Source organism: Gigantopelta aegis, chromosome 2 (genome assembly GCF_016097555.1).
Source record: "Gigantopelta aegis isolate Gae_Host chromosome 2, Gae_host_genome, whole genome shotgun sequence".
Lineage (NCBI taxonomy): Eukaryota > Metazoa > Mollusca > Gastropoda > Neomphalida > Peltospiridae > Gigantopelta > Gigantopelta aegis.
Window position 1 is genome coordinate 16,914,722 of NC_054700.1, and position 72,089 is coordinate 16,986,810.

Below are 72,089 nucleotides of genomic sequence, written 5' to 3' on the forward strand. Positions count from 1 at the left end.
GCACGCTGTCTGGGTACACACCTCAGTTATCTGGGTTGTCTGTCCAGGACAGTGGGTTAGTTGTTAGTTGGTTAGTGGTTAGTGAGAGAGAAGAGGGTGTAGTGGCCTTATACCTACCCATTGAGCCCTTAAGAACTCGCTCTGGGTTGGAGCCGGTACCAGGCTACGAACCCTGTACGTACCAGTCTGTAGTCCGATGGCTTAACCACTGCGCCACCGAGGCCGGTTGCAACACATACAAACACCCGCCACTCCTGCATCGTATTCAAGCGTCCAGGTACAATTCAGCAGGTCTACACCGGAAATGACTGCGAGGTTTTGTGAGCTCTACATTTGGTTGAGACCTTCTCATTTTCTCTACCTCAGGAGAGCGCTCTGCTACAGGGCTACACCATGCTCTCGTGCGTGGTACAGTTTTATCTAACAAAAATTAAATATTAAATTTACTAAGACTGACGTTTTTGTTTATATTTCAGTACAAGAAGCTTAGACAACCAAACCGAAATTTTCCTAATGGCGAAGTCAATCAAAACGGGTTAAAGGTAGGGAAAAGTTGTAATAATCTGAATTTAAAATGGGCTAAACGTAGAGTTCAGTGCCGTACCCTGATCAAAATCCTAAGGTTGGGGGGGGGGGGGGGGGGGGGGGGGGAAGGACACTACTTTTTATAAACAAATGAAACACTATACAAATTAAACCATGAGATGTGTAGGCCTTATGCTATTTGCTATTTTCTGGAATAAAAAAGAAAAGTGACGGGGGAGGGGGGGACTGCCACCTTGCCCACCCCCACCCCCCAGAGGGTATGGCCCTGGAGTTGTACTAGGCTTAGACCATTACGACGAAGTGGGTCAAGTAAACGGTTGCGTTGTAATTCCCCCCCCCCCCCCCCCCCCCCAACTCCCGATTTACGACAGGTGCGCTCAGATTAACAACTAATTGTTAGTAGAAGTCGTATACGACGAAAACCGGCCTCGGTGGCGTCGTGGTTAGGCCATCGGTCTACAGGCTGGTAAGTACTGGGTTCGGATCCCAGTCGAGGCACACATAGGCTACTCTTTTACGACAGGCAGCAAGGGATCTTTTATTTGCGCTTCCCACAGGCAGGATAGCACAAACCATGGCCTTTGTTGAACCAGTTATGGATCACTGGTTGGTGCAAGTGGTTTACACCTACCCATTGAGCCTTGCGGAGCACTCACTCAGGGTTTGGAGTCGGTATCTGGATTAAAAATCCCATGCCTCGACTGGGATTCGAACCCAGTACCTACCAGCCTGTAGACCGATGGCCTAACCACGACGCCACCGAGGCGGTGATAAAGCGCTCGCTTGATGCGCGATCCCCGTTGGTGTGCCCATTGTGCGTTCCAGCCAGTGCACCACGACTGGTATATCAAAGGTTGCGATATGTGGTATCATATCTGTGGGATGATGCATATAAAATTATCCCTTGCTATTGGTGGAAAAAATGCAACGCCCCCCCCCCCCCTAACTATATGTCAAAATTACCAAATGTTTGACATCCAACAGCCGGTGATTAATAAAGCAATGTGCTCTAGTGGTGTAAACCTTAACTGTAGCCAATTGGTGACTAACATGGGACTATTTCGACACTTGATATAATAACTGGAGAAAAGAAAACCCTGCTGTCACCGCATAAACATCCTCTATAGAAAAGCAGACACACTTTCCCAAAGGTAAGACAGTACATACCACATCCATTGATGTACCTGTTGGGAGAGGGGGCTGGCAGGAGGAGGGGGTGGGGTGGGTGGGGGCGTATCCATCATCGTAATTCAGGTGAGCGGTCTATTATTAGTACAGGAATAAGAACAGCATAGAAAACATATTAATATACGCGTTTCAAAACTTTCCGTTGCATGTTTTTTTTTTTTTAGAAACGACTGCGTCGCAGAATAAAACTATGTATCGTCGGTAACAACCCGGATGCTCTCCAGGAGACGATAACTCTGTTTGACAAACATGGCATGATCGGGGATCCAGATTATAGGAAAGCTTTACAAAAACTGGAATATCTGCGACTCAAACGAGGCAAGTATTACTACTGATGGGGAAAAAAAAAAAGGGAACATAACATCTATAATAACAGCTAATCTGTGACTGCAGCAAATTCCCTTATTCAAAGTGCTGAACGAAGGCGGTGGGGAGGGGGGGGGGATCACAGCGGTTACTGTCCCCCCCCTCCCCCGCCCGTTTGAAGTGCCCTTTTTAATTAATTAACAAAAAAAATCATCATCCATATTCAAAGTGCTGAACGAAGGCGGTGGGGGTTGGGTGGGGTGGGGGGATCACAGCGGTTACTGTGTCCCCCCTTCCCCGCCCGTTTGAAGTGCCCCTTTTAATTAATTTTTGTAAAAATAATTCACCATCCATAATGTACAAAACTAAATTTCCATGAAAACTAATAAGTGACTGCAACAAATTCCCTTATTCAAAGTGCTGAACGAAGACGGTGTGTGTGTATAGGTGGGGGGGGGGGGGGGGGGGGGATCACAGCGGGTACTGTATCCCCCCTTCCCCGCCCGTTTGAAGTGCCCCTTTTAATTAATTTAAAAAAAAATAATTCATCATCCATAATATACAAAACTAAATTTCCATGAAAACGCGTCTTTGGAGGGCGTGATTTAGCTCAGTCGGTTGAGTGCTCGCTTGAGGTGCTTGCGTCGCAGGATCGAACCATCTCGGTGGATCCATTCAACTGATTGGATTTTTTCTCTCGTTCCAACCAGTGCACTACAGCTGCATTAGGAAACATTTAGCGGTTTTTCTCTGATTACTACGAGTCAGAATTATCAAATGTTTGACATCCAATAGCCGATGATTAATTAATCAATGTGCTCCAGTGGTGTCGTTAAACAAAACAAACAAAGCGTCTTTGAACATCTTCATTTTAAAATTTCCCAGCGTGCATGGTTCCGAACCCCTACAGATCTCGCTGCCTTTAGAAGCTCATCTCAGTTGCCTTTAACAAACTGAAACTTGCCTTTTTTTAAATGTTGTGACACTCCTTAACAAAGACCTTTGACATCAAACAGCCAATAATTAATAAATCAATGACCTCTAGTGGTGTCGTTAAATAAAACAATTTTTTTTAATATTTTTTTTTTCACCTTCTAAATTGTTAGGATTCTTGCCAAATCGGAAATCGTGGTAAAGCGGTTGCTGGCATCGATCCCGGTCGGTGGGCTAATTGGGCTATCTCTTGATCTAGCTAGTGCACCACGACTGGTATCCCCTGCGCGTGCTGTAACCTCACCGTGGTGCAGGGGTGTAACATTCTCTTTGAGAATGGCCAATACAGCACAAATTGATTTTTTTAGTAAAAGTCAGTATCTATATGTGATATTTGTATTTTTCCACAGTTCTTTACACTGTTTTTACTTAAATCTTGAATTTTTATATTGATGTTGATCATCACTTTATTTGTTTGCGTTACCATATTTGACACCCAATAGCCGATGTATTTTTCTTGCTGGGGTGTCGTTAAACATTCATTCATTCATTCATTCATTCATTCACGACTGGTATATCAAAGACTGTGGTATCCTTGCTACTAATGTAGCAGGTTTCCTCTCTAGGACTGTTTGTCAAAATGACAAATTGTTTGACATCCAATAGCCGGTGATTAATAAATCGATGTGCTCTAGTGATGTCGTTAACAAAAACACACTTTTACTTTTTTAAACCATCTACATTGTTAGGACTCTTGCCAAATTGAAAATCTCCATCTGGTAACAATTTAAAAATGTTGATGTTGATTACACATTTATAGCCACAGTTATCGTATTTGACTTTTTCTTGTTCTAGATTTGAGAGACGGTCTTCGCAGACGACAAGTGAGCGTATTAACCCGAGCTATCAAAAAGGCCAAACGTTCTAAACATGCTGCTCAGCTGGCCAAACAGATCCAGGTGTGTGAGAAACTGAGAGACCACCTGAAAGAAATATCCAAGTATTCGCACGACATTCTGGATATTGAGCAGACGACAGTGTCGGAAATCAGAAGTTACGACCATCCTCCAGAATGTGTCTTTCAAGTGATGGCAGCGGTGTACAGGTTGTTAGGGTACCAAGAAGAAAAGGTCCATGTAAGTACGCGCGTTTGTGTGTGTGTGTTTTGTGTGTGTGTGTGAGAGAGAGAGAGAGAGAGAGAGAGAGAGAGAGAGAGAGAGAGAGAGAGAGAGAGAGAGAGAGAGAGAGAGAGAGAGAGACTGTGTGAGAGAGACTGTGTGTGTGAGAGAGACTGTGTGTGTGTGAGAGAGAGAGAGAGAGAGAGAGAGAGAGAGAGAGAGACACACAGAGAGACAGAGAGAGAGAGAGAGAGATGGTGTTATACTAGAAGTATATAGGCCTAGTACGCGAGAATTTGGCATGCTTTTATACAACAGAGAATCAGATACATGCACCTACCTACAGGAGGACATTATGTAGTTGTTAGTGAGAGAAAAGAGGGTGTAGTGATCTTACCATTGAGTCGTTAAAACTCGCCCTGTCAATTGTAAATTCTTATTAGAGTTCCCCTACTTTTTTTGAAGAGTATATACTTATTCTACCTCACACAGCCTTTACTAATACGATAATACATGTTTTTAGACTTGGCAGGATGTACAGGGTCTTATGGGTAGAACGGGAAAGGATTCGCTTATGAAAAAGATCGAAGACTATGACGTCATCGCGCACGCGGATGATACGACGACTGAGCATGTCCGGAAGGTGCTACAGAAACACCCCCTGGCTGAAGTACGACTGTCCAGCAATGGAGTGGCTGCTTTTCATACATGGGTATGTTATGTTTAATTACTACATAACACGTATCCACATAGGCGTGCGGGCTCCCAATTTTGCAGGCTGGTTTTTGCCCGAATTAAATGAAAATGCCAGATAACAACATTTATTCATATTAGCATTACTGTCAAACAGCTATATAGGGTTGCAAACGAATCACTACGCATTTTAACTTAGATTACAACTGATTTTAAGGGTAGAATGATGGAAATACATGGTAAAAAGGTCTCAGGTTATAGCATATTTTGCCCTAATATCTGAATCAGTTTTTGCTCCAGGACTAGAGGTGCAGTTGCCCGCCCTGCCCCCTATCTCGTACGCGTATGCGTATCGGTTTATTTAGTTACTGCATTAGTGCAGCATCTAATTTGTAATATCTGTATTAACGTCATTATTGAAGAGGGGAAGACTAAGCCTTGTGGTAAAGCGCTCGCCTGATGCTCGGTCGGTATAGGATCGATCCCCGTCTGTGGACCCATTGGACTATTTCTCGTTCCAGCCAGTACACCACGATTGATATATGCCGTGATATATGCTATTCTATCTGTTGGATGGTCCATAATAAAGATCGCTTGCTACTAATGGAAAAAAGCAGCCCCCCCCCCCCCACTCTCTCTCTCTCTCTCTCTCTCTCTCTCTCTCTCTCTCTCTCTCTCTCTCTCTCTCTCTCTCTCTCTCTCTCTCTCTCTCTCTCTATGTGTGACATCTAATAGCCTATGGTTATTAAAACAATGTCCTGGAGTGGTGTCGTTAAATAAAACACACTTTTACTTTAACTTTCATCAACCTTCATCATTGTAACTTAGCTGTTTGAAATAAGTTGGACGCTCGATTGAACAATTAATTGATGAATTACTAAATTGTCACCAACCATCCATCCATCTGTCTATCCATCCATCCATTCATTCATCCATCCATTCATCCATCTACGATCATCCATCCATCTATCCATGTAACCACACGTACATCCATCTATGTATTATATTGCTCTTTTTTAGGCAACAGAAGTTATTGAAGAAGTTGATATGGGACAACCATCCAAGAGGAAAGAGCAGAAAAAGGGTTAACATGGATATACTGGAATTTCATATCTGTGTCTGTGCCATCAATGTAAATGATACAACTTGTTTTTAAAGTTTCGTTGGCCTCTTCTAGTATACGTACATATGTGACCTTTTCTAGTATACGTACATATGTGACCTCTTCTAGTATACGTACATATATGACCTCTTCTACTATACGTACACATGTGGCCTCTTCTACTATACGTACATATGTGACCTCTTCTAGTATACGTACATGTGTGACCTCTTCTACTATACGTACATGTGTGACCTCTTCTACTATACGTACACATGTGGCCTCTTCTAGTATACGTACATATGTGGCCTCTTCTAGTATAAGTACATATGTGGCCTCTTCTAGTATACGTACATATGTGGCCTCTTCTAGTATACGTACATATGTGGCCTCTTCTAGTATACGTACATATGTGGCCTCTTCTAGTATACGTACTTATGTGGCCTCTTCTAGTATACGTACTTATGTGACCTCTTCTAGTATACGTACATATGTGACCTCTTCTACTATACGTACATATGTGGCCTCTTCTACTATACGTACATGTGTGGCCTCTTCTAGTATACGTACATGTGTGACCTCTTCTACTATACGTACACATGTGGCCTCTTCTAGTATACGTACATGTATGGCCTCTTCTACTATACGTACATGTGTGGCCTCTTCTACTATACGTACATATGTGGCCTTCTCTAGTATACATACATATGTGGCCTCTTCTAGTATACGTACATATGTGACCTTCTCTAGTATACGTACATATGTGGCCTCTTCTATACATACATATGTGGCCTCTTCTAGTATACGTACATATGTGGCCTCTTCTATACGTACATATGTGGCCTCTTCTATACGTACATATGTGGCCTCTTCCAGTATACGTACATGTGTGGCCTCTTCTACTATACGTACATGTGTGGCCTCTTCTACTATACGTAGATGTGTGGCCTCTTCTAGTATACGTACATATGCGACCTCTTCTAGTATACGTACATGTGTGGCCTCTTCTAGTATACGTACATATGTGGCCTCTTCTAGTATACATACATATGTGGCCTCTTCTAGTATACGTACATATGTGACCTTCTCTAGTATACGTACATATGTGGCCTCTTCTATACGTACATATGTGGCCTCTTCTAGTATACGTACATATGTGGCCTCTTTTAGTATACATACATATGTGGCGTCTTCTAGTATACGTACATATGTGGCCTCTTCTACATTTTTATCATTAGATGTATACAGGCTATTTAATCTCTTTAGTCTGATCATTTTAACATCTTGTTTGTGAAGATTAACCCAGAAATATTTATTTTTATTATTCATTTTAGATTATTGAAGATTTCAAAATGGCCGCCATACTTGATGACGTCATTATGACGCCTTGCAAAAATTCAAGACTGGCACCAACAATTTTCTTCATCTGTGAAGTATAATGAACTGATTCATAATGGTGTTTGCTTTCATCAAAAAAATGCCCACGGGAGACCACAAGGAAGTAGGCTAGACTAAATCACTCCGAGCGACTCGTAGGCCGATATATAAATGTTGAGGAAGGGCAAATTCATGTTGGGATGAGTTGCTTTTGGTGGACTGTCTGGAATTTATTTGCCTACAGGATAATTATAACACCGTAGCTGATTATATATGTGCAGTCGATGCACATTTTCTCGTGCTTTTTTTTATTTTTTGGTTTGTTTGTTTGTTTGTTTGTTTATTTTTATTTTTTATTTTTTTTTTTTTTTTTTTTTTGGGGGTTTTTTTGTGGGTTTTTTTTTTTTTTTTTTTTTTTTTTTTTTTTTACATTTTGAAAGAAAGAATTGGAACTAGAAAGTAAATGACGTACATGCCTGAAACATTGACCCGTGACCTCTCCGAAGTGAAATCCGAAGTGGTCTATTATGTCGGTCATCCTAAAAAGATTCTCCAATATAAATGTCGTCTTTTACTAGTAAATTAATGTCTTTTGTTGTAATATTTTATTAGCAGGTAGGCTAGTTAATAAGGGAAGGGGCGGGACGTAGCTCAGTGGTACAGTGCTCGCTTGATGTGCGGTCGGTCCGAGATCGATCCCTGTCAGTGGGCCCATTGGGCTATTTACTCGTCCCAGCCAGCGCTCCACGACTGGTATATCAAAGGCTGTGGTATGTGCTATCCTGACTCTGGGATGGTGCATATCAAAGATCCCTTGCTGCTAATCGAAAAGAGTAGGGCCTAGCCCATGAAGTGGCGACAGCGGGTTTCCTCTCTCAATATCTGTGTGGTCCTTAACCATATGCCCGACACCATATAACCGTAAATAAAATGTGTTGAGTGCGTCGTTAAATAATGCATTTCCTTCCTTAATAAAGGAAACGTTAATAAATATCCTATTATGCAAACTTTAAGATTGTACCTTGTACGCGCACATTTCACACACACACACATACACACACACACACACACACACGTGCACAAACACACACACACACACACGCGCACAGAGAGAGAGAGAGAGAGAGAGAGAGAGAGAGAGAGAGAGACATAAACACAACCTCCTTCCATGTAATGACACGTTACGTCATATACAGGTATGACGTCATACTGACCTTAACAAAACACTTTTCAATTTGACATGGACCTTTTATTTACTCTCTATTCAGTGATGATATTTATTGAATTATGTGTTTGACTGAAGTTTGACAAAGACTGGACAGTTGCTGTATCGATTACGGTAAGTGGTCAACACTTGACGTTTATTGGCATATTCAATTCAATTCAATTCATTTCAATTTAGCCTATTGCATAATACCAAACTGGTGTCAGCAAACAGATAATAGAAACAACAACACAAAAAACAACAAACAAACAAACAAACATACAACATCAATAACAACAGCAACAATAAGGAAATACCTTTTTTTTTAACGACGAATTCAACGCAATTTAGTCACGGTTATATGGCGTCGGACATATGGTTAAGGACCACACAGATATTGACAGAGGAAACCCGCTGTCGCCACGTGGGCTACTCTTTTCGGTTAGCAGCAAAGGATCTTTTATATGCACCACCCCATAGACAAGATAGCATATACCACGGCCTTTGTTGTACCAGTCGTGGTACACTGGCTGGAGCGAGAAATAGCCCACTGACGGGGATCGATCCCAAACCGACCGCGCATCAAGCGAGCGTTTTACCACTGGGCTACGTCTCGCCCCTCACCAACAATAAATAATAATAACAATATTAATGTACAGGCCAGACGGAGACAAAAATTTTATTATATTTATAAGGATAAAATTACTATATAATAATAAAGTATAAAAATAAAATGGTGAAAGTACTTGGAAATTGATTAAATTAGCCTACTGCCCCACATCGGGAGAGGGTGGGGGAAGGAAACTGTCTATCTTGAAGTCGTGTTATGATACGTATCTCGATACAGGGAACACAAAATAACACCACGATACATAGTCCTAATACTATGCCCGATGTACAACAATAACCAAACCAATCTGCTTTCTTCCATTGACCATTCAGTAGACTATAGTCCGTCCATCCTCTTACAGAAATGTTTTTGGGTTTTTTTTAAAATAATTCTAGTTTGGTTTGACGTAAGACGAAAAGTCAGTGTTCTCGATATAACTAAAAAATAGTCTATTTTGTGCGCAATTTAGAAAAAGAAATCGGCTCTGAAATGAATAACGTGTAGTAGCATGGGTTGTCTTGTGATTCGAGATACCTAATAATTGTATTAGCAGTGCCGTAGCTAGGATTCTTTGTTTGGGGTGGCAACTGAGTAGTTAATAGTCTAAAACTCCTTTTCTTTAAGTTTCTATAATGCTTTCCGACATTTTTTCGGGGGGGGGGGGGGGGGGGGGGGGGCAACTGTTTCAGAATGTGTTTTTTTCGCCCCTCCCCAGTTAAAAGGCAATCTAACTACAGATTAATTGGGTTTTTTTTTTTTTTACTCCCGACAGTTTACTTTATGTGAAACGTATACTTATGAATGGAAGTTCACACCAGCGCTATAAACTAAAGTTATATGACGTCACACGAATGGTTCATCAGGTTTATATGAAATATGGAAAGTGACTAATATATTTGGCCCTGTAGGCCTACTTGCTGATCGGGTATTAGCAGGAATATTACACAGGAGAGGAAGGAGAGCTCATACCGTTAGTATCATACGCTAGCATCTCAAGCACTTCAGCGTTTAATCTTTTTGCAATTGATGATTTTCAGAGAACGGAAATACAGAAACCTTCACAAAACACTAAAATAAAAATTCGTATAGAACGGAAATGCAGAAACCTTCACAAAAGATTAAAATAAAAATTCGTATTACAAAGATTTATGTTCTCATTGCTGTTTTCCAAGCCTGAGAATTTCACAAGTTACCTCACATAATTTAATATTAACCAGAATGCTGGTTTCAGTGCATCTCATGTTGTATTTACGAGGGCATTGCGTGATGATCGCTGGGATCAGTATCTGTACTCGTATTGGTACATGTTGCCATGGTTTTATTTAGATGCATGTGTATGATCACATGAACTTCAGTCCCTGGTATACTGTATGTCATGCAGATGCTCTTCAGTTGCTACAAGAAATCCTTCACGGATTTTTATGTGGTACTTTATAGTCAAGCGGCCTAAAACACAAAATTAAATCAAGTAGAATCAGGTACAATCCTTGAGCAGCATAAAACATTGCCAAGACTTCTTTCTTCTTCTTTAACTTTATTAACGTGCCTATATCCAAAACAAGGTTCATGCACGTTGCAAAGACTAGTCAGGCGCGGATTTAGTGGGGGGCCCAAGGGGCCCGGGGCCCCCCTATTTTTGGGGTCAAGTTATTATTTGTTTTTACACATTGGCCCAGTTGTTCAAAGCAATGTATATTACTGAAACAACTGTTTCGATATTTCTTCCCATTTACCGGCAGCCGCAGTCAACGGAAAACCAGCCTAATATGGGAAGGAGAGATGACCACTTTAATTTTTTTTAAAAGAAGAGACCAGAGTTTATGGAATTTTGAAGATAACAAAAACAGTATGACAATACCAAAAACATACGTTAATATAGCTATTTTGTTACTCAGATGCGAGGAAATCGCGTTTCAGCCCCCACCCCCCCACCCCCCCTATTTAAAAATCCTGGATCCGCGCCTGCTAGTTACAGCATACATAGCCGGTCAGGAAAAGTGAATAGTTGCGCTATCGATAAAGAATGACTTTCTACCCATATCGGTACTCATTTTTGAAATAACCTCAAGATCCAAATGTAGCTGTGAAATTACTCGACAAGTCAGTCTTCATTGTTGACGGACAGGCATTGGTTCAAAGTCCGAAACTTAAAGAGCACAGCCACACAAAAATTTTGAGAAATATGCTGACATGTTGTATTTGATCGCTACAAGTCTCTGTTAACCCAACTAAGTAAAAGAGATAAATACACAAATTAGATTTATACAAACCCATAAGAAGGATGCAAATATTTCATACGAAACAGAAAGTAATATTAAATTAAAGGGACATTCCTGAGTTTGCTGCATTGTAAGATGTTTCCGAGTAATAAAATATCTCTACGATTTAACTTACATATTACATATATATTCTTGCTTAGAATATCAGTGTATGTATATTTAATGTGTTTCTGGTCGTCTTAATATTTGTAAGAAGTCCAAACTGGATTTTGTCTTCAAATAATTTTAACCATAAATAAAATGTGTTGAGTGCGTCGTTAAATAAAACATTTCCTTCCTTCAAATAATTTCGTACTTGCGATAAAAAGTATATTTTAGGAAATAAAATGAAATGTAACCTAGTACAAATATTAGAACGATCAGAAACACGTTTAATATACGGCCACTAATATTTTATGCAGAAAAATATATTTGATATGTAATTACAATCGTTAAAAAGTTTCTTAGTCGATAACATCTTAAAAATTGCAGCAAACTCAGCAATGTCCCTTAACTAATTTCCACTTTGAAACTTGTTTTAGGATTTCGTTGGATGCAAAATGGGTCAGGGGTAGGGGTGGTTTCGCTGGGAAAGATACAGTGTAGAGAAGTAACACAGACGAACGTTGAACAGCTAAAGACCAAGCACGAGAACAGTAATTCATGCAATTCACTGATCAAAATTGACTAAATATTGCTGTATATGTTAGTACGTCACAGATGTCCTGTTGGTTTTTGCGTTGTCAAAACCATTCTTATAACTATAATATTGGAGACACCTCTTAGCACCAGAATGTTGTGTTTTCTTGCTTTTCGCGCTCTGAGATGCAATGATACTCTTTCATATTTTATGGTATGTAAAGGGAAAATAAACGAATCTTTAAAAACTGGTGGCTACTGAGAACAAACAGGAATGCTGTAGACCGTTACAAGGCACAATATTTCACGAGAACCGTTTTTCTGCTCGCGTGTCAGTTACGCAACTTTAAAAAAATCACGAGAACCGCCCATCGGTTATGTGGTTGTGACGGTACATGCTCTTAATTTCTTTTCGCTTGTGGCGATATTAATTGTGTTAGAGGGCCGTGTGCAGTCCAATAAGCACTTAAGCCCAGGTGGACACTTCGTTACGTAATACCTCCGCGCGACCGTACCTTCTAATACACGTCCAGCCAGTTGCGGAGGCCATGTGGCGAGTAGTTACGTAATACCTCTGCGAGTGCGGTTTCGACGACCGTGATTTTGGCGACCAAGGCGTCAGTAAGTCTGGCGACCAAAGAGAAAAATGCGTCTCTGGGAGTTGGGGATATATCACTTGATAGGGGGAGGACCGCCTTGTACCCCCAGGCGATACTGGGATTTTTTAATAAATAGCTAGGGTTTAGAGATATCTGAAAGAAGCAAAAAGGACGGCTCCCAGGGAACGTTAGTCCGTTTGGACTTTGGTAAATATTTTATTTCTGCTCTGTGTATAACCTTGATGTGATTGATGTGACTTTAAATATTTTAATACTGTATTATACCAATATTCTTTAGGCAGTGTCTTCGGTGATCTGACGAAGTAAATCGTAGACTTTTTGTTCTAACATTATACGAGTATTTGGTAATATAAAGCTTAGCCAGTCATCCTAGAAGACCTAGGTAAACTGTAGGTTATTGTCTTTATTGTGATAGGTACCAGTATTAATTCTGTGTTACAAGGTTACTGAATGGGTAGTTAGGGTTAATTAAAGATTAACCAGTTAGGAATAGAGCTGTAATTCCTTTATTAATTAAGTTCCCCTGGAAGCGTTTCTCAATTATCACACGTGTGGGTGTTGTGTCACGGTGAAGTGATTAGCATATTGTGTAAACTAGACACCTAGAGATTAACTAATTAAGTTATCAGTTCTGGGTTGTTATTATTAATTAACTCTGCGGCAGTACATTTGTCAGCGTAGGTTAATACAGATTCCAAAGTGTATTGTGTTTTTGTTGTGTTTTCTATTGAACTAAGCGTGCTATATTACATATACTTTATATAAGATCGTATCTCTGATCATACCTAGACGAGCCATACTCGGGTAAATACCGCCCGTTACAGAGAGATCTAATGGATATACAGTTAGGAGAGATATTTGGACAATCGTGTTTTATTCAGTTACGGGTATTATAGAATCCCCGTGACAGGAGTAGAAATTTGAGGGCTCGTCCGGTATCTGAAACGGGACATGCATATTTAAAAAAAGTATTGTTTGTAAATGGGGGCTTTATAAATTATTTTTACAAATTACCAGAAGTAGCAACGTTGTTCACTAGAAAATTAATTAATAATAAGTGCGTCATATCTAAACATGGATAAGAATTTGCTGGATAGGCCTACGCTCAGTGTAGTCGAGATTAAGCGAGCACGTACGTTAGTTGAAATCGCGGGTGAGCGAGAAATTGATTTAACATCAGCTAAAACCTTAGGTGATATAAAGACAATTATTATCCAGGACGTTTTTGGTGATAGTCCTGTTATGGAAGACAGTGAGATTGTTCCAGAGATAGAGATAAATGAGTTAAGTGTGGAACAACAATTAGCTTTTAAAAATTTGAGTACGAAAGAGAAGAACGTGCATTAGATAGAGAGAGAGATATAGAAGATAGAGAGAGGGATAGAGAGAGAGAGAGAGAGAGAGAGAGAGAGAGAGAGAGAGAGAGAGAGAGAGAAAGAAGAGAGGGACAGAGAAGAGAGAGATAGAGATAGAGAAGATAGAGAGAGGGATATAGAGAAAGAGAAAATAGAGAGAGAGAGAGAAGAGATAGGGATAGAGAATTCCAGTTAGAAAAATTAAAAGTGGAACATGAGTTAAAGTTGAATACTGAAGAAGTTAGACGGGAAGCCGGAAATGGTTTTAACATGTCGGAGGCTTATAGATCAGTGCCTGTATTTGATGACCAGGAGGTAGATATGTTCTTCCAACTTTTTGAACGGGCCGCTAAGCAGCTAAATTGGCCGCAGTCTAAGTGGACATTGTTAGCCGTGTCTAAGTTTAAGGGGAAGGCTAGTGTAGCTTATAATTCAATGAGTGATGAGCGAGCAAGTCAGTACGACCTAGTTAAGGCGGCAGTGTTGAGGGCGTATGAATTACGACCTGAGGATTATCGTTTACGGTATAGCGAGTTGAGAAAAACGCAGGGTCAGTCTTATAGTGAGTTTGTGGCTAAGAAGGCAGGGATGTTTGATAAATGGGTGGTGTCTCATCAGGTAGAGTCATATACCGAGTTACGGGAGTTGTTGATCTTACAGGACATTAAAAATGGATTACCAGTTAGCTTACGTATTCATTTAGAGGATCGTGATGTCTAAAAGATAGAGGAGGCAGGCATAGTAGCAGATGACTACGTGTTAATACACAAGGCTCAGGCAGTACAGGGTAGCTCTATACAACAGGGTGATAAGAAGAAATTTCAGCCAGGTTTTTCCCGGGAAAGTAACTATCGGGGAGAGTCATCTAGTTGGTCAGCTAGTCAGGCAAGGAATACCCCTGGTGGGCAAAGTAAGGATAGGCCTGCGTTATCAGCCAATGCACGAACTTTTCGTCCACATTGCAGTTACTGTAAATAGGATAACCATCTTGTCGGGGACTGTTTTAAAAGGAAACGCGATAATGCGCACGTGGTCGGTTTAGTGAGGTCAGCTCCGTTAGCGAGAGAGTTAATGGTTAGACCCATGGCAGAGAAAGTAAACCCGTATGTGTCCACTGGTATGGTTTGTGATGTGAAACAAGAATTGAGTCCTAAGGCAATATCAATCTATAGAGATACCGGGTGTAGTCAGAGTCTGATCATGCAAGAGTTTTTAGCTGGTATTGAGAATTCAGATACAGGACGTAGTTTTGCTTTAACCTCGGTTACTGGAGAAAATATGGTTGTCAGGTTACATAAGGTTTTCTTGTGTTCGAAGTCTGTGACGGGACCAGTCATTATTGGTGTTGTGAAGGACTTGCCTGTTGAAAACATAGGAGTTTTGTTGGGTAATGATTTGACTAGTCAGTGTTGTCAGCCGAAATGTGACCAATTGTTAATTAAAGACAGCATTTTACCAGTAGAAGAGAGTGAGGTTGATGAGATTAGATATCCTGCGTGTGTAAAGACTAGGGCTATGGCCAGAAAGGTAACACAAGACGCAGAGGATATTTGTGATTTGTCTGATACGTGTGTGAGCCATGAAATTGGAGTGGATGAGGTTATTAGTAAAATGGTAGATAAGTCAACTGAGGAATTAAATGTGGTGGAACCTGTTGACCTCCCGCAGAGGGTAAATGAACCAGTTGTGTTTGATAGAGGGGACTTACCTTGTATTAGACGAGAGTTAATTCTAGAGCAGGGGGCTGATCCAAATTTGTTGGCAGCTCGCACTACCTTGTTAACTGAGGACAAGGGAGTATTAATGAATAAGAGAGTTAGAGATAGAAAGGATAGGAAACAACTGAGCCATGCTCAGAGCAAAATAAAATCAGAGTTTGATAGGAAGACTAGGAGTCGGGAATTTAAACCAGGGGATAAGGTGCTGCTGTACCTTCCCATTAAACGGGGTTCATTGCAGAACAGGTATTTCGGGCCCTATGTTGTGCACAAACGGGTTAATGAGACAGGGTATGTGATAAACACTCCTGATAGGGTTAGGAAAAGTAGGTATTGTCACATCAATTTGCTAAAAGGTTATTTTGACAGACTGCCGATAGTTCCAGTCACTCAATTTCCTGCAGAGGTCAAGTTGAGCAACAGCCAGATTCTAGCAGACTTGAACCCCCAGCGAGCAAAGTTGACTACGTTGAAACAAGACAATGTTTCCATTTGTCAGAACCTTCCAAAGGTTACCAATACCTTAAGCCAAGATGTGCGCTTGGAACCCAACGCTACACCGATTCGACAGCATGCCTATCGGAGAAAACCTGGAAAACGTGCGACACTGAAAAAGAAAGAAACGAAGTTCCAGTGGTCAGGTGAATGCGAGAAGTCATTCAACCGTCTCAAGCAGATGCGCTACTCGTCTCCCGTGATGGCAGCACCACCAGACTACCGAATGCCGTTCAAGCTAGCTGTGGATGCCAGTGACGTGGGAGCTGGAGCCGTGCTGTTCCAGGAAGACAAAAATGGACTGGACCATCCTGTAAGTTTCTTCTCCAAAAAGTTTGACAAACACCAGGTGAACTATTCCACTATAGAGAAGGAAGCTTTGGCCATGGTACAAGTTCGGAAGCATTTTCAGATCTACGTGAAATCGGCAGTGCACCAAGTGGTGGTCTTTACTGATCATAATCCGCTTACTATCATTCACAGAATGAAAGCTACCAACCAGAGTTTTGAGGTGGAGTCTTCTTCTGCAAGAATACCCAATTACCATTGAACATATCAAGGGCACATCCAATGTAATCGCTGATGCCCTGTCCAGAAGTTGAACGTTATGATAATGTGTTGACATTCTTGATTTCTGTTTTGTTTTTATATATTTTATTTGTATACCAGGGACTCGGAGACTCAGTGTGATTACTGGTAGTCACCTTATTATTACATGTGTTATAAATGCCCGGATGCGTCGGTTAACGCACATTTTGTTTAAATGTAGTATATTTCCCTATTCCTAGAGTAGAGGAAATATCCTTTTTGAGGTGGGGGTGTGTGACGGTACATACTCTTAATTTCTTTTCGCTTGTGGCGATATTAATTGTGTTAGAGGGCCGTCTGCAGTCCAATAAGCACTTAAGCCCAGGTGGACACTTCGTTACGTAATACCTCCGCGCGACCGTACCTTCTAATACACATCCAGCCAGATGCGGAGGCCATGTGGCGAGTAGTTACGTAATACCTCTGCGAGTGCGGTTTCGACAACCGTGATTTTGGCGACGAAGGCGTCAGTAAGTTTGACGATCAAAGAGAAAAATGCGTCTCTGGGAGTTGGGGATATATCACTTGATAGGGGGAGGACCGCCTTGTACCCCCAGGCGATACTGGGATTTTTTAATAAATAGCTAGGGTTTAGAGATATTTGAAAGAAGCAAAAAGGACGGCTCCCAGGGAACGTTAGTCCGTTTGGACTTTGGTAAATATTTTATTTCTGCTCTGTGTATAGCCTTGATGTGATTGATGTGACTTTAAGTATTTTAATACTGTATTATACCAATATTCTTTAGACAGTGTCTTCGGTCATCTGACGAAGTAAATCGTAGACTTTTTGTTCTAACATTATACGAGTATTTGGTAATATAAAGCTTAGCCAGTCATCCTAGAAGACCTAGGTAAACTGTAGGTTATTGTCTTTATTGTGATAGGTACCAGTATTAATTCTGTGTTACAAGGTTACTGAATGAGTAGTTAGGGTTAATTAAAAATTAACTAGTTAGGAATAGAGCTGTAATTCCTTTATTAATTAAGTTCCCCTGGAAGCGTTTCTCAATTATCACACGTGTGGGTGTTGTGTCACGGTGAAGTGATTAGCATATTGTGTAAACTAGACATCTAGAGATTAACTAATTAAGTGATCAGTTATGGGTTGTTATTATTGTTGTTATTAATTAACTACTGCGGCAGTACATTTGTCAGCGTAGGTTAATACAGATTCCAAAGTGTATTGTGTTTTTGTTGTGTTTTCTAGTGAACTAAACGTGCTATATTACATATACTTTATATAAGATCGTATCTCTGATCATACCTAGACGAGCCATACTCGGGTAAATATCGCCCGTTACAGAGAGATCTAATAGATATACAGTTAGGAGAGATATTTGGATAATCGTGTTTTATTCAGTTACGGGTATTATAGAATCTCCGTGACAGTGGTGAACAATTACATTCTAAAATTAAAAGTACCATATATCAGTAATGAAAGTGAACATCAGTTTATATTTTTAAATACATTTGAACCACCAGTGTAGCACAGAACCTTAGTTCAAGTGTTTTAGGATCAGGTAGGCCTAACTCATGGGTTACGAGAACTATATTCACGTAACCGAACAATCGGATACTACACGTGAACTGACTTCCGGTCACCTAAGATTTTGAAATATTGTCCCTTTCAATTAATTTGTAAAGTGAACCTTTACCGTACCGTTATACAGGTACACATAATCATGTTATAATTTTATTATTATTGTATATTGTAAGACGATGATTCAAGGCACCCCAACCTTGACATTGCCAGTGATCTGGGGGTAATAAAGGTTTAGAAGAAGGAAAAAAAAAAAATTGTAAAGTGTATGACCTGACAGCAGACTACGCAGACAAAGTACAAAATGTTTTACATGGGAAACTGAAAGGTCCAAAATGTGGTGTTCGCGTATGGTCCAAAATGTGGTGTTCGCGTATGGTCCAAAATGTGGTGTTCGCGTATGGTCCAAAATGTGATGATCGATTATAAAAATCCATAATTGATTGTTGCAAAATATTAACTGTAATTGTTCTTCCAGTTTAGTTGAGGGAATTGATGAAAACATGTTGGCGTTGGTCTTAATGACATTGTGCACATACAGAAAAGAAAGAAAGAAAGATATGTTTTATTTAACGACGCACTCAACACATTTTATTTACGGTTATATGGCGTCAGACATATGGTTAAGGACCACACAGATTTTGAGAGGAAACCCGCTGTCGCCACATAGGCTACTCTTTTACGATAGGCAGCAAGGGATCTTTTATTTGCGCTTCCCACAGGCAGGATAGCACAAACCATGGCCTTTGTTGAACCAGTTATGGATCACTGGTCGGTACAAGTGGTTTACACCTACCCATTGAGCCTTGCGGAGCACTCACTCAGGGTTTGGAGTCGATATCTGGATTAAAAACCCCATGCCTCGATTGGGATCCGAACCCAGTACGTACCAGCCTGTAGACTGATGGCTAACCACGACGCCACCGAGGCCGGTAGAAAAAAAGAAGAAAAAAAAAGAAGAAAAGAAAAAAAGAAAAGAAATTAAATAGTTATTAAAGGAAGGGACAATTGAACCATTTGGCCTGGTATGCATATTCAACGATATATAATGCATATTATTGCTTAATATCAACAAGTATAATCGTATTGTTAATTAATAAAACGGTTTTGTACCATCCCAGTGAATACGCCCTCTGGCGAGCCGGTGGTTACGTAATACTTAACAACGTGTCACGTCAGGAATTAGTCTTAGAACTGAAGAAACAAAACATACCTGATTTTTGCGGATGCATCGCAATGTTCTGTAATAATATCCATCCCATTAAGCCAGCAATGAGTATATATTATTTTTCAATACAAAATAAACCATCATTGTGAAAGTGTCGATATACCTGTATTATGTTTTGTCCCTAATTAACTCGCGTAGTGAAATAATAATCGAAGTGTTTTCTTAGTTAATTGGTATTTTCTCTCCGTGGCCTGAACCTGTGGTTCTTGATCTGCCCCGGATTGGGCCCCTGGCTTCCCAGAGACCGAACCCTGGGGCGGACATGCTCGAAACCTCTGTGGTATATGAGCATACTAAAGTATAACGCACGCATGTGGTTCTTGATTGGCAGGTGTATAGTTTGGACGGTATCCAAGTCAAGGTTTCTAGACACACAAAACAAATACGTGCACATTTTATAAAGATCACAGGGTATTGTGGGGTAGCCGCGCGGCCACCCCTAAAATGATAATGGACATTATCAGCCGTCCTGCTTCATTACTGTAAATAATTAAGTGAAACCCTTGATTAAGTAGACTCCCATCTAAAATCACAAAACTGAGAATATTATCATTTGGATATCGTAGGTGGTCGTTGTTACTCCAACGTACCCTACCAATAAGGCCTAATACTATGCATTTTTTCTTTGGATTTCTTAAGAGAGAAAAATACTATAACCCCATTTCGTTCTATTAATGCAAATTGAAATATATTTAGTTAAATAGTTTATTATATTATAAAGTAATTTATGTTTTACAAGTCAGGTTGATAAAAACGAAGCGCCTTGTCGTAAATGACGGCTTTTGTTTACACTTTGCATACTGGAGTTAGTCGGATCTGACGTCACTTCGCCCCAAGCTAGAATTCCTGACGCACCGGAAATAAAACGAAAATGGCTGCTCCCAGTTAGCAGGAATAATGACGGATTTTTTTATAACTCTAAAGTTACGCGTTTATCATTTCTTAAAGTGTCAGTATGTGTTGGTCTTCCGGGTATGCATCTTTCCAACACACCAGGTTCATATTTAAGTTGACCCTCCCTTTAAAGGGAAATATTAGCCATTAATAGGGTCTAGATCCCAGTGCTAGATCAGGGTGTTTATTATTCAGATCCTGAAATGTTCTAACCGACTGTCAGGGCCGTACCCTGATCAAAATCTTGTGGGGGGGGGGGGGGGGTGGGGGGGAAGGGGGGCAACTACTTTTTATAAAGAAATGAAACACTACAAATTAAACTCTGAGATGTATATGCTATTTTCTGGAGTAAAAAAAAAGTGAGATTCTCAGGATGGCAGCTGTCCCCTGCCCCCCCCCCCCCCCCCCTCCCCTGGACGGTACGGCCCTGATTGTGTAACCAAACGTTAATCGATTGGTGCTAGCCGATTATAACCGATGATTGATGATGAAATTCCAACCGATTCCTAACATTACCTTTCAGTTATTTTACGCTTGGTACAGCCTTATAGAAAACTATATACATAGCTAATAACGCATGTTACATTATAATTACTGAACGACGATGGGCAGCATCCTCACCCTGTCGCAGACACAACCACAAATAACGTAACTAATTAAGCAAACACCCAGTTGAAAGTAGTCTACCACGATAAACCTTGGTTTATTTTCCTTTAAAATAGCTTAAAATATTAATACGTCTGATACAAATTCCCGAAAGCTGATTTTAATAGATGTTCTACGAAACGCGGCGCTTCAATGATACCAAAATAAACACACCCAGACCAAGATACTTGTAATTTTCACCGATACAATTGGACCCTTATAATATGGCATAAAGCAAGCATGACTGCAAATCGATTCATTAATAATAGTCATTTTTAGAATGTCAACAATTAAATGCACTGAGCAACTTGTGCACATGTATATGTATGCAGATATCAATTTAATTATTTATTTACTTGTTTGTTCTTTTCTTTCGTTCTTTATTTCTTCATTTATAGATTTAAAAAAATAATAATAATAATAATTTGTGGATGGTATTAAATGGTATACGTTCTACAAACAATAATAATAAAAAAAGTAATAGTGATCAGACAGTTTGCAATGACTAATTATGGCTTATTTCAATAATATAACAAAATATCTGTTATGCATTGATACAATAATTATACCTATGGTTATGAGTACCTTTTCGTCAATAATCCAAATTTAAGAATAATAAATCTGGTTTTGGAAACCGATTCCCTCCCTGCAGTATACATACGTTTATAAATGTTTGAAATAATTTAATAAATAATCCAAAATTATCCATTATGTCATTCAATGAATGAAATCGGCATGGTTGTAAAATAAAGTGCATAACTTCATAGTGGTAACATCATTTCATTATTTGTGTAGATTTGTGGAAATGTAATCACGATTGTAATCATGATTGCTAGACAATGTAATGTATTCGCAATCATAATCGATTACTTTCAATTATCTTGTAATCTTAATCGTAATCGTAATCGCTCCGTCTCTGATATATATATATATACATATTTATTTTATTTTATTTATATACTCTTCAAAAGAAGAAACGCAAAACCACATTGTCGTAACATTTGGAGAATTGATTTAATTATTGAATGGTGAGTCCGATAATTACCAAATGTTGCAGGATTGTTCACAATTCACTCTAGTCCATTGTGAGTAAGTGATAGGACACACCACCAAGGTCAAGGTCATCTGGAGTCAATACCGGGTGTGGCCTCCGCGTGTGTTGACAACTGCCTGGCACCGCCTGCCCATTGAAGCAACCAGAGTACGGATGACGTCCCGGGGGATGGTGGCCCACTCGGCCTGCAAGGCTGCTGCCAGCTCGGGCAGGGTCTGGGGCTGTGGTTGTCGCTGTCGGAGGCGTCGGTCCAACTCGTCCCATAGATGCTCAATTGGGTTCAAATCCGGTGATATCGATGGCCAAGGAAGGACATTAATGTTGTTGTTCTGTAGGAAAGCCGTTGTGAGACGTGCTGTGTGAGGCCTGGCGTTGTCATGTTGGAACACTGCGTTGGCGTTGGCCATAACTGGAACGATGTGTGGCCGGAGGATCTGGTCAATGTAGCCCTGTGCATTCAGGTTGCCCTGCACGTGGACCAGGTCAGTTCTGCCAGTTTGTGTGAGATGGCTGCCCACACCATGACACTACCCCCGCCGAATCTGTCCACTTCCTGCACGCAGTTTGCCGCATAACGTTCACCACGACGCCTATACACGCGACATCTTCCATCATGACGTCGGAGCAGAAATCGGGACTCGTCTCTGAACCACACCTGTCTCCATCGCAGTTGAGGCCATTGTCGATGAATCTGGCACCACTGCAGTCGGAGTCGACGGTGTTGTGGTGTTAAGATGACACCTCGAACTGGACGTCTGGCACGAATTCCTACCTCACGTAGGCGGTTCCGTACGGTCTGGTCGGATATCCTGCGCAAACCTGGTATTGCTGCGGCTGTGGAGGTGGCAGTAGTCAATCGTTCCCGAAGGTGGCGTACCCGGATGTAGCGGTCCTGCCTGGGGGTAGTGACCCGTGGTCGACCGGATCTAGGGAGGTCACGTGTTGATCCATGTTGCTGGTAACGGTCCCACAGTCTGGATATGGTGCTTGGGGACACATGGAATGCCCTGGCAACGGCCGTTCTGGATTCGCCTGCGTCTAGTCGGCCGATGGCATTGTTTCTCTGCGGTTCACTGAGACGTGGCATGTCCTGGATTGTCAACTGTCGGCCAGATACAGAGGCCAGGCAAGCGAACACCCTGCACTTTTATACTGTCGGTGTTCATGTTGCACGTGCAGACAACGCACGTGCAGTGGTGACATGGTTTGCACGTGGCTGCGTTTTTGCGAATATTCACATTTTGGAACTTTATTGTACAGTAGCTGCGTTTTATCGAATGTAACCGTGGGAATGTGTTTGGGACATGCAATGACCTTATATTCACAAAGCATGAACCATAAACATGAACGGTAGGAAACATAAAATCGGAGTTATAACCCATTTGTACCCTTTTGCGTTTCTTTTTTTGAAGAGTATATGTATACATACATACATACATACATACATACATATATAATAATAATAATAATAATAATAATAATAATAATAATAATAATAATATATGTATATATATATATGCATATAACAAATATGAAAGCAATCCGTAGGCTAAAAAGATTACACGTGAAAGCCACCCAGTAAATGCAGATTCACGTATCAACGATAATTAGAGAAAAGATTTAACCCAACTTTAAATAAACATTATCCAAGTTTTAAATCCCGATTTAAATAACATTGGGGTCAATATCATAGGACTGGGTGTGTGCACTATCACTTGTTGAACAATGGTACCAAATGCTAAAGTAAAGCCACAAGTTGGAAATGGCAGTTCTCATGAAGGCAGATCAAGAGGGTAAGCTATACGACTTAAAAGTGGCAGTCCTTGCGACGGCGTATCAAGAAGGCACATTGATAAGACTTGGAGGTGACAGTCCTCGTGACGGCGAGTCAAGAAGATAAAGCCATGAGACCTGGAAGTGGCAGTCCTCGTAAAGGAAGATCAAGAACATAAAGCCATATATTTGGAAATGGCAGTCCTCATGATGGCGTGTCAAGAAGGTAAATTCATGAGACGAAGTGGCAGACCAAGAGGATACAGCTATAAGACATGGGAAATTGAAACGACTTAGAAGTGGCAGACCTCACAAAGGCAGATAAAGAATGTAAAGCCATAGACTTAGAAATGACAGACCGCATGAAAGCGCATGAAGAAGCAGACCTTGCTTTTTAAGGTGCGCGGGTGCGATCGCGCTCGTACAGTGCACGTAATTTCAATGTGACGAGTGAAAAACAGCGCACATTACATTCAACAAAGGGCGCACGTAAAATAGATGGGTATATTTATTTCCACTGTTTACAAAAATCAACAGTTTTCATAGCTCATTTAGCTGATAAGAAGGTCCTTTTATTAAAAAAATAAAAGTTAAAAACATGGCAGTGGCTTCCATGCAGTCGTTAAACTGGTATTTCTCTTTGTTGAACAAATCGGGAAATAATGGTTTAAAACACAATTTTGTAGACGTATCACTCAAAATCCAATCGGAGCTACACTGCCTATTATTATTATTATTTATTTATTTATTTATTTATTTATTTATTTATTTTTTTGGGGGGGAGGGTGATTTTTCACTCGCCTTAGCATATTGAGGTGTGCGATTTTCCACTCGCCTATAATTTTCAAAAACCAAGGACTGAAGACGGTAAAGCCATGTGTGTGGTTGTTCTTTAATTTTGTTTCTTACACACCCGTTGGTGAGAACACCATGCGTTATTTTCGGTTACACATGGCTGTTTACACATGAACGTGTGCTAACAATTTCTGGACATACGAATGGCTGTTCCTACACGATGGAAATCGATTAGACTGTGACGTATAGTTAACCTGACAATCATGTGTCTGTGACGCGTAAGTCAGCTACAAGTGCAACGGCTGTAAATAACTTTTAGTCGAAAAAGATGTAAAAATTTGCTTAAAACCTGGTTTTTGTGGATATGTAAGAAATAGACTAATACATTCGTGTTCGTTAGATACCATTTATCTCAAAACTCGTTGTTCAAAAACGTATCAAACTCGCTTTCGCTCGTTAGATACATTTTAAGACAACTCGTTGTGAGATAAATTGTATCTAACGGTCACTCATGGATTATTCTCTATTTATTATTATTATTATTGTATCTAACGGTCACTCATGGATTATTCTCTATTTATTATTATTATTATTGTATCTAACGGTCACTCATGGATTATTCTTATTATTATTATTATTATTATTATTATTATTATTTTAAATATAAAAACAATTGTTCAACATTTAAACCCAGATATTCCTTAAACACTTTTTTTCAAGGCTTGTTTTCAATTTTTGGTTCAAGATTATTCACATGGGCTCCAAAGTTGGAAAGTTAAGTGAAGAAAAGAACAAGGCCGATACAGCTCACAATGACACCGATATTCCATCAAAAGGTAGGATTTCTTATGGTAATTCACGAGTGTAGGAAGAGACAGTGCATAGAAAATGTTCATCAACATAGAAAATGTTAACATAGCAACCATTTCTTTGTCAATAATATGCGTTAACCTGGACCTAGTTCATCAAGATTAACTTTGACTACAAGTGCAAGCACTAACATTCGAGTTTATCTTGATGAATTAACCTGGACCAATTTCACAAAACATAGTAAACGTAGTTTTGTACTTAAACGTACATCTTAAACGAACTACAAATAATTTGTTTCTTTGTTTTGTTTAACGACACCACTAGATCACATTGATTTACTAATCGTCGCTTATTGGCTGTCAAATATTTGGTTATTCTGACATATAGTCTTAGAAAGGAAACCAGGCCCCATGCTTATAAACCTTAATAAAGTCCAGACTTTAACGCCATGGCAACGCCATTCAAATAGCATTACGTTAAAGTCTGGACTTTATTAAAGTTCGAATATGAACCAAGTGGACCTTTTTCTATTTTGTTTTTGCACCACCAGAAACTCCATATGTATAAACCTGTATGTTTTAGTTCTGAAAGGGGACCTAGCCTACGCCCCTGTTGTGTATACATTTTAGAAGAGGGTGGGGGCTAAAGTGTAGATAGCGAAGTGTATGTGGGGTTAAAACATGCTTCCACAGCCATATAACCGTAAATACAATGTGTTGAGTGCGTCGTTAAATGAAACATTTCTTTCTTTCATTACGCCAAATAGGACATCATTACGTAAAGCAGATAATGGGAAGAACGTTAGAAACTGATAATTTTAAGAAGTATGTCCAGTTTTAACTAAGTAAGTTGTGCTACGCGATTTTATACAATTTGTGACTGTTATACATCGATAAATTCACACACAAAAATGACGAACAACTCTTATATAATAAAAGCTTAACATTCCATTGATTTTGAGGTGAAATGTTTTGAGGTTAGCATGTTTGTACTTAATTTGGGTGTGTTTATTTTGGACATACTTATTTTGGACACACATTTTCAGTATTTCTGCTAGAAAGTAATTCTTGGGTATGGCGCTATGGAATTCAGTGCAACCACAGTCAACAAGGGGTATGGGAGGCATCCCCCAGAATGAAAATGAGTTAGGGTTAGGGTTAAGAAAATCATACAGTAATGATAAGAGTAATTAATTTTGTGAAAAAGTTAACTTGCAGATAATAAAATGTGGATATGGCGCCATATCCGTTTTACCCTCTGACAGAAACCCTGTTTTGATCGCCTCAGCATTGGTGCAGTCTAAGACCCTGTCCTTCTTCTGTAATGATGTAAATTTGTTTGCTTGAAATAAATGTTAAACACATGTAAATGTACGAAAGGTGTAACTGTTTAGTGCTAGTCGCAAAGGTAAACTTAAGAGTTTTGTTAAATTGGAGCCCAGGACCCCATTCCACGAAGCGATCTTAGCACTACTATCGCCGTAAATACCTACCATCGCGACCTTAATTTGTGTCTACGATCGCCAGCCCGTTCCACGAAGCGATCTTAGCACTACTATCGCCTTAAATACCTACCATCGCGACCTTAATTTGTTCTACGATTGCCAGCCCGTTCCACGAAGCGATCTTAGCACTACTATCGTCGTAAATACCTACCATCGCGACCTTAATTTGTTCTACGATCGCCAGCCCGTTCCACGAAGCGATCTTAGCACAAATATCGCCGTAAATACCTACCATCGCGACCTTAATTGTTGTCTACGATCGCCAGCCCGTTCCACAAAGCGATCTTAGCACTACTATCGCCGTAAATACCTACCATCGCGACCTTAATTTGTTCTACGATCGCCAGCCCGTTCCACGACGCGGCGTAGCTTACTATCGTCGTAAATTACTGTGAAATTTTGCAATAGGTACGAGGCAGTTGTAAGTCACTGACGTAGATGTCAAATGGCAGTTAGATGATGATTTGATAATTTTCTAAGAAGGATACTAACTTATTGTGTAAGAATAGATCTAATACATACCGAATACCTTTTATGAAACTCGGCGTTCCATGAAAAACATTCTAGGCCATACGATCTTAACACGAAAATACGGGAGATAACGCTCATGTCTTATGCATTCGGCAATTTTCGCTTACTACATAAACTGACAAATTTAATTAAATGTCCGATAGCAATGCATACATCCAAGATTTTCCGAAAAGTCGGTAACCAATTTATTATTTAACTAATTCGCACTTCTTTGCAAATAATATATTAATTTTTAAAGGGGCACTTACGACTACCGTAAGGTTGCTTTGTGGAATGGCTGTAAAGTTTACGGTGCCAGTTATAAAATTCACCTTAAGTCACTACAGTTAATCTTAGCTACAATTATTTCGTGGAACGGGGCCCTGAACGTCACCTTTATTTAATTTTGCAATATTAGTAATATAAAGTTATAAATAAGTAGTAATAAATAAAATTTTATCTGCATGTAACGTTTTGTCGGCAAGTAATTCAGAATATAATCTTTACATTTTATTAAACATTCTACAACTTTGAGGCTGATCCTTTAATTTATACAGTTTGATGGTACTAATGTTGTGCAACTTTTCTTTTCATATTTCTGGCATATTTAAATAAATAAACAACAGAAGGCGAAATGTGGATTGTAGGTTGTTATCAATGTAGTGATATTTATTTGTCATGGTATACCCGTTAAGACCTCTTTGAATACTCGAGGCAACAATTAAAATACATGTGTTTTTGACTGCTCGTAAAATATTATTATTGCATGACACTAATTAGTCTAACTGGCAGGCCGTCAAATAATAAGTAGCACTTGTGTTAATGTAAAAATGTCAGATTACCAATTAACTCATTCTTACAGTACATGCGAAAATAAATATATAAACTGTATTGTTACAGATTTGAAATTGTAGCACTATGACAGTACCCCCGGGCAGCATGTAGCTTTTGTCCTCAAAAACAAAATTAGAAAATTCACCATTTTCACAAAATTAACAGTTCTACACTGTTCCTATATCAATTTACTGTGAGACGTTGTACCCACCAGATGAGTATTTGGCTGTTACCAGAGTTCATTGTTCGTAAAATCAGTTCATTAAAGGAACAATCCCAAGTTTGTAAGATTGTAAGATGTTTTCGACTAATAAACTATTTCTATGATTGAACTTACATGTTAAATATATTTTCTTGTTTAGAATATTAGTGTCTGTATATTCAATGTGTTTCTGGTCGTCTTAATATTTGTAAGAAGCCAAACTGGATTTTGTCTTCAAATGATTTCATACATACGAAAAAATTGTTTTTAGGAAATAAAATAAAATTTAACCTAGTACAAATATTAGAACGATCAGAAACACGTTTAATATACAGTCACTAATAATTTATGCAGAAAAATATATTTTATATGTAATTACAATCGTTAAAAAGTTTCTGTTAGTCGATAACATCTTAAATATTGCAGAAAACTCAGGAATCTCCCTTTAAGATAATATGAATTTATTGAAAATTAATGTTTAGTTTTTATGTTATTTATTCCAAAAATGTTAATGTAATCATAACCACTACACCAACAAGTCGGATGTTTCTTGCCGTGCTTCCTTGGTTGTGAGATTGCTGAATCTTGCCATCGGATCTCCACCAATTAATAATGCGTAACTTTTCTCTCTTTTTTTATATTCTGGCGTATTTAAATAAATGAAGTCACAATGTGGATTGTAGGTTGTTATTTCTAACCCCAACATGTAACGTTACAATAAGTTATGCTTATGAAACAAAACTCTTGGTTATAGTAATGTCACTCGGATATTCGAGTAGAGTTTGTGTTTTGCCAGAGAACGTCAAGGCATGTGAACAGAGCCCGAGTCTGACGTTCTTGGGTAAAGGACCTTTATTTATAACAAAGCATAAATAAATAATACACAAACAAGTATCCCTGTAGTGATATTTAGTTGTCATGGTATACCCGTTAAGACCTTCATCAATACCCAAGGAAACAATTAAAATGCATTGTGTTTTTGATTGCTCGTATAATATTATTATTGCATAATACTAACTGATCTGATTAGCAGTCCGCCAATTAAGTAGAGATCATGTAAATGTTTAGATGGCAGACGTCAGACTGCCAATTACCCCATTCTTACAGTACATATGAAAATAAATATATAAACTGTATTGTTACAAAATTGAAACTGTAGCTCTGTAACAGTACCCACGGGAAGCATGTAGCTTTTGTCCTCAAAAGCAAAATTAGAACTTTGTACATTTTATTTGCATGCATACTTTTTTCATACAGTCGTAGAGCATTAGTTCGGAGTTTGGGTGGGGGGAAACCACAGAGGGCTATATATCTTGCAACTCAACGCACAACCACTGTGCAATGCATCCAAGTTTTGATAGGGTACCACAATCTTTGTCAGAACAGAATAAAATTTATTTGAACTCAGATCATATAAAATTCAGAAATTTACAGATATTATCTAGTAACTTACCATTAAGCGTCATCATCTTAGTAACAATATTTTTTTGCGGAAATACAGGTAGTATATTAGAGAATCGTTTAGCTTTTACATTGCAATGTTTCTATTGACTGTCAGTTTATTAATTGAAGGTATACAGGCCCGTATTTGTTTTTGTTTTGTTTTGTTTTGTTGGTGTTTTTTGTTGTTTTGTTGGGGGTTTTTTGGTTTTGTTTTGTTGGTTTTTGTTGGGGTTTGTTTTTTTGTTTTTTGTTTTTTTGTTGTTGTTGGTTGTTGTTTTTTTTTTTGTGTTTTTTTTTTTTGGGGGGGGGGGGGGGGGAGGTTCGGGGAGGTTCGTCCGAGGTAGTCGACTGTAACTTTTGCAACCCTCCCACAAAACAATATTTGCTTATCTTCGTCATTTAGCAATCCCCTTATCAAAGCTGCAGTGTACATGATTCAGAATTCCTAACGAATCTAGAAAAATGTTTATAAAAAAAAAAATAAAAAAAAAAAAAATAATAATAATAAAAACTCGTAACCGGGGATGCATTAACGTAATGTGATTCGTTTTTCATAAATATTTTCATTATTAAAAGCGCTCAGTCACGGATGGTTGACCTAATTAATGACCCGACAAAGTATTATATAACAATATATACATTTGATTTGTACCTAAAAGTACTTTATTGAACCATCTACATAACCACCATATCCCACTTATTACTGGTATTTTATAAAAATAAATGAATTATGTCGACTGTCCATAAAAATAACGACTATTTGGAAAGCAGAGGTGTGACGTATTATTTTGAGTCACGTGACGGGCATCCCCCGAATAACCGCAGTGTCAAAATTATTTACCAAGCTCGTGTAACGAGAACGCTTGACCGTCCTCTTCGAGGGGGCGTGACGTAGCCCAGTGGTACAACGCTCGCTCGATGCGCAGTCGGTGTGGAATCGATCCCCGTCGGCGGGCGATTGGGCTATTTCTCGTTCCAACCAGTGCGTCACGACTGGTGTATCAAAGGCCGTGGTATCTACTACCCTGTCTGTGGGACGGTGCATATAAAAGATCCCTTGCTGTTAATCGAAAAGAGTAGCCCTAGAAGTGGCGACAGCGGGTTGCCTCTCTCATTATCTGTGTGGTCCTTCACCATATGTTTGACGCCATATAACCGTAATTAAAATGTGTTGAGTGCGTCGTTAAATAAAACATTTCTTTCTTTTTCTTTTTGTCCTCTGCGACGTAGGGTAAATAGAAATAAAAATGAAAATAAGTTATTAAAAATTCATAAAATCATGTACTGAATGATAATAAGCTTATACATTAATTTATTTTAGTAACAGAAGCATGTTAAACGTCGACAATCCCGACTAGTTAGGCCTTTGCATTTGTAGGTAAATTTATCGTTAGTCGTACGCGAAAAAAATCTAAACATCACAAACACCTTCATTTTCCACCTTGTCAAATTTAGTATTATGCCATAACAGCTAATTTGGGATAGGAATTGTTACATTAAATTTTTAAAGAATACTCTGAACTAGACGGTGTTTATATGCGATGTGACTATATATACGACGGCCGTGTATATAGCCTCCGCTAACGAGGGCTGGCTATATTCACAGCAAAAATGTATATAGGCGGTACATAAGTTGTTGATTGGTCCATATTATCGAACCGTCTGAAAGAGGAGGAATACACACTGTGTACTGTACGAACAGTGCGTTTTCTGATTAGGGGAGGGGTGGGGATTGTATATGAATCTAGCGGACCCTTTTGTGTACATTTTTCAAGTAAGTTCAATTAATTAAATTCGTTTATTTTCCTTATGCCTTATGGCACATAAGAACAAAATTATACACATTTAAATTAGAAACAGAAACAAGATTTTGGCAAGATGGTAAATATTGTAACAATAACGGTAACTACAACACAGTACTATAATTATAAGACATAATAGTAAATATTTTTGTACATACATGTAGAGATACATGTATAGGACGATTGATTCTAGTGGGGGACACAGTGGAGTATAGTTACAGTAAAGTTCTACGCTTAGCTGTAGCAGCATAAAGACATTTACAGATATTGTTAATAACTTTGACGCTAGGGTTGCGTAATAATTGGATAAGTTTGAAAACTGAAGAGTTAATGTAATAATATTTTTTAATGTATTTCACACGCAATTCAATAAACAATGGACAAACGAGTATGAAGTGGAGTTCATCCTCTAGCTCACTTAAATTACATAATGAACATATGCGATGACTTCCGTCCAGGCCAGAATAGCTTGCGGTTTAAACATTTAAAGAGTGAGAGTGTTTTCGATATTTGGTTAGAATACATCTATATTTGGTTAAAATAGATTTCTGTAGATATGGCTGAAGCTGAAAGATATCCGTGATATGTTTGTATAGTATACATTTTTATGAGTTATTAAGTACAGCAGCAGTGTACTGTATAACGTTGTCATGAAGACGTTGTTTTATTTTGATGTTGGAAAGCATTTTCATTTGTGACATAATGAGCTTCTCATAGACATATATGAATAGCGTAATATTGACCCTACAGTACTAAAATTGTTTTAATAATAATAATTTAAATTTTTTTCAATAAATAAATAAATAAATAAATAATAATAATAATAATAATAATAATAATAATAATAATAATAATAATAATAATAATAATAATTATAATTATAATTATAATAATAATAATAAATATAATAATAATAATAATAATAACAATAAAACATTATAAAAATGCAACATTAACGTGCGTGCCCTGCACGTAGAACTGGATTCAACTGGGTTAAATAATAATTAAGCCAATCTTTGAACGGCAAAACATGCTAAATTCCATGCACGCGCGCCTGATCATAATAATAATAATAATAATAATAATACTAATAATGATAATAAATGGTGAGTTTATGTATATTATTTCATTTCATCGTATTCGCAGTTATTTTCGTCATGAAATAATATATTTTTTATTATTAGCCATGTATATAGCCGGCTCTCATTTACCAAGGCTCTATACATGGCGGTCGTTTATATAAAATTCAAAAACGCATTATACGGTTGTCGTATATATAGCCTCATCACTACGAGTCTGTTTTACCGTATTTTTTATGACTTTTCAGAAGAAGAGTTCCAAATTTTAAAAATGAAGCGTGTCATCGAATTTCCTCTATCGTAGTTCAATTAAAATGTTTTGGATCATAAAATAACTAGGTTTGGTATTCCAAATGAATATCATTTCCGTTTATAATCCATATTTAGATAAATAAGGCCCACAAAATCCGTGACAAAGTGCCTTTAAAGGAATTAATCATAGTTCTGAGGTGCATGTACCTTTTCTGTTCCTAAGGTTAAAATAAGAAATTGCCTAAAATATTCAACATGTGGCTACGAGCCTGGTATTAGTATTGTTATTGTTATTATTATTGTTATTCTTATTATTCTTCTTATTATTATCATCATCATCATCATCATTATCATCATCATCATCATTATTATTTTTTATATAATTTGTTTATTTTATAATTTATTTATTTTCTTTTTATTATTTTATTTTATTTTATTTTATTGTAATGTTATTTTATTTTATTTTATTTTTTATTTATATTAGATGTTATTTTATATATATATATATAATTTTCTCTTTTTTTTTGCAGACGTAAAAGAAAAATCACCAACAACAACATTAAAGTCAAAAAAAAGTGTAGTTAAAACAAAAGTAGCATCTGTGGCATCGTTAAAAGCAACCAGTTCTAAGCACAGCGTACATTCAAAACCACCAACAGACGCAAGCCCTAGTTTTAAGCACAGTGTACATTCAAAACCACCAACAAACGCAAGTATCGATTCTAAGCACAGTGCACATTCAAAACCACCAGCAGACTCAAGCCCTACTCTTAAGCACAATGAGCATTCAAAACCACCAACAGAAGCAAGCGCTAGTCATCAGCAGAGTGTACATTCAAAACCACCAGCAGACTCAAGCCCTACTCTTAAGCACAATGTACATTCAAAACCACCAACATACGAAAGCCTCGATTCTAAGCAAAATGTACATTCAAAACCACCAGCAGAAGCAAGCCCCAGTTTTAAGGACAGTGTACAGTCAAAGCCATCAACAGACGCAGGTGCCGGTTCTGAGCACAATGCAGCGTCTCCTGTGCCATACGGAGAAAGAGATGTCATGAAGTCTTTATACACGCTGGGAAAGGTACTGGGACTCGGTGGTTTCGGAACAGTGTATGCTGCTCACCGCAAATCAGACCACCGTCCGGTAAGTTCCAGTAACATTGGCATCCAGTATTTATAGGATATTAAACGAGCTTCCATTTCGTATCATGTTTATGTCCCAATTGAAATCATTTTCAATTGTCACGAGCTTTAGCGAGTGACAGTGAAAATTAATTCACGAAGGACATAAACATTATTCGAAATGGTAGCGAGTTTAATATCCTATTTATTACCCATAATCGATCTTAATTTATATCACTCAACTCGTTTTGGCTGACGTTCCTGTAACTGACAGTGTAAGGTTGTAGTGCACCGATTGATGACGTCATCGCGTGACGTCTAAAGTGTTACGTCCCACTTGGCATTCTAGTGGGACGTACCACTTTGATAGGTACCAAGATATTTTAACCATATGGGTAATAATTCTTGTTACCCATCTGGTGAACATCTGGGTTTGTAGGCACCACCAGGTGTGTATTATTTCGCAAATGATGTTTGAAGAATCCGGCTGCATTTTTCACAGAATTTGAACACATTTTTCACATATTTTTACCACGTATCATGAAAAGGTATTTTTGCCTTCCCGTAAATGACCCTAAAAAGATGACAAAATTAGCGAAAACGCATTTTTCACATGGATCTCAATTAAAGATGTTGTCACACCTGTACATTAGCAATAAAATGTGTATCTTTCGATAATATAAGTTGTAGAAGCATCACGAGGGGTATATGGCTTTTTATGTACCCTCTGTGTGTTCTTTTACCCGAGCCGAAGGCGAGTGGGTAAAAGAGCACACAGAGGGTACATAAAAAGCCATATATCCCGAGAGATGCTTCTACAACGAATTTATCTTGCCGACATGTTAAACCATATAGTCAAATAATCAAAATAACGCCAGACAATAATTGTTAACAATTTATTAACGGAGCCGTACCACGTGGACGCGAACGAAACCACTTGCCAGTGACGAAAAATAGTTCCATCGATAAACGAGTTTTTAACTTCAAATGTTTGTAATACGAAATTGTCTGAAACAGATATTAATAAAATAAAAAAATAAAAATTCTTTTTTTATCAGAAATGTATGTAGTAAAAAAAATTAAAATATTAAAAATAAAAAACAAAAAAACAACTGTTGCTAATCGCGCATTAATACAATAACACCACAACCGTAATTAGGTGGCTGAGTTCAACATTGCAGCTTTTAAAAGTATTGAAATAGTGTATTTTATAGTAAAAATAAAATTAATTATGTATACTTGATTGATTATCAATGTTATTTATAATCTAATTATTGCTTTAGCATTAACTGGGGCGGATGGAAACTGTTGGAAATTGCAGACGGGGTATAAGAGAATTTGGCTCCGCCCACAGGGGGATAAGGGATTTGTCCAACGGCAAACAACTAATGAGATTAAAGAATTTTACATGAAGGCGAGATAATGTGTATTGTAAACTGATGGCGAGTGCGTTCTGTATTGTGATTGGTTAATTACATTCTTTTTCCGGGATCAAATAGACAATAACACCCGAAAAGCTAATGACGTCATTAGAAAGTGACGTCATTAGCAATTGGAACAGGCGAAGTTGACGATTCAAGGGTCTAGTTAGATTGTAGCCAGGTATTTTGGTCAAGAAATACCAAATATACAGTTAACTTTGCGGGTGGTATGGTCGTTCATGAATAATTATTATGCTGTATTTGTTCATCAGTCTTGTAACATATCGACCCTAAAATTCTGTCGCGTTGTCGAATTGAATGATTTCTGGGGCCCCGTGTTCTAACACTTCCTTGTTAAATGTTTTTCTCTTAAATGATTGCGGCATGATGTACCTAGAATAGATGTCAGTTATTTGAAGTATATACATGTATGTTTTATTGCGATAGCTTTTTTCAAATGTATTCAAGTTTACAATATCAATCTTCCAACGTTGTCCCGCTTCTTGAGCCGTTAAGATCTTCGAGGGAGGCTTGTTAAAAGAAATATTGAATACTGTCTGTGAAATAATTCAACTTTGGGAGAGAATTTCAATCAATTTATAGTTATATAGTTTCTTTCAGTCTTTTGAACAAAACACGAAGTCCATAACCATGATTCTCAGTGAAAGGGTTCTTCACATGAGCTGAGTGCTCTTCTGTTCATCGATAATCATGTGTTTGTACAAAACACGAAGTCCATAACCATGATTCTCAGTGAAAGGGTTCTTCACATGAGCTGGGTGCTCTTCTGTTCCTCGATAATCACGTGTTTGTACAAAACCACAACCATGATTCTCAGTGAAAAGGTTTTTCACATGAGCTAGGAGTTTTTCTATTCCTCGATAATCACGTGTTTGCCACGACTTGTACTCGACCTTTATGATCAAGCTGAAAGTCCTTTCTTTTTTAACAGATTCAGAGCCGTCTTCTGCTTTGATGTCCTCTGTCCAACAGGAACTTTAAATTCGGCTTTCAATTTCGCAACCATAACATCGTGTCTTGACTTTGGGCCTTCTCCTCGTAGGGCCCTCTCCTTTTCCATTCGTATGGACGTTCTCAGTTTAAAAGATTTTGTCCGACCTTATCACAAAGTACAAAACTGAGAAAATAATGCAGTTTCATAACTGGTCAATGAATGAATGCTTGATTCCTTATTTGTTCTAAGTAGACGAAAGATCCCGACATTCGGGGTTTGTTTTTGTCAGCGTTATAAAGAAGGTCTCTTTTTTCTTTTCTTTTTTAAATTACACGTTGATAAATATATTCAAGGTACTTCACTAAATTTTGTACATATACTCTTCCAAAAAAGTAGGGGAACTCTAATAAGAATTTACAATTGCCAAAATTGTAAGGTATATTAGCTGTGGGGAATGGTTATATGATAATAGTGAATTAATTGGGCAAACATTACAACCGGTAGTTCAGTATTACAGTAGGTTTTATGACCACCAACGATCTTGAAGGACGATTGGGGTCAGAAGTGACATTTGAAAGTTGACGTTTCGCAAATTCAAACAATAAAAATGACTAAAACCAAAACAATAGCAACTGTATGATCAACAAAATCAAAAAGATTGACAGAAATAATGTTCCACAGTGATTAATCGACCTTCCTGGAAATTGTCAAAATCGAGAATGACACCCCACGCACGTGTACTGCAAGATGCATGTGCAAACTATGGAATGTGTTTCGGTGTGTTGATAAACAGACCTTAACTTTCTTTACTAGGATGTCTGTGGTCTAATAGTTGATATTAATATTTCAGGTTCCCCTACTTTTTTTGAAGAGTACATAATAATCAGTCTAGTGGTCTAGTAGTGCCTTTTTGCTATAAAGGAGTTTTCATTTTCGAAATGTTTTGTTACCATGGAAACAAATAGCCAGAATGACCAAATTCACCGTTTCAGGAGTACAAGTCTAAAACGGTTTAAGATAACTTCATTAAACTTTGTACATTTATCATTTGTTACGAGAGCGTTTTCTCTAATGGGCGGGACGTAGTTCAGTGGTAAAGCGGCTACTTGGTGCGCTGTCAATCTGGGATCGATCCCCATCGGTAAGCCTACTGGGCTATTTCTCGTTCCAGCCAGTGCACCACGACTGGTATATCAAGGCTGTGGTATGTGCTATCCTGTCTGTGGGATAGTGCATATAAAAGATCCCTTGCTACTAATGGAAAAATAAGACTATATGTCAAAATTACCATATGTTTGACATGCAATAGCTGATAATTCATAAATCAATGTGTTCTAGTGGTGTCGTTACACAAAAATAAAAACAAACTGATGACTATGTGTCAGAATTACCAAATATTTGACATCCAATTGCCGATTATTAATTAATCAATGTGCTCTAGTGGTTTCGTTAAACAAACAAACTTACACCTGCTCATTGATTCGTTAAAGCCGCTCTTGTTTTGTTCTTTTGTGTCTGTGTTATATGCACATCAAACGTTATCTGTAATAAATAACCGGCCTTGGCGATGTCGTCGTTGAGCCACCGGACATAAGCCTGGTAGGCACAGGGTTCGCAGCCCGGCACCGCTCCAACCCAGAGCGTGATTTACGACTTAATGGGACCACAACATCAACTTCTATCTCCCTAACCACTAACAACTAACCCACTCTTCTGGGGTGACAGTCTAGATAGCTGAAGTGTGTGCCAAGGACAACGTGCTTGAATCTTAATTGGATATTAACACGAAAATAAGTTGAAATGAAATGACAATGTAATCAAATCATATTTTTTTTTTTCCTTTTTTTTTTTTTTTTTTTTTCCCAGGTTGCAATCAAATTGGTTGCAAAAAAGCATGTCGCCCAGTGGCAAAAGGTAAGTCAAAAAATTGCACTCTTATTTTTAAGTCGCTTGCTGGGAACAAATGGAGGTTGTCTCCCCCTCTCTCTCCTCTCTGTCTCTCTCTCTCTCTCGCTCTCTCTCTCCCTCCCCCCCCCCCCCCCCCCTCCCTCTCCTCTCTCTCTCTCTCTCTCTCTCTCTCTCTCTCTCTCTCTCTCTCTCTCTCTCTCTCTCTCTCTCTCTCTCTCTGCATGTGTGTGTGTGTATCCATATAACCTTATACCAGACACCAAATATCCGTCATTTAATTAAGTCAGGGACGTAGCGTGGTCTGAACCGTGGGGAGGTAGTGCAAATACTTTTTTTCTCTGGATACCTACAAGAATTGACTAATACTGCACTGTAAAACAAAACATTTTTTTTCCGCCTTAGCGAACACCCGAACATCCCCCCCCCCTCCTCCCTCCAGCCTACGCACCTGAGAAAGCTTTGTGAATTAGGGCTCATATAGATTGGATGCGGCGCGTTCGTGTGGTACGGCTAAAACAATCAAAATACATTTGTTTCAATGAGAGCGTCTAGACCGTGTGCGTGCGGCCCGAATGTTGCGTCTAAAGGTGTCACTACCTTGCGTTTTGGGCATATAAACCATATACTATTATTCCATTGCGGGTGGCGACATGCGTTTTGCAAACGCACGCATCCAGTCTATCTGAACCTGTAGGCCCTTAGGGCTCATATAGACGCATCCAGTCTAGACGCTGTCATTGAAACTAATGTATTTCTATTTTCTTATCCGGACCGCACGCACGCGTCGCATCCACTCTGTATGAGCCTTCACTAGCACTGACATGTTTGATTTCAACTACCGGCCGCGGTGGCGCAGTGGTTAAGCCATCGGACTAGTGGCTGGTAGGTACAGGGTTCGCAGCCCGGTACCCGCTCCCATCCAGAGCGAGTTCTTAAGGGTTCAATGGGTAGGTGTAAGGCCACTACACCCTCTTCCCTTTCACTGGTCACTAACCAACTAACAGCTAACCCACTGTCCTGGACAGACAGCCCAGATAGCTGAGGTGTGTGTGCCCAGGACAGCGTGCCTGAACCTTAATTGGACATAAGCACGAAAAATAAGTTGAAATGAATGGTTTCAGCTGCGCGGGGCTCAAGTCCCCATGGAGGTGTACGCCCTGCACTTGCTGCAGCGCGTCACGGGCGTCATCCTGATGATCGACTACTACCCACGGGCCGACGATTTCGTGATCGTCACGGAGAGACCCGAAGGAGCGATCGACCTGCACGAGTACATCACGGAGAACGGAGTGCCGCCGGAGGAGACGGCAAAGGACTACTTCTACCAGATCGTGCAGGCGGTTAGCGGGATCCACAAGACTGGCATCTTCCACCGCGACCTCAAGCTGGAGAACGTGTTGCTGGACGACAAGGGAGTCATACGGATCATCGACTTCGGGTCGGCCATGCTGCTCAGAAGCACGGCCTACAAAGAACCTCTAGGTAAAAGAAAACTTTTGTTTTTATCTTTTTATTATTATGTTGTGTTGTGTTGGGGGTTTTGGGTTTTTTCGATTGCATGACTTTAGATACTTTAATTGGTTTTGTGTGTGTGTGTGTGTGTGTGTGTGTGTGTGTGTGTGTGTGTGTGTGTGTGTGTGTGTGTGTGTGTGTGTGTGCTAGTATGTGTTTGGTGGTGGTGTTGGTGGGTGGGTGGGTTGGTGGGTATTTGTTGTTGTTGTATTTTTGCTTTTATATTTTGCTTCTTTCTTTTTTTTCTTTGATGTTTGGTTTTGTTTCTTTGGGGGGTTTTGCAGGCGTTTTCTTCTGGCATGTGGTTTGGGGTTTTTCGGGGTTTTTTTTTTGTCCAGTCAACTTTCACCCCTATCAAAATAATAGTCAGTTGAGCAGACAGTCAATTGCGTATGGAGATATATTTTATTTCTAAATTGTAGAGAAAATATTAAGTTGAATTTTAAAAACCACCCAAACGTCATCTTGCATATTGCCTACACAAATAATGAACTCATTCATGACGTGGTGACATTTTAGTTGCGGATCCAAGGGATGAACATGACATTGTTTTTATTCAGCCCCTTTTTGCAGTATATCTACTATTTTGTTGTAAAACATGAATTAAAATCACCATAATTTGAAACTGCACATCGACTTGTCCAAATATAGGGAATTGGCCCATATATAGTATCTTTAACTACATAGGTTAACATTATCGCTTATAGGATTTTATTTGATAAAGTACAACCATATGTTGGTATACCGGAAACGGTGATTTCCAAACTTTATAAAGTTTATTCGTTCTTTCTTTTAAAAGTTATAAGTTTGGGTTTTTTAACGACAGTACTAGAGCACGTTGATTTATTAATAATCAGCTATAGATGTCAAATTTCTGCTAAATGAGTTGCAAAAGAAAACAGATATGAATTTACGTGCAAAGTAACTTAGTAGTATTTCTACGACCGGCTTCGTGAAATGGAGTAAACGTACACGTACACGTACACGTACACGTAGACGTAGACGTAGAGGTAGACGTACGACAGGTGTAAGTTTTGCACGTAAACCTAAGGTTACAATATTTAGTAAAATAGGCTCATGGACTCTGAAAGTTTTATAAGCGCGAGCCCAGGAGCCTGTTTCACTCAATCTTCTTTCTTTCTTTTGCCCACAGGTTCTCGAATTTTTAGTCCCCCAGAATATATTGAGCTCAATCGCTATCACGCCGAGGATGCGACAGTGTGGTCTCTTGGAATCGTGTTGTTTTCGCTGGTAATCGGCACCATCCCTTTCCACGACGAGGACGACATCATGAATGCTGAAGACTTCGTGCACGCGCAGCTATCATTCACTGGAGGGCTATCTCGTGGTAGGTTTCTATGTAAACTGACGTCCTAAAGAAACTTTACATATATAAAATTTGAATAATTTGATCGAAAATAACCCATTTAGAAACTATTTTACAAACATTTAAATTATTATTATTATTATTATTTTTTTTTTTATCCCACTGCCCCCTTTTCTTTCACTCCTTTGACTTCCATCTCGTTTCTTCCCGATCTGGCGGCTCCTCCTAGCTTTCAACTTCTTTCGCTGTCCACCTCCACATCCCAGTCCTTGTCTCTCTCCAGCCGCGATAGGTGCCACACACCTGTCATTTCTCATAAACTTTACCTGTGGGCTTAGTCTAACCCCTTCGGAGAGTGTTCAGTAGTTACATCTGGCATTTGTTAAGAGGCAATTATAACCGCCTACTATACTCCAATACTACCGGCGGTCGTTAGTTAGTGCCATGGGTCAGACCAGCTTTATTGGCGGCAGAGGACGAGGATGTCAGGTGGGCGCAGGGAGGTTTCTTACAAACATATTGCATTACATTTGTTGGTTTCCTATAACACAATTTCAAGCGTTATATATAATACATGTTGTTTTGGAACGAGAGTAGCCAGTTTGTGTGTGTTGTCACTGAAGTGGTAAAAGTCATGGCCATTATACTTGGGATGTGACGATCAATCGATATATCGAAAGAACACACTATTTCTGCCTGCGATACGATTATTGGTATATGCACCATTATATCGATATAATCGACTTTTCTTTTTTAATCAAACTAAAACATACGTTTACACCGTTTTTATTCAATTACAGACCCACCAGAATATAATATTCTAATAGTATATATTTTCTAAATCATATTATATGAAATAAATAATACCCTACTCTAGGTGGTGGCAAGCTAAGTTTATAGGGGGTTCGGGTTATGCTCTCTCGAAAGATATATTGAAAATAAATTCGCTTTAAGACGGGAGTGGGGGTATGAGTGGAGGTGTTTGACACGCGCCTTCCGTCGTCAAAATATTATCGTTAATATTGATCCCACACCCCTTCCGTATTCCGTATATACGTCCGTTAAACTATTGAACGTACCCAACATGAATTTGAACGTACCCAACATGAATTTGAACGTACCCAATATGAATTTGAACGTACCCAACATGAATTTGAACGTACCCAACATGAATTTGAACGTACCCAATATGAATTTAAAGTATATTCGGCTATTATTTTTTGAAAAATAAATTTGCATTATTTTATTTTTTCAAGATGTTTCATTTACTTTCGTTCATTTGTGACAGAAAGTTATCGTTGCTGTTGATATAAATTTAAAGGGACTGCCCTGGGTTTATGACTAACAGAGCCTTTTTGGTGACTCAAATTATAAGTTAAAGATAATTTCTTGTTGAGAATAACAGTGTCTCTAATAAACTAGGTGTTTGTTGTCGTCATAATGTTCACTGTAGTCCAAACCGAATTTTCCCTTCCATTAATTTGTTACGAACGACACTATATATATATATATATATATATATATATATATATATATATATATACGAAGTTAAATGACCAATGACTGCTACACACTTTAGCATACGACCACAAATACACTTGATATATAGCCTCTATTAGAAACATACTAAGTGCACAGCGCTAAGTGGTCCCATTCAGCCACTAAATTATTTCCGGCGCGTTCACGGTCTAGTCGGTTGCAACAAAGGCCCTTTGTTACTATTGAATTGTGGAGTTGTCGACAACTTGTTCTTTTATTTTTTGATATTTAATAAAGTTTTCTATTACTATTATTGTTTGTCAGAGTGTGTGTAATCTCCTTTTACAGAAAATAAAATGTACAATTTGTTTTGTGCTCAACAGAAATACTTACAAGAAAAAGTGGCTTATTGTTAATTGACTCGTTAAAACGGCACTTTAATATAATAATGAAACTAACGATACAGAAATCCACTTCCTCGCCTCACGATAATGTTTATACTTTCTAACTCGGTAATAAAGACAGTTTCGGGAGCAAACATGCACATATTTTTCACTGGAATAAACACAGGTAACAAATCGTACATCATGACGTATACTAAATTTAAATGAATACTGACGATGCAAATAGATGCATTATTGTTGAAAATACGCAAACAAATCGGAACAGCGAGTCCAGTCATTGTCAGACAAGTTGTAGGCCTAACGGACATAATGTAACGGACACAATTTCATATGTAATTTAATAGTTACGATCGACTATCTACCTGCAATTATTAATAGTATGCACAACCATTAGTATATATATATATATATATTCAGATATTGTGCTTTATAATAGTGTAAAAGTGTGTAAATATAAAAATTTGCCCCCCCCCCCCTTTTTGGCACCTTCCTACACTACTGATATATATATATATATATATATATATATATATATATATATATCTGTTTGTGTGTGTGCGTGCGTGTATGCGCCCCCCGCCCCCGCATTGCCACCTTCCTACGCCACTGGTATATGTACATAGATAAAAACCTTTTTTAAAACATGCGTGTTCGTCTGGGTTATGTTTTTGGTTGTGCGTGTGTACTGGTGTGTGGGCTTGTTTTGTAGGTTATTGTTTATTTGGGGGGCATATTTGTTGTTGTTACTAGTGTTTTCTTTGGTGGGGGGAGGTAAAATTGTTGAGGGGTGTTTATTTTTAAAATATTAGGTTTTTTTTTTTTTGCCTGCCACTTACGCTTATAATCATGTATACCACAATGTCTTCATTTTTTAATTTAACGTTAAATAATCGGCATGCAAGACTAACATAAATATGTTTACAAAAATAGTTTGATGTAAACAAAACAAGTACTGTTACTATAGGTAGATGTTTTTATAAATTATATATTTAGATGTTATTACAGTAAAATGTACACTTTATAATGCAATGTATATAGGCCTAATTAATTTGCAGCAAACAAAATATTTAGTGAAACAGGCACGTGTGCAGGAAATTGTAGAGGAAGTCAGGACTGGCTAGTGGTGTTTTTAGGGGAGGGGTCGGATCATGCGTTCCCGGAAATACATTGAAAACCCCCCAAATATAATATAGCACGTTGGGAAGGGGACTGTTCTGATTGGAATATTACATATAGTCTGTCCCATCCTCCTACAAAAATGTTGTTTTTGTAAATAATTTAAGTTTGGTTTGACGAAAAAATAAAAATAACAAAAATATACTATTTTTGTGCGTAATTTAGAAAACAAGCGGCTCAGAAATAAACAACTTGTAGTAAATTCCATAGTATGAAAAAAAAAAATTCCCCGTGGGATGCACTATAAACATGTGTTTCTATTATCTAAATATTACAACCCATGTTACTGTCACACACAATTCAATGAAACTGTAGGTGTGTTTGTATGTTTAAATGAAATTATGATAATTAATGTGAGGTGAGTTTGCAGCTTTTCAAAAAAATTCCAAATTTCCATGCAAGAAAACCAAAACATTCAGGGTTGGTGACACCTCGCTAGATTCATCTCTTATATTTAACACATGGTCAGTTATAACAAAACGCAATTTCAGCAACTTAATTTTTACCTGTTTCATTCTTTATTTTTAAAGTATAGGTGGGGACATTTATGATGCCAGAGGCTGGCATGCATAAATCTCAAATTGAGGATTCACAAACAACTGTGGTCATCCGCTATTCTTGTATTAACCGGAACGCGATAGAACAGGAGAGAAGTTAGGGGACGTAACTCTGCCTAATTTTTCTCGCTAATTTCTAATAGAGGAGACTTCAGAGACTGGTATTCTAAACAAGAAAATGTATTTAAAGGAAACATGTCACGTAAACCATATTTGGCACCAACCATGTACAATTAATTATAAATTGAATCACCTAAAAAAAAATATTATAAAAAATTAATTACTTAAAATATCTCCATAAAAGAACCCCAGATACGAGCTCTTAGCGGAAATTGCCGATCTTTAATGAGCAGGGCAATCACGAGGTCCCTGACGTCAGAGACGCGTCGCTTGATCTGAAGCCTTACACTTAAAAGCATTAGTCCGTACCACTCATAAAGAATCTAAGACTTGCACAGCTTACCAAAACAATGAGTGTTCGTTCGCAAAACGTTTTGCCGTATCAATATGAGCTGTTAGTAAATGAAGAAAGACACACATTTACTTACAACAGTGATACTGAAGAAAAAACGGATAGCGAGTCGGAGGGTGGAGAAACTGATGGTGCCAGACCAGACCGGTCGACCAATTTACAGCCCGGAGCCCGAAAGTAACCCGGAGACAAAACCAAAACTCGGATGCTAATGCCGAGGTGTATACTGTTCATATTTAGCATAAAGATACACCTCGATATGATGTATTTAAATATGTAAAAAATATAAATGTAGGACAAACATTTTTGGGTTTTTTAGAAAATATCGCATTTTTTATGTTCGGGCTGTACATAATGAAATCTGTATGCACAGTGTAAACAAACGCTCTAATTTACGACAAGGCGCTTCACTTTCATTAACCTGGCTTGTAAAACAACATAAATGACTTGAGAGTATAATCAACTTTTAAACTAAATATATTTCTATTTGCATCAATAGAACGAAATGGGGTTATAGTATTTTTCTCTCATAAAAAAAAGTAGCATATTATTAGGCCTATTGGTAGGGTGCGTTAGAGTAAAAACGTTCACTCACGATACCCAAGTGATAATTTTCTTTTCTTTGGTACTACGTAATTGGTCAGTTTTGTAATTTTAGATGGGAAAGTCTACTTAATCAAGGGTTTTACAGCATTATTTACAGTAATGAAGCAGGGCGGCTGATAATGTCCATTAACATTGTACTATAGTCGCGACAGGTTACGCCACAATACCCTGTAATCTTAAAAAAACTGGCACGTATTTTGTACGCATGTCTAGACCGTGGTAATCACTTACCTGGTCGATACCCTGCAATATACACCTGCCAATCAGGAATCACATGTGCAGGCCACGGAAAGAAAGGACCAATTAACTAAAACAACACTCCGATTCTCAAGTCAGCTCGTGGATGAAACATAATAGTTATTTCGACACCGACAGTAGTTGGGTTTTTTGTATTGAACTTCGTGTTGCTTTGGGGCTTCGGGCGACGAGGAACGTTTTTGTAACGTATTCCGCCCGAAGATTAAAAACATTATTTAAAATTATTATTGTTTTCTACACGTTTTTTAAAAACATATTTAAATACATCGTACTGAGATGTATCCTCATGCCAAATCCCATGTTTGTATATGCCATATTTAATTACTTATTGACGTTTCCTTCTTCGGACGGTGAATACAGATTTTGTTATGTAGGCCTACAGCCCTAACATGAAAAATCTTTTTTTTTTCCAAAAAAATAAATAAATAAAAAATTCTACATTTTTGTTTTAACATATATAAATACATCATGCTGAGGTGTATCTTTGTGCCAAATATGTACAATGTACACCTCGGCATTCGCAACCGAATACTGTTTTTGTCTCCGGGTAACGTTCGGGCTCCGGGCTGTAATTAGGCGGACACCAAAGTACTATGCAGTGCTGGTGTCCTATCTTTTCTTTTGCGATAAAATACACGCGTCTTTCTTCGGATACAATCCTTTGGAAAACCATAAAAAGACAATCCCGATCGTTTAAACTGTTTATTTTTACACCCGAAGGCCGCGCAGTACGGCACTGTTGGACTGAAAAGATCGTAAGCCCCTTACTCCATATATAAACAGTTAACAACAATGGAAGAGTACAGCGGCTCTGACGTCACTTCCCTTTTTTTCCGAACGCTCACGAAGAAATATGCATAAATCGTACTTTGATACTGGTTAGCGTAATTTCTTCATTTTAAGTTAACTACACGTATTTTATTGTTATAAAGTTATTTGTATATTATTTTTATATCATTTTTCTTTTAAAATGAGCTATAATATGGTCTCGTGTCATGTTTCCTTTAACATGTCATTTTAGTCGCGAAAATGGCTCCGTTAGACATCTTACAATGACTGCAAACTCAGGGCAATCCCGTTAAAAGTCCTATGTCAAAGTTGAAACTATAATATTTAGTTTTTTCACATTTATTTTTGATAAATAACTACAAATTATTCGATCTCACGCATAATCTGTCCATGATTAACTCAAGAATAATAATTTTTAAATGTCTTGTACAGGACGCCAAGAGGGGTTTCCCCGAATAAGTTGTGGCTAAATATAGCATGCTCACCATCTTTGTTTCTTTGTCAGTTGTCTGCAAAGAATTATGGGGGAAATCTTTGTATGTTGAATGTGTAAGCATAAAACAGTGACGTCACCAGTTAATGCGTGGGACACACTCTGAAATTCACCCCTGAAATATATGTTTTTTATACTTTTAAATGGAATTGTTTGGTTGCAGGAAATATTTGTTCAGTATCGCGTCGCGATTCGCTACGTAATTTTCAGAGATCGCTACACAATTTTAAAACATTTAACAGTAGTTGTTAATCGATTTTTAAATTACCAAAAATATCGCTAATCAAGATTTTGAAAACAAAATGTTTCCTAGGTTGTAATGTTTTATAAGCATATAGCTGAAGGTATAAACTTTATGTTTGAAAGCAAAAATTCATAAATATATTTGGCGGGAAAATCAATTAATACAACTTTGATATATCACTAGGGATGGGACGGTTCGGTTTTTTTATTTTCGGTTGCTTTTCGGCTTTTGGTCCATGGTTCGATTTATTCGCGGTTCGATTTATGCGTGATATTTTTCACAAGTAGTACAAATACACCAATTATCATACATACAGTTTTATAAACTATGTTAAGAGCAAGACATTTGATTTTTAATGGTCATTTGTAAAATAATTGTAAATATAAAATTATATATTGACTAGAAAAAAAAAATATTCATTTTTACCATACCATGTTAGCGTGTTGGGTCTGGGATACATGGCAATGTGTCCTCCAGGATTTGAGTTGAGAGTGTTGGCAAAATAATTTGGGGGCGAGAATGCTACGGATAGTGTGTGTGTGTGTGTGTGTGTGTGTGTGTGTGTGTGTGTCTGTGTGTCTGTATGTCTGTCTGTCTCTCTTTTTGACAACTGGGATGTAACATACTTAAAATATTTTGTCTCGTCGAAATAATCACTGAGGTCAGTCCCTATTTTGGGAGGTTACAATTTTTACGGTCCCGGCAAGACATTCGCGGGTTCTGTACAGGATCCGAACGCCCATGCAAACATGTCAGATTTAAGAGAATCAAATGCTGTGATTGGCCGAAATACTTTACGGGTTATTGGGATTACAAGGGTGGTGAAGAAACGTTTATACATGAAAGCGCGGTTTTCGGTAACATCGAATATTCTTGCTCACTGGACTAATAGAATCTATCACCATTGTGAGGTATAGATAAGGCTATTCCAACCCGAGGGACAAAAACTTTTTGTCCCGAGGGTTGGAATTGCCTTATCTATACCATACAACGGTGATTGATTCTTTTTCTTGCCCATTTAATAACAGTAACAAAACATTAATTTTGTAAGCTACGGTCTGTTTATTGTAGAACGATTCGTATACATTTCACCTGCCAACTCATTTAATCATACGCGGAAAAATATAGTCCACCTTATGCAACGACATAAATATGTAATGTTCAACTTACCAATAAATATAAAGTTGAAAATATTAATTTGTTTAAATATTTTTAAAACAATGATACAACGTAAAATGGCAAACAGAATTTTAAAAACCATGAGTTATGACGTCAATCGTTGTAAAACATGAGTTATGACGTCATGCGTATGTAGAAATCGTCTAGCCCTCGGGTCGGACAGATTTATCTAGCCCTAGGGTCAGACAGATTTTTCTAGCACCGTGCAAAAGCTGGATAACCCTGTCCATTGGGCAAGAAAGGTTTACGATGATTGACGTCATAACTCATGTTTTTTTCACAATTCTGTTTGCCATTTAACGTTGTATCATTGTTTTTAAAATATTTAAACAAATTAATATTTTTAACAGGGTTTTTTTTCAACTTTATATTTATTGGTAAGTTGTTACATTTTTATGTCGTTGCATAATGTGGACAATATTTATCCGCGTATGATTTGTAGGTGAAATATTTATGAATCGTTCTACCATAAACAAACCGTAGCTTACAAAATTAATGTTTTGTTACTGTAATTAAATGGGTAAGAAAAAGAATCAATCACCGCTTGTGGGGTATAGAAAAGGAAATTCCAACCCTCGAGACAAAATGTTTTTGTAAGGGCCTCGGTAAACCTCACAAAAAAAACATTTTGTCCCTCTGGTTGGAATTGCCGTATCTATACCTCACAGCGGTAATAGATTCTATTAATCCTACGCAGCACCTTCAACAAAATAGTCGTTCTCTCTAGCATCAATTATATTATGATAATATATATTGCAGAGCTTCATCGCTTAATAAGACAGTGTCTGCAGTTTAACCGATACAACCGACCGAGTATTGAAGGAATATTGGCATCCGACTGGCTGCTGGAGCATACTATAATGATAAAGAGGAAGACGAGGAAATTAAGGAATAAGTTCATGACAGGCGTGGATCACGACCCTAGGCTGCTAGCCAGGAAAAGCGAACATCATCCTTAAAGCATCCTTGTCCAGGGATCCGCGCGTTGTCCGTACTTTTTCGCGGACAATGACGTCAGTTGCAGATTGCCACATGTTACTAGTATTCAACATTTTTGTTGACTCTGCAAATCTTATAAATCTGAATTGTGCAGAACATCGTGAAGACAATGCCGGAATATTCTGTGGACAGTACCATGACTGTGGGGGATCTACTCTGCTTTGTTTTGAATATCCTGTAGACATTGCCTGAATTGTCGGACATCTGCTGTTTTGAATATCCTGTAGACGGTGCCTTATTTGTAGCGAATCTGCTTTGCTTTGAATATTCTGTAGACATTGCCTGAATTGTGGGGGATCTACTTTGCGTTGTTTTGAATATCCTGTAGACAGTGCCTATGTGTCGCGAATCTGCTTTGCTGTGAATATTCTGTAGACAGTGCCTTATTTGTAGCGAATCTGCTTTGGTTTGGATATCCTGTAGACATTGCCTGAATTGTCGGACATCTGGCCTGGTATTTGTAAAACTTTTAGAGTCTAGACTTGAGACTCTAATAGAGTCTGAGACACTAACGTCATGACAACGCCATACAGATTGTATGCGTGTGACGTCATTAGAGATTGAGACTGGACTCTAAAAGTTTTATAAGCACTGACCCTGCTGTTTTGAATATCATGTAGACAGTGTGTTTTATTTGTCGCGAATCTGCTTTGCTTTGAATATCCTGTAGACAATGCATGAATTGTCGGGAATGTGGTATTTTGGTATGTACGTATAGGTATTGGGTTTTTTTTTAAACGTATTCACTCATGGTTTGTATGTCATGCTAACGTTGACATATCTGATTACATCTGGGTACAGATTGATAATAAAATGACTATTATATCGTGTGTAGTTGACTGGTTTTGTCTTGGTCTTGCTTATGCAGTCTAAAAGGGACATTCCCGAGTTTGCTGCATTGTAAGATGTTTCCAACTAATAAAATATTTCTACGATTAGATTTACATATTAAATATATTTTCTTGTTTAGAATATCAGTGTCTGTATATTCAATGTGTTTCTGGTTGTCTTAATATTTGTAAGAAGCCCAAACTGGATTTTGTCTTCAAATAATTTCGTACGTACGACAAAAATCTTTTTTTAGGAAATAAAATGAAATTTAACCTAGTACAAATATTAGAACAATCAAAAACGCGTTTAATATACAGCCACTAATATTTTATGCAGAAAAATATATTTGATATGTAATTACAATCGTCAAAAAGTCTCTATTAGTCAATAACATCTTAAAAATTGCTGTAAACTCAGGAATGTCCCTTTAAGGCCCATCTACATGATTTTTTTTATTTATTTATTTATTTTATTTATTTTATTTATTCGATTATTTATTTGGCAACAAACTCAGGATAGTCTCTTTAAAAGTATCAAGACTTTATGGAAGCTTAGGTCCAGAATTTCCAGTCGGTGGGCCTATTGGGCTATTTCTCGTTCTAGCCAATGCTCCAAAGCTGGTATAACAAAGGCTGTGGTATGTACTATCCTGTCTGTTGGGTGGTGCATATAAAATATCCCATGCTGCTAGCCCATGAAGTGGCGACAGCGTGTTTTTTCCCTCAATATCTGTGTAGTCCTTAACCATATGTCTGATGCCATATAACCGTAAATAAAATGTGTTGAGTGCGTCTTTAAAAAAAACCAAATATAATATATATATATATATATATATAAATACGGGTTCAGGTGTATCCTGCAGTGTTGTAAAACTTACAAAAGAAAGGTATTGTGTGTGTTTCTTGTTGCCGTTGCCCACCCGCCCACTCTCCTCGCCGTTATAACGGTAGAGGGGTGTTTGCTGTCTTTCGCCATTACAGTAAAATAAATTGTGATTTCATAGGTCAATAAATAAAAGGTTTTTTTTTCCTCCACCCCATCCTTCCCCCAGCCGAGAAACAAACAGCGCAACATATGGCTATTACTATATATGACACAACAGTGATTTAAATGGGGACGCATCGTAATAAAACCTCCAAATTAATATTACTGATTAACCACCACAAATATAGTGTTTTCATTATCTGTCTGTCGTATACACTTAATGATATACAATACATTGCATTAAAAAAAAAAAAAAAAAAAAAAAAAAAAAAACAAACAAACAAAAACAAAACAAAAAAACAACCCAACAACAACCACACACACAAAAGAAACACCCCAAAACCTTCAAAACAACACAAGCCAAATTAAAACAACAACAACAACAAAAAAAACAAACAAAGTTACAACAAACAGGAAAATCATACAACAAACAAATAATAAAAATATTCAAAATTATTACTATTATTCATTTCAGTTTCTAAACTGTTTACCATTTTGTCCTACTCCAGAAGAAAAAAAAAAGTTTTTGTCGTGTCAGTAAAAACACAATATGGAAAATAATTTGTTTTGAAATACTTTAATACTATCTTCCCTACCTTACACAAGCTGTTTTCTCTTTCTAGCGATAACCTTTTAAGACGTAACCTTTACCCCACCTAATGACGCATACACAGTGCACTTAAGTTAAGAGGCCTAGAAGCACTTGACGTCACGTAACCACGATCGATTTCAACTTTACGATTGTATGTAACAACATCAAAACTAATATTGTTTGCATAGTACATATTTTAAGAACGAAGGGTTTTATTAAACAACGCATTCAGCACCTTTTTTAATTACGGATATATGGCGTGGGACCAAATAGTTGATATAATGAGAGAAAGAGGAAACCTGCTGCCGCTACGCCATAAAACTCCTCGATTACCAGCAAGGGATATACACCATCCCACGGACAGGGTAGTACATACCACGGCGTTTGGTACACTATTTGTGGAGCTTTGGCTGAGACAAGGAATAATCAGATAGTCCCATCTACGGGCGAGTGCTCTACCACTGGGCTACGTCCCGCCCCCGTTTTCTAAGAAATGGCTAATGAATAATTTATGAGTCGTATAGTCGTAATTACGACAGACGAATTGCGCCACATAGACTGCTGTTTACGAGTATTTTGTTACTAAGACCATCCACAAGGCTGATAATAAAATCACCTACAATTTATTACATTATGTTAAAGATTGTTTTGTTCAAAGACACCACTAGAGCACATTGACTAATTAATCACACATTTGATAATTCTGATGAATGGAATGTTTTATTTAACGACGCAGTCAACACATTGTATTTTACGGTTATATGGCGTCACACATATGATTAAGGACCACACAGATATTGAGAGAGGAAACCCGCTGTCGGCACTTCATGGGCTACTCTTTTCGATTAGCAGCAAGGGATCTTTTATATGCACTATCCCACAGACAGGATAATACATATCACGGCCTTTGTTACACCAGTTGTGGAGCACTGGCTGGAACGAGAAATAGCCCAATGGGTCCACCAGCGATCCTAGACCGAACGCTCATCAAGCGATGGCTTTACCACTGGAACACATTGATCTATTAATCATCAGCTATTGGATATCAAACTTTTGATACTCCTGACATATCCTGAATCCCGTTGGCTCGAGCCCCATCGGTGCTCGAGAACGTGTTCGACCCATCGGGTAGTTCGACCTAACCATTCAGTTAATATCGTGTAAGTGTAAGTCGGGACTTCGTTTAAGGTTCACGCGTTGCGGTGTATTCGACCCAACGAGATTCTAGTACTGTATATATTATTATTGTACAAAGCAAATAGTTTGTGATCTTTGTGTGATGATCGAGAGATTTCTGCTTTGTCACCTTTGACGGTAATATAACTTCATTATCCAGACACTAAACAGTTTCTGGAAATGAAACTTAAAGTTTGTTTTAGACACCACTAGAGCATATTGATTTATTAATCATTTGCATTTGGACGTCAAATAGTTGGTACCTTTGACATATAGTCAAACCCGCTACATTTTTCCATTGGTAGCAAGGGATCTTTTATATGCACCATCCCACAGACATGATGGCACATAGCACGGTCTTTGATATACCAGTCGTGGTGCACTGGCTGGAATGAGAAATAGCCCAATGGGCCAACCTGAACCGATCGCGTATCTGGTGAGCGCTTTATCACTGGCCTACGCCCCGCCTCTTTTTCTAGAAAAGAATGTAGTGCACTATAAAAGAAGTTCATAACCAAGTATTCCTGCAACAGAGGCCTGCCTCTAAAAGTGAAGTGTACCGGGGCCGGAAATACGCCATTTGTCAGTATGGCTGATATTAATCTCTGGGGTGTATAAATAAAATTCATTAAAACATAAGGTCTCACTACACAGATCACTTCCGGGTGAGAGTTCATTCATCACGGTCCACTATAGTTTCTAACTGTGGCACATGTTATGGTTCATATATTCACTTCTAGGAAATGGTGAAGAATTAAAACAATATGTATGTTTAATGGTAAGCCTTCTGGCTGTATTTTGCCCATGTTATTTTGTAATATTGTGCATCGACCTTTTGGGACATGGGTATATAGCGCAAGTGACAGCCGGAGTGAATCGGTTAATGAACCACCTGTTCGGACCGGTACTACATCCAGATGCGGTCATATAGCAAAAAACTGAGACGGAAATGTTCACAATTTTGGAGTGAATATATAGAGGCTATTTCATGGGTTTTTTCGAATACGATTTTTATGTCAACTCGTGATGTGTGAAAACCATATTTTCACGAATTGCGAAAACGAATATGGTTTTCACACATCACGAGTTAACATAAAAAAAATCGTATTCGGAAAAACACCATGAAATGGTCTATTTATTATATACAGATTTCCTAATTTTTGACAATATCTTTCGCTTTTTGGTAATATCTTTCGCTTATTCTATCGAAAACACGTAACGTCATGATATATTTCTTCCTACGGAACTTTGCCAGAATATTTACTTGACCATAGACTTTTAAAAAGAAATTTGAATAAAAATTATCTTTATTAACATTTATTTAACACTACTGCGGTGCAAACATACCTGACAACGCGATTCTCTACAAACTCCCACAAAAACAAAATGACTCGAACGCCGTTAAATTCTTACACTCGATGACACTACATTGTGTCTTCATTATGCAGCTTCGTATTCAATTCATTTTATATATTTTGTCGTAATTGCACTTCGTAACCCTTTTTTATAGGTGCAGTTGTTTAAATTACATTCTTTATTTTTTACATTCGGTCAGATGCATTGGTAATCATCAAATTTAAATACGAAGAAACGAGACAAAGGGAGATAATTTAATCATGTACTTTTACAAAAAAAGTAAATACGATTTCTATATTTTCACTGTAGCTAAAATACAGTAAAAATATGACTTTTCACCGGATATGACTTTTATGGTTTCCGTAGATCAATATATTTCATTGCTATGTATATAATAAAAATGCTTATATAATGTATGTTCGCAATGGTGTATGTTGTTAGTGCCAACGAGAACCCGTTCTATGGGCAATCTTCGCTTGAAGTTGGGCAGTTTAACATGGGTTTCAATGGCAGATGACATCTGTGTAGTGAGACCTAAGATGACATTTTCTAAAGTTGGTGCGAAGATGGCGGCCATATGTATAAAATGGCCGCCAGTCCATCAATAGAATTGTATATCTTCATAACTACAACTCTTAGAAATGCGATCTTGGTGTCAAAACTAATGTGTCAGACAAATCTTTGTCAAACAATTAAAATGGCTGGCTAAAATGGTGTTTTTGGTATGAAAATGTAATACTTTTTTGTCGAAAGACACTTTTTTATGTTAGATATTAAGCTTCGATGGTTGATAAGTTTAGTAAACATGATTTGTAGACTTCTAAAACAAAATTGTAAGTATTTGTCTAAAAAGATAAATCAAGATGAGGTATATTCTATACCATTGATCGAATCGATGTTCATTGACTAATCATTGTTGTCATTACACAGGTGTTATCACTAAAATGAATACCGTAACTAAAATACCACACCATAAATGAATTAATGAGTAAATGAATGAATTGTTAAAGGGACATTTCTGAGTTTGCTGCAATTTTTAAGATGTTATCGACTAACAGAGACTTTTTAACGATTGTAATTACATATCAAATATATTTTTCTGCATGAAATATTAGTGGCTATATATTAAATGTGTTTCTGATCGTTCTAATATTTGTACTAGGTTAAATTTCATTTTATTTCATAAAATATTTTGTTTAGTACGTACAAACGTATTTGAAGACAAAATCCAATTTGGGCTTCTTACAAATATTAAGACGACAAGAAACACATTGAATATACAGACACTGATATTCTAAACAAAACAAAAAATATTTAATATGCAAGTTTAATCGTAGAAATATTTTATTAGTCAGAAACATCTTACAATGCAGCAAACTCAGGAATGTCCCTTTAACAAAACCATAGCACGAAAACCCCTCAGTGTAAAATATAAATTGAGTACACATTGCTATGCTTACTACCGTCTTCATATTCACAAAGTAGTTATCATCCGATACACTGTCGGCTTCACCTCACACACATAACATAATCATCCGGTACATTTATTGCAGGATGATGCGCATGGTTGTCCATTGTCAAGGCCTGATCACTTTGAAGCTCAAGAAATGGGCCGTCACTTTCATATCAGGTTGTTAGTTTAGGTACAAAATACCCACAAAGCATTCTTTTTTTTAAAAAGCCAAGCTTGGCGGAATTTTCAGACTTTTGACTTTGGATGTTTTGATGTCTTGCGATGTCATCATTCGGTAGAGGCATTACTGTAGGTTTAAGCTGTATTCATTTGCACTGTACTGCAAAATCGTAAAGTTACGAGAGTTTTAGGATGTGATCTGAACGACAAAACCGTAATACGTGATCCTGGCCGTATCTTTGCATAACGCAGAGTCGAATGGGCATTTGGCAAAATAGTGGTTGATTCCATGAACCTCTGTCTAGTGTCTCGTGTATAGGAGGACAGCCATACCCAGACTAGTTAACTGAATCAAAACCTAATTCACTAAACTCCCGAACCTTTGCGATTCCGCAGTGCAACACAAGTCTAGAGTGAGTTCTGGTCTGGTGCTTATAGAACTTTTAGAGTCTAGACTCAAGACTCTAATACAAGTCTGAGACACCGATGTCATGACAACGCCATATAAATTGCATGTGTGTGACGTCATTATGGTCTGTTATTTCTTTTTTTACGTTCATCGCGGTATGAACAAAAAAAGACATCCGCAAACTTTGTGAATCGGCCAACCCGTTCTCACATAAGTTTGGAACTGAATTTTTGTTGGTGTTGTTCATACCCAGATGAACGTAAAAGAAATAACAGACAATACTTATAATTAAACATACTTACTAATAATAATATTAAAACTTTATATTTATTTTAAATAAATTTTTTTTGGTTAAAACAATAAGCTCAGTAAGATGAATTACCAATATAAAATGACGTCATCATGTATGACGTTCCATGACGACGTAATTTTTTTTACATTCATCGAGTAATGAACAAACGCCCGTTGCTACGACTGGGACCAATGGGATAACGTTATATTGTAATTATGAATATAACCGAAATTTAATTATTGTAGATTGAGTCTGGACTAAGCACGGGCCCAGGTTTATTAACGTTTTAACAGTCTCCAGACTTCCAGCTACATGTTTGCACTTATCCTGCAATCACTATACGTATTTTCAAGATTTAACGATAAGATAAAGTTCGAAACTTTCGGACATTGACAAAAAAATATAGTTTTTTGGGACGGTACTACGGTAGTCTATGTTTACACTAGTGATGATCAGCACAGGAATGTGGTATTACTGAAAGTTACTTATTCTTCACTTTCCAGTTGATTGGTTTGATTTTTAAAAACCGTTTTGAAGACAATTTTTATTTTAAAAATAAGAAATCCATTGTTGTTATTTAAAGCACTAGTCTATATGCATTTTGTTTTATAGTGTATAGATACTGTACGCGACAAACTCTTGTGGAAATATTACTCTGGAATTGTAACAGTTCATTTAATTAATAGTTCGTTTAATGTGGATTGCAGAATAAATCAAATAGATGCTGCTAAGCAAACATAGCATTTAAAATAGCTAAAAATTGTTATCCAAAATATTAATTGCTATTTTGTTCTCCAGGTACCCTCCCCCTCCCCTCCCCCTTCTAATTAATACAGCGTGTCCACCACAGATATCGAGCCTGCCTAGATCTAGAGTTTAGTTTTATGAGTACAGGATTAATGTGGGCTTTTTGCTAAATATTTATTCAAGGAAAATCAATCATCCATCCAATATTTGTGTAATGACATTTCAGCATTTAATTGTTCGGTGTTGTCTCATGTGTGTGTGTGTATACACGTGTGTATTCAAGAACCAAAAGAAAGGCAACATATTTTGTTTTAATTGCATAATAAAATTAATTCGGTAAATAGATCTAAAATAAGCGTAAAATGTCGACAAAACACACACCAAATAGACACAATAGACACACACCAAAAAAACCCCATGTACTGGGATTCAAACTGAATACTTTTATTTGCGTTTCATGTGTTGTTCACTATAGACTGGATGCGGCGCGTGCGAGCGGTGTGGCTAAAAAAAAAAAATCGAAATACATTAGTGTCAGTGAGAGAGTTTAGACTAAATGCGTGCGTCTACAAAACGCATGGGGCCAGCCGCAATGAAATAATAATATACGGTTTATATACCCAAAACGCATGTCGTAGACGCATCAGTCAGACCGCACGAACGCGCCGCACCCAGTCTATATGAGCCTGTAGTTTAAAGGCGCCGTTCTGTCTAGCTGAAGAAACGCCTATATTAATGTGACACTGATTCTCTTTCACTACCAATCCACACACACACACGCGCGCGCGCGCGCGCGCGCACCCTACTGCTCTTAAAGGATCTAATGGATCGAAGTGTTTGAAAATAATTGCGCATTTTATAATGCAGTGTGAACAAAATTTAATGATAGCGTATTAGATGTGTCAATAGGAATGTTGAATATCCACGAATTAAGTAAATATTCTGCAACTATGTACACCACTACGAGCGATCCGACCGTGGATTTACGACATTCGTCGCCACTTTCATTGACGTAGATCCGTGCGCTTCGCTAAATGCCACTCTGTAGTGCACATTATTAATTATTCATTTCCCTCCTTCTTCTAAATCAAATTTTTGTCTATCAATCGTGTGCACGCATCCATTTCTTAATTCCACAGACTAGACAATAACATTAGCTGTCTCCGGGTTTGATGAGAGATTCAAATATTTATTCATGGAGGTTTTTTTTTTTAAATGCCAGTTTTAGTTCCATTTTCATTTCAACTTATTTTCGTGCTTATATCCAATTAAGGTTCAAGCACGCTGTTCTGGGCACACACCTCAGCTATCTGGGCTGTCTGTCCAGGACAGTGGGTTAGTTGTTAATTTGTCAGTGGTTAGTGATAAAGAAGAGGGTGTAGTGGCCTTACACCTACCCACTGAGCCCTTAAGAAGTCGCTCTGGGTTTATTGGGTGTCTGACGAGTTATTGAACACATTTTTTTTTTTCAAACGATTTTTTTTCTTCTCGCGAATGCTCTATGCCACGACAACAATGTGTAATGCATGTAGTTATATAGCTAGACATACATAATAACGATTGAAAAAAGTTTATTTTGTTTAACGACACCACTAGAACACATTGTTTTATTAATCAAGCCTATTGGATGTCAAACATTTGGTAATTTGGGCATATAGTCTTAGAGAGGAAACCCGCTACATTTTCCTACTAGTAGCAAGGGATATTTTATGTGCACCATCCCACGGACAAGACATGTCATAATAACGATTAAAATGCTAATACACCAGACACCACAATGACATTTGATTGAAACATCGTAATTTCAGCAGTTTAAAATATATCAGCTAAAAATCGTGTTACGCTTTTGTACATAAACATTCATTTCAGATGATTAATCAACATCACAAACTAACTCCACTTCATTATTTAATATCAGATTCTGAACTATTGAAACAAAACAGTGCTGACCATTGGTTAATAATTAGATGTGGCGACAGCGGGTTTCCTCTAAAAAAAACAGTGTAAGAATGACCATATGTTTGACGTCCAATAGCCGACGTGGCGTCGTTAAATAAAACAAACTTTACTTTGCATGCGTTTTGCCGACGCACGCACCACATGCATCCAGTTTAGACGCTTTTATCAAAACTAATGTAATTCGATTTAGTTTTTTAGCCGGATCGCACGAACGCGCCGCATCCAGTCTGCGAACCTTTAAAGGGATTGTTCTGAGTGTGCAGCCATTGTATCATGTTTTCCACTAACACAGCATTTGTAACAGCTGAACCGGCCTCGGTGGCGTCGTGGCAGGCCATCGGTCTACAGGCTGGTAGGTACTGGGTTCGGATCCCAGTCGAGGCATGGGATTTTTAATCCAGATACCGACTCCAAACCCTGAGTGAGTGCTCCGCAAGGCTCAATGGGTAGGTGTAAACCACTTGCACCGACCAGTGATCCATAACTGGTTCAACAAAGGCCATGGTTTGTGCTATCCTGCCTGTGGGAAGCGCAAATAAAAGATCCCTTGCTGCCTGTCGTAAAAAGAGTAGCCTATGTGGCGACAGCGGGTTTCCTCTAAAAACAGTGTCAGAATGACCATATGTTTGACGTCCAATAGCCGATGATAAGATAAAAAATCAATGTGCTCTAATGGCGTCGTTAAATAAAACAAACTTTACTTTTGTAACAGCTGAAATTACATATTAATGGGACATTCCTGAGTTTGCTGCAATTTTTAAGATGTTATCGACTAACAGAGACTTTTTAACGATTGTAATTACATATCAAATATATTCTTCTGCATAAAATATTAGTGGCTGTATATTAAACGTGTTTTCTGATCGTTCTAATATTTGTACTAGGTTAAATTTCATTTTATTTCCTAAAATATATTTTTTGGTACGTACGAAATTATTTGAAGACAAAATTCACTTTGAGCTTCTTACATATATTAAGACAACCAGAAACACATTGAATATACAGACACTGATATTCTAAGCAAGAAAATATATTTAATATATAAGTTTAAACGTAGAAATATTTTATTAGTCGAAAACATCTTACAATGCAGCGAACTCAGGAATGTCTCTTTAAAATTCTGTTTAAAATATCTCTGTCTGTACATACCATGTGTTTCTTCTTATCGTAATGTTTTGTAGTAGCCCAATTTGTATTTCACCCACTAATAATTTCGTACATACGAAATCATTTATATTAATAGCAAGCAAAATGAAAGTCGAACTACTACAAATATTAAGTCGACCAGAAACACATTAATTTGATATACAGAAAGCGATATTCTCAACAATAAAGTGTATTCAAGTGTTAACTTGTTAAAAATAATTTAATATTTGCTAATTTTATGTTACAATTGTTGTAAACTCAGGATAGTCACATTAATTTTAATGATACCTTGTTCGTGATTCAAGAACAGTAGGTCCTTATGCATTGATACTTTAGTCCAAATCAAATTGCTTGAATTTTCAGGACTGATAAAACATAATTGTTATGACAAGAAGTTTTATTAGGGGCCGTCCATAATTTGCAACATTTTCACGAGCGTACAAACCGTACGGGGGGGGGGGGGGGGGGGGGGGGGAAGGGTGTTAAGGGGCCAGCGTACACTTTTTTTTGAAAATGTCGATCAACATTTTTCATTTGGGGGATGTACACTTTTAGGGGGTGGGGTGGTCAAAAGTGTACTCTTTGTACACTTGTGAAAATGTTAAAAATTATGGACGGCCCCATACATAGCTCACCAATGGCAGTATATCTTAAAGTTCTAGGAAAGAAAACTGTTTAAGTATAAGCTAAAACGTTCTCTTTTTGTCGAATTTATAGGAATACTACCTACCTACCCCTAATATTTACGGATCTGCCCCAAATTAAAAATCTAAGCGTGCACAATCTGATAAGGGTAGTTTCCCTAAAATTTCGACAAAAGAGAACGTTAAAGTTTAAACTAAGAATATCCTTTTGTTTAATTTTTAAGGATACTACTTCCTACCCCAATTATGAACGGATCCGGCCCTAATTAAAAACCTAAGCGTGCACAATCTGATAAGGGGCAATATTCCTAAAAATTCGACAAAAGATAATTTTTCAGTTTAAATTTAACATTTCTTTTAATCGAATTTTTAGGTATACTACTTCCTACCCCAATTATGAACGGATCCGGCCCTAATTAAAAATCTAAGCGTGCACGATCTGATAAGGAAAGGACGTCGTAACTAACGTCACACAGATTGGTGTGATAACAACGACGTCAACAGTCTATAGAGATTCTAAAAAAACTGGCAGATAACCACATGTTCTCACTGTTTATTTTTCTGACGATCCCTGACGGAATTGGTTTATAAACGATGAACTCTAAAAGCAGAAATCATAGGTACCTCGTTGAGTTAAACAAAAATGAAGTTGCTCTTTCTGGTTGTAGCCTTTGTGTGTTTCGGTGAGTATGCCTTTGTGTACTAAAGTTCATTTAAAATAATTTTTAGTTTTTCCCATTTTCCACCAAAGTTTATTGCCGCAATGTCAGGTGATGGGGCCCCAGTAATCATTACCTTACAATTAATGTATACACCATTAATGTGTATATATATGCATGTGCATGTGCATGTGCATGTGCACGTGCATGTACACATACATATACATATACAAATGCATATATTTATGCATATGCATATTCATATGTATATGCATATACACATGCATATGCATATTCGCATGCATATGCATATGTACATAAATATATAAATGCATATACGCACATACACGCGCGCACACACACACACACACACACACACACACACACACACACACGTAGCCCAGTTGTAAAACATTCACGTGTTGCGATGTCGCTCTAGGGTCGAACCCCGTCAGTGGACCGACCCATTGGACTATTTCTCGTTCCAACGAGTGCTCCAAAACTGGTGAAACAAAGGCCGTGGCATGTACTATCCTATTTGTGGGATTCTGCAAATAAAAGATCCCTTGCGGGTATAAGTTTCATTGATGTTCTTATTCATCTGTTGGTGCTTGGTTACTTATTTCGGGTTGTTTCGGGAATTTTAGCCCCCTTCCGGTCCAACCGGAGGTGATTATAGTATTCGTCTTCGGTCTTTATGTCTGTCCGTCCGTCCGTCCGTCTGCCCCACACATAGTTGTTCGGACGTGTGTTCTTTTTCACAATGCCTCAAGATAGGGCCTACTGAGCTGAAATTTTGTATATAGCGTTATCGTATACTTTTGCAGATCTAGTTTGACCTTATGGTGATTTATCCATTTTTGACAGTTAGGGCCCTTTAACTTAGAAGCTACGGGAAAATGTTGTTACGGCCTTGGTTGTTTGATTGTTTTGTTTGTTTTGGGGTTTTTTTGCAATGTCTTAAGGTAGGCCTACTAAGATGAAATTGTGCATATAGTTTTATAACGTACAGTAACAGATCAAGTTTAAGGTTCATTACGATTTCCTCATTGTTTTCACAGCTATGACCCTTGAACTTAGGAGTACTATAGAATGCTTTAGCAGTACTCTCAGAATGTTTGTTGTTGATTTTCAGTATGCGTGTTCGGCAGTCAAAGAGAGGCCCCGACATGCGCAGATGACCCAGACAGTTGCCCAGCTGACAGACCGTGTTGTGATGGAAGTCACTGTCACCACGCTGACCACAATGGAAACTGCCATCATCACACAGGTACAGATTTCACTTCACATGTTCGTTTTATCTAGTCTAGAATCGATCGCCGTAAGTGGGCCCATTGGGCTATTTCTCTTTCCAGCCGGTGCTCCACAACTGGTGTAACAAAAGTCGTGGTATGTACTATCCCGTATGTGGGATGCTGAATATGAATGATCCCATGCTGCTAATCGTAAAGAGTAGCCCAGTGCGTGACGGCAGCGTTTTTCTCAAATTATCTGCGTGGGTCTTAAATGGGCATTCTCATTATGCGATTAGTTGTACCGACTTATCGCATGCGATCGAATCGTGGGCTACTGTAAGAACAGCCAAATCGAAACGACTTTAGTTTTATACGACAAGTCGTGCCGGAATGGTACCGATTAGAACATGTTCTATTTCTCACGACAAATCGTAAGCTCTCAGCCAATCAAATCACATTAAAGTGCAACCGTTTAGTGTTGCCACTTCCGGGTTGTTTTTCATTAGCTTATAAACATGTCAAAATGTCCGGATTTCATGGGTCCATAAAATCTGCTATTGTCCAGATGTGGTCAATAATTGTTTTGTTTCATAATGCCATTAATAAATTGTCTACATTCATGTTTTCTTTATTTCACCGAAAATTTGTATGCACTTACATTTCACGCGAACTATTTTTAAACTGACGAGCTTTGTTTGACGTCATGAAATCTTATGACGTATCGTTTTCCCATACACACACGATCCGAGTCGCTACGACAAATCGCATGCGACAAGTCGGTACGACTAATCGTATTAACAATGCGTATTTTTTTCAAATGAATGTTAATTGAATTTGAATGAATGAACAGAAGTCTCAAGTTGGTGATGTAGTTTCTGGTATTTTACTTTCTAAACATGAAACATGATTAATAGATTACCAACACGGTGATACAGATAAAATATATATTGTCTAAGCTCTTAGATGAACGATAGAGTTGGCATTACGACTGAGACCTCAAGGGTCTCCCCATGGGTCCAACCTTCCCGGTCTCTATCTCTGGGTCTCTATATTTTTCTTTTATAAGACTCGGTTAAAATGGTTACGTCTTAATGTTCCTTGGGAATTTATTTCCCGTCAATAGTATTTCCCTAGGCACATATCCAGAGTAAGACCTCTTTGTGAATTGTATCACATGATACATTATAATAGTTAACTGCCGACGTATTAGTTACTTGTTAATTGTTGGCACACCGGGTATTAGCTGGGGGCATCAATTAAAAATCCGCAGTGTCTTGATTGCAGTTATTTAGTTTCAAACTAATTGGTCCGATTGCTAGTCCCTAAGTAACTAAAGTCTAAGTTATTGCATAATCGACAGGTGACACCCTAAAAATTAATATGAACGCTAAAAATATTTAAAGTGCATTTAAATATAGTTGTAAATCGTCCACTGTGATAGTTTCATGAGAACGCCGCTTAAAGCCATGTCCGACGCCATATAAATATGAAATACTAAACGAGCTTGTCTGTCGTACCATTTTTATGAAACGAGTGAACAGTTTTGGTATCTGACGAGCGAAAGCGAGTCAGATACCAACACTGTTCACGAGTTTTATAAAAATGGTACGACAGACAGGCATGCTAGTTTAGTATTTTATTTATTACAAACCAACTGCAAAGAAGCTGCAATGTAGAAGTAAGCAGATGTCGAAACCTACTACACGTTATTTTTCTACGAATTGGATCAGCAAGTGATCTACGTCATACGTAACCTTAAATGACGTCACAGTGAGTAACGAGACACCAGCAATGTACAGTGTAGCTGTTGGCGTGAAGCGTGCATTAATTGTCAGTTAATGACGTGTTGAAATAATTCACAATAATAACTCAACTGTTGATCGGACCAGCGAAGATTAAGCTGAGTGAATGGGACAGACTAAATCTGACGCGACAGACACATGCCGCAACGTCGTTTTGGCTTTGTACACAATGGGCTTAAATAATAACAGCCTATGATATCGCAGTTTCAATTCATGGCCATATTTCGTAATGGTACACTTTTAAATTACACTATTTTGTACAAACACAGTTAGATACGTTAACAGCAATTTTGCACTTAATTTTTCCAGCGTTCTGAAAAAGGACGTGTCATGCACCCAGCAATTTTATTGCATGGAGATGCAAAGTGACGTCATTCGAATACCGACGTCATTCTAATTAAAACCCACATCAGTCCGTGCGTGCCAATATTACACTAGTTAAATATTGATTAATTGTTGTGACATGAGCAACATCTTACACTGGTGTGTAATCATTGTAATTACGGTGTGTTGAGTGCGTCGTTAAATTAAACATCCCTTCCTTCATTTGTAACATCTCAGTTCCAAAGCTTATATAGCCTGGATGTGGTGCGTGCGTGCAGTCCCGGGTAAAAAGAAAATCGAAATACATTAGTTTCATTGAGAGCGTCTAAGACTGGGTGCGTGCTATAGGCCTACGTGCCGCAATGAAATAATCGTATATGGTATAATATATGCCCAGACCGAAAGCTGCACTCGCATCAGTCACATCAGGCGCGGATGCAGGATTTCTAAAAGGGTGGGTGGGTGGTGGTGGTGGTGGTGGTGGGGGGGGGGGGGGTCCAAATGTGATGACTGATCTCTCCATTTGCACAGAACAGTTAATATAATCACGTTTTCCCTTAAAGGGACGTTCCTGAGTTTGATGCATTGTAATATGTTTTCGACTAATAACATATTTCTACGATTAAACTTACATATTAAATATATTTTCTTGTTTAGAATATCAGTGTCTGTATATTCAATGTGTTTCTGGTCGTCTTAATATTTGTAAGAAGCCCAAACTGGATTTTGTCTTCAAATAATTTCGTACGTACGAAAAAATATATTCTAGAAAACAAAATAAAATTTAACATAGTACAAATATTAGAACGATCAGAAACACGTTTAATATACAGCCACTAATATTTTATGCAGAAAAATATATTTGATATGTAATTACAGTCGTTGAAAAGTCTCGTTAGTCGATAACATCTTTAAAATTGCAGCAAGCTCAGGAATGTCCCTTTAAAGGTTATGGTCGGGGTTTTTTTAAAAAGGGGGGGGGGAGGGTCCGGACCCATGGACACACACACCACACACACACACCCGAATCCGCTACTGCACATCCAGTCTATATGAGCCTTAAAACATTCCAGCCACGTTATACGTTTTTCATTAGGTCTATAAAAGGAATGATGATTTCCTTTTTGTTATTTTAATATAGGAAAGCGTCAAGCTGGCCAACACAACACCCACCCCCACCCACCTCACCACCCCAACCACGGAGACAAATGTGACCCCGACGACGACGCGTCCTGTCCCAGCGAGTGCAACTGCGTTCACGACGGCAACGGCGGCCACCACTGTCACTGCGATGCTGGTGGGTGACGATTCCCTGTGTAGTGCTAGTAGTGATAGTCTGTTACTTGTAATTAATCATGTATTACTGTATATAGAGGGCGGTTCTGTACTCGCTTGAGGTGCTTGCGTCGCAGGATCGAATCACCTCTATGGATCCATTCAACTGATTGGGTTTTTTCTCGTTCCAACCAGTGCACCACAACTGGTTAAAGCCAGTGGTATGTGCTTTCTTGTCTGTGGGAAAGTGCAAATAAAAGATCTCTTACCACATTATGAAAAATGTAGCAGGTTTCCCCCGAGTCAGAATTACCAAATGTTTGACATCTAATAGCCAATGATTAATTAATGTGCTCTAGTGGTGTCGTTAAACAAAACAAATAAATACTGAATATATAAATATCTGGGACAATAAATATATTATAAAAAAAATACTAAATATATTTACTGTAAATCCCCAGGTAGAAGCTCACTGCAGTTCCTTGCATAATTAGTATATCGTAATTCTTCATGTTATAATTGCTGCCAACTAAGGGCAGTCCCTTTAATTAAAACTATATCTATACTATGACACAGCTACTGGATGAGGTATGTAAGAAAATCTTCTAAACTGTTTGTAAAATGTTATAACCGACCGGGTTCAGTGATGTAGTGGCTAAGTAAAGTCGTGGGTTTTATATGAACGCACAGTATATTGCACTATATTCACGTACAAGACTTTGTATTAGCACTAATTTGACAGTAAATGTATTAAAACAGAAACAAGTTCTTAATTTTCTCTAAAGCAAAGACTCGTTAGTGTGGAAAAGATTTTTTCATTATCTGCTACAGCAGTAGGCAGACGAGAGACCCCGACCTGCGCAGATGACCCCGACAGTTGTCCAGCTGACAGACCGTGTTGTGATGGACATCATTGTCACCACGCTGACCACAATGGAAACTGTCATCACCATACAGGTACAGATTTCAGTTTACATGTTTAATTTATCACAGTGTTGAGTAACGTAATTATAACAATCTGCATACGTGATGGTTGCATGGAAGTTTGATGGAAATTTGATACAGGTAATATTGTATTATACAATGAAACCTCTTAAAACCGGACCCTCTGTACACTGGAATTCCATCAAAACTGGACATTTATCACGGTCCTTTTTAAAAATTTAGTACAGAAATTAACTTCTCTAAACCGGATACCTCTTAACACCGGACATTTTACTTGGTCCCGATGGTGTCCACTTTAGAGGGGTTTCACTGTATATACTTTGGAAGTTTGATGCAAATTTGATATTGGTCATATTCTATTATATATGCTTTGGAAGTTTGATGGAAATTTGATATTGTTCATATTGTATTATATATACTTTGGAAGTTTGATAGAAATTTGATATTGGCCATATTGTATTATATATGCTTTGGAAGTTTGATGGAAATTTGATATTGGTCGTATTGTATTATATATGCTTTGGAAGTTTGATGGAAATTTGATATTGGTCATATTTTTGTATTATATATGCTTTCCAAGTTTGATGGAAATTTGATATTGGTCATATTGTATTATATATGCTTTGGAAGTTTTGTTTATATTCTTCGTCATATCTACACTCTGAATGTCTGGAAAATACTTATAGAACGTTAGAAATCTTTCAGATCTTACTACTATCTTTTTAAACAAAACGGAACAGACACATTTGGTCCTAAATTTTACATAAACTATTAAGAAAATAGACTCTACTCTCAACTGGAAAATATATCACATACGTTGAGTAACGTAATTATAACAATCTGCATTCGTGATGGTTGCATGGAAGTTTGATGGAAATTTGCGCAGATAACCCCGTATTATACAATGAAACCTCCCAGCTGTACACTGGACCGGTTGTGATGGACATCATTTAACTTCTCTGACCGGATATTAACACCGGTCATCATCCCGATGGTGTCCAGATTTCAGTTTACCGTATGCTTTGGAAGTTTGATGGTTTGATATTGGACAATTGTATTATATATGCATTGGAAGTTTCGTTTATATTTTCGTCACATCTACACTCTGAATGTCTGGAAAATATTTATAGAACGTTAGAAATCTTTCAGATGTTACTAATCCTTTTAAAAAACCGGACAGACACTTTTGTCCTAAACTTTACATAAACTATTAAGAAAATGGACTATACTCTCACTGGAAAATATATCAAAATTACTATAGAACTTAATTCTTTTCTTTACATTTTAATCCACAGCACGAGAACCCCGACCTGCGCAGATGACCCCGACAGTTGCCCAGTTGACAGGAGTTTGTGATGGACATGCATTGTCACCACGCTGATGGAAATTGGAAACTGTCATCATTGTAGGTATATATTTGCTTTGGAAGTTTATGGAGATTGAGATATTGGTCACAATTGTATTATATATGCTTTGGAAGTTTGATGGAAATTTGATATTGGTCATATTGTATTATAGATGGAAATTTGATATTGGTCGTATTGTATTATATGTGCTTTGGAAGTTTGATGGAAATTGATATTGGTCGTATTGTATTATATATGCTTTGGAAGTTTGATGGAAATTTTATATTGGTCATATTGTATTATATATGCTTTGGAAGTTTGATGGAAATTTTATATTGGTCGTATTGTATTATATATGCTTTGGAAGTTTGATGGAAATTTGATATTGGTCATATTGTATTATATATGCTTTGGAAGTTTCGTTTATATTCTTCGTCACATCTACACTCTGAATGTCTGGAAAATATTTATAGAACGTTAGAAATCTTTCAGATGTTACTACTATCTTTTTAAACAAACCGGGACAGACACTTTTGGTCCTAAACTTTACATAAACTATTAAGAAAATAGACTCTACTCTCAACTGGAAAATATATCACAATACTATAGACGTTAATTCTTTTCTTTACATTTTAATCCACAGCACGAGAAGCCCCGACCTGCGCAGATGACCCCGACAGTTGCCCAGCCGACAGACCGTGTTGTGATGGACAGCATTGTCACCACGCTGACCACAATGGAAACTGTCATCATCATACAGGTATAGATTTCAGTTTACATGTTTAATTTATCTCGGTGTTGAGTAACGTAATTATAACAATCTGCATTCGTGGTAGTTGTATGGAAGTTTGATGGAAATTTGGTATTGGTCATATTGTATTATATATGCTTTGGAAGTTTGATGGAAATTTGAAAATGGTCAAATTGTATTATATATGCTTTGGACGTTTCATGGAAATTTGATATTAGTCATATTGTATTATATATGCTTTGGAAGTTTGATGGAAATTTGATATTGGTCATATTGTATTATATATGCTTTGGAAGTTTGATGGAAATTTGATATTGGTCATATTGTATTATATATGCTTTGGAAGTTTCGTGTATATTCTTCGTCACATCTACACTCTGAATGTCTGGAAAATATTTATAGAACGTTAGAAATCTTTCATATCTTACTACTATCTTTTTAAACAAACCGGGACAGACACTTTTGGTCCTAAACTTTACATAAACTATTAAGAAAATAGACTCTACTCTCAACTGGAAAATATATCACAATACTATAGACGTTAATTCTTTTCTTTACATTTTAATCCACAGCACGAGAAGCCCCGACCTGCGCAGATGACCCCGACAGTTGCCCAGCTGACAGACCGTGTTGTGATGGACATCATTGTCACCACGCTGACCACAATGGAAACTGTCATCATCATACAGGTACAGATTTCAGTTTACATGTTTAGTTTATCACAGTGTTGAGTAACGTAATTATAACAATCTGCATTCGTGATGGTTACATGGAAGTTTGATGGAAATTTGATTGAGGTAATATTGTATTATACAGTGAAACCTCTTAAAACCGGACCCTCTGTACACTGGAATTCCATCAAAACTGGACATTTATCACGGTCCTTTTTAAAAATTGGTACAGAACTTAACTTCTCTAAACCGGATACCTCTTAACACCGGACATTTTACTTGGTCCCGATGGTGTCCAGTTTAGAGGAGTTTCACTGTATATGCTTTGGAAGTTTGATGGAAATTTGATATTGGTCATATTGTTTTATATATATATGCTTTGGAAGTTTGATGGAGATTTGATATTGGTCATATTGTATTATATATGCTTTGGAAGTTTGATGGAAATTTGATATTGGTCATATTGTATTATAGATGGAAATTTGATATTGGTCGTATTGTATTATATGTGCTTTGGAAGTTTGATGGAAATTGATATTGGTCGTATTGTATTATATATGCTTTGGAAGTTTGATGGAAATTTTATATTGGTCGTATTGTATTATATATGCTTTGGAAGTTTGATGGAAATTTTATATTGGTCGTATTGTATTATATATGCTTTGGAAGTTTGATGGAAATTTGATATTGGTCATATTGTATTATATATGCTTTGGAAGTTTGATGGAAATTTGATATTGGTCATATTGTATTATATATGCTTTGGAAGTTTCGTTTATATTCTTCGTCACATCTACACTCTGAATGTCTGGAAAATATTTATAGAACGTTAGAAATCTTTCAGATGTTACTACTATCTTTTTAAACAAACCGGGACAGACACTTTTGGTCCTAAACTTTACATAAACTATTAAGAAAATAGACTCTACTCTCAACTGGAAAATATATCACAATACTATAGACGTTAATTCTTTTCTTTACATTTTAATCCACAGCACGAGAAGCCCCGACCTGCGCAGATGACCCCGACAGTTGCCCAGCCGACAGACCGTGTTGTGATGGACAGCATTGTCACCACGCTGACCACAATGGAAACTGTCATCATCATACAGGTATAGATTTCAGTTTACATGTTTAATTTATCTCGGTGTTGAGTAACGTAATTATAACAATCTGCATTCGTGGTGGTTGTATGGAAGTTTGATGGAAATTTGGTATTGGTCATATTGTATTATATATGCTTTGGAAGTTTGATGGAAATTTGAAAATGGTCAAATTGTATTATATATGCTT

The 72,089-nt window shown here is 37.8% G+C and overlaps 2 protein-coding genes across 8 annotated transcripts in view; both read left to right on the forward strand.

Moving 5' to 3' along the window:
• Positions 1-8,466: 8,466 nt before the first annotated feature.
• On the forward strand, positions 8,467-50,846 carry LOC121382186 (serine/threonine-protein kinase pim-1-like). Its single transcript, XM_041511712.1, has 7 exons — positions 8,467-8,602; positions 25,425-25,515; positions 33,646-34,262; positions 38,483-38,530; positions 39,646-40,006; positions 41,190-41,384; positions 49,780-50,846. Exons 2-7 carry the CDS (start codon positions 25,434-25,436, stop codon positions 49,977-49,979), a joined length of 1,503 nt encoding a protein of 500 aa, XP_041367646.1. The 5' UTR covers positions 8,467-8,602; positions 25,425-25,433; the 3' UTR covers positions 49,980-50,846.
• Positions 50,847-62,356: 11,510 nt separating this feature from the next.
• LOC121377138 (protein jagged-2-like) overlaps positions 62,357-72,089 on the forward strand; it is a 19,505-nt gene continuing 9,772 nt past the window's right edge. The window contains exons 1-7 of one of the 7 annotated variants that reach the window (XM_041505080.1): positions 62,357-62,471; positions 63,583-63,717; positions 66,950-67,105; positions 67,915-68,040; positions 70,018-70,134; positions 70,698-70,814; positions 71,792-71,908. In XM_041505080.1, the coding sequence (XP_041361014.1) occupies positions 62,432-62,471; positions 63,583-63,717; positions 66,950-67,105; positions 67,915-68,040; positions 70,018-70,134; positions 70,698-70,814; positions 71,792-71,908 (808 nt within the window). In that variant the 5' untranslated portion in view covers positions 62,357-62,431. The remainder of the gene's footprint in view (positions 62,472-63,582; positions 63,718-66,949; positions 67,106-67,914; positions 68,041-70,017; positions 70,135-70,697; positions 70,815-71,791; positions 71,909-72,089) is intronic. The other 6 variants (XM_041505060.1, XM_041505034.1, XM_041505043.1 and 3 more) reach the window with 6 other exon arrangements.

Excerpts from the sequence above, each read along its gene's own strand:
- LOC121382186 (XM_041511712.1), top strand. The coding sequence starts at position 25,434 with ATGGGCTCCAAAGTTGGAAAGTTAAGTGAAGAAAAGAACAAGGCCGAT. Across the intron at positions 38,531-39,645 it reads ATGTCGCCCAGTGGCAAAAG|CTGCGCGGGGCTCAAGTCCC; the intron begins GTAAGTCAAAAA and ends GAATGGTTTCAG. Across the intron at positions 41,385-49,779 it reads CACTGGAGGGCTATCTCGTG|AGCTTCATCGCTTAATAAGA; the intron begins GTAGGTTTCTAT and ends TATATATTGCAG.